A 72,089-nucleotide genomic window follows, 5' to 3' on the forward strand; every position below is an offset into this window, starting at 1 on the left:
TAAAATGTAAAAAAAACTATATGTATTTGGTATCACTGTAATCGTACTGACCCAGAGAATAAAGATATTATGTTATTTATACCGAAAAATGAACGCCGTAAAATTTATAACGTAAAAACGCAGTGGCAGTATTGCTGTTTTTCCCATCTCCCTCCCAGAAAAAGTTAATAAAAGTTAAATCAGAAAGTTATGTGTACCCCAAAATGGCGCCATTAAAAACTACAACTTGTCCCGCAAAAAACAATCCCTCATAAAGCTATCTAGACTGAAAAATAATTAAAAGTTATAACTCTTGGAATGCAACAATGAAAAAGGAAGAAAACGCTTGGTCAGTAAGGCCCAAAACAGGCTGGTCACTAAGGGGTTAATACTGATCATTGGTATCTGAACTCCAGCTCTCAACCAATCATCACAGTGAAAGGAGCTCCACATCACTGCAAGTCATGCACCCTGATTTAATGGTTCCTCCATATGACGGCTGTGCCCAAAACTGCATCTTGTCCTGTTTAAGTGAAAAAGCACAGATACAATTATATGTATGAAGGGGATGCAGAGCTCACAAGGGTGCCATGCCCTTTCTGTGATGATCACTGGGGGCACTGGACTCCCACCAATCAAACAATTATGGCCTAAATTTCAACACAAATTAATATGTTGTGCAGGCCTGCACCTCTTCATAAATTCGGTGGATCCTCTGCCAGCGCTGGGGCTTAATTAAGACCGGCATCTAAAACGCGAGGCTTAATAAATGTGCCCCAAAGTGCTTTAACAACAAATCACAACATTAAATGCTATAGCATAAAATTTTTACCTTTTCAGTTATCCTCTGGGGCAACCATGGTATTAGGATTGCATACCTCCCAACTGTCCCGTATCCAACGGGACAGTCCCAAATTTCAGTGGCTGTCCTGAAGTTCTGGAAGGGCTGAGGTACTGTCTCTGCATTTTTTTAATCCCCGCCTTCCAGGAGCCATAGGACTTTTTATTTTTCTGTTCACACAGTCTGTCCAGTTAAATCTGAAGAAGTTTTTTTCCCCCGAAAAGCATTATATGATAGATTAATAAAAGGGTTAATTTTTTGCAGGGCAATGTTTAGTTTTTATTGATGCCATTTACCAAAGGCAGGGACAGACATAGATCTCATAGGGCTTCATATTAAAACTTAGGGGGCCATTTATCGAACTGGTGTAAAGTAGAACTGGCTTAGTTGCCCATAGCAACCAATCAGATTCCTTCTTTCATTATCCAAAGGAGCTGTCCAAAATGATAGGTAGAATCTGATTGGTTGCTATGGGCAACTAAGCCAGTTCTATTTTACACCAGTTTGATGAATGACCCCATTTGTGTGGGCCCCCCTGCCCCACCTGATTTCTGAGTATGTGTGCGTCAATCACTCCCAATCACTCCCAGGTAATGCTGAACAGCATAATCTCAATGCAATTGTTCAAGACAAATGCTATGAAGTGAGCTCGCTATGACAGGCCTTGGCGCCTTCACAAGCAACCAATTGCATATACACAGTTTGTAGTGGGGACTTAAATTGGAAGGCAGAGGGAGCCTAATGGCTCAAGTTCCTCAGTTGCTGTTGACTGCAACATCTGAGAATTGGAGTTCTCTGATCCTGTTCATTGCAGCCAAGTGACGGTTGTAATACACAGGCAGCATCAGCTGTGCATGGAGCAGGATGAGCTGACGACCCTGTTCCATACACCTTTTGTACCCCGCTGAGATATTATCATGTCAGGGGACACAAAGGGGTTAAAGAGGCTGTCCTGTGAATTTTTAAAAAAAATAGCTCATAATGATATTGGCTGCATCACTGTCTTCAGTAAATCCGTGGCACACCAATTTTTCAGCAAAAACTGTGGATATCCCCAATCGACCACAAGTCAGACTTCGTATAGAAAAATGCACCAAAATCGCAGGTTTCTTCTATTTGATATCCTTTCCAAAAACTTGTGCATACGTCAATATTTTCATATCATACACACATAGTTCAAATAATCATCCATACTTTACATATGCATACTCGCTACCCCAACAAACACACAAAGGGATAAGTAATTTATTCCTCGTCTTCAGAAGAGGAATTAGTTATTAACAGAAGAAAGAAAGGAGCAGTTAGAATTAGGTCTCACTGCTAAATAAACATCGAGTGAGATCCTTAGGTGATGTCTGACTTTTTTGCCACTTTGAATAAAAGGTCTCTCCTTCAGTTAAATTGGCTCATGTGAGCATTCATTCTGAAGAGAATACTGGAGAAGCATTATCTTCAACCCACAGGCCAGATATGGCCACATCTTCCCCACAGTCCCTGATAGAAAGGGAATCTGATGCACATGATCCGCTGCATCCTCAGAGAGAGGAAGACATAGTGAACTTCAAATGACTTACCGTATGTTGGTCTGGTAGGGAGAACAGTTCCCTCAAAGTAATTTCTCTCAAAGATGGTCTTTTGAGGTGAAGTATTTTGCACAATTAGCATGACATTGATTAAGGAAGATGATCTAGTCTTAAGGAATTATATACAAAGCCCAGATATCCAGGCCCTAAAAGCTCCAGACATTGACCCAGTGCTGTTATCAATTACTGGTACGTACCTCAGTGTCTAATGATAACACAGACCACACTGAGATATTAACAGTTTAAAATTGTGGATTTTGCTGGACCTCCTATTATTAAGGCTAATAAAAGTAGAACAAGAGGGGGATAAAGATAATGAGGCAAGTCTCAAAATGCTTCTTGCCTCAAAAATAGCTCTTCTTAAAGCAGTCAGTAGAGCTGTTTTGACAATTGGCCAAATCTTCAATTATTTGACCAACATTAGAAAAGACTAGATGGCTCACATTTTCAAGACTGTCTGAATTGGTTCCAAAAAGTCATGAATGCCCTAATTTATGGTCCTCAGGCCATTTTGGCACATAATTTATACAGAAAGTGAAATGAAGGTATAATGCACAACAGTCTTTCTCAGAATTTAAGGGGTTGTCTCACTTCAGCAAATGGCATTTATCATGTAGACACAGTTAATACAAGGCACTTACTAATGTACTGAGATTGTCCATATTGTCTCCTTTGCTGGCTTGATTAATTTTCCATTGAATTATATACTGCTTGTTTCCAGGGGTTAAGTCCACCACTTCATTCCAGATACGAGGTGGCCGGGATGGGAGCCACAGCGCATGTGTGCCTATGGGCGCTCCCATGGTTCTGGACACCAGAGAGGCTAACTCTTTTTCCTATAGTGTGCAAGCACAGATTACAGGTTGGTCATAACCGCTGGATACGAGGAGCATATATTGCAATGGAAAAAAATAATCAAAGGAAGCAATATGGACAATCCCAATACATTAGTAAGTGCCTTGTATTAACTTTATCTACATGATAAATGAATCTATAATCTGCAAACTGCATTTGTTCTAGGGAAAAGGTCAGCCACTTAACAGCATCCTCCCTCTCTTCCCAAAATGTATCCTGGCTGTAGCTCTCACTGGGCTAGCAATACTAAATATAATCTTCCTTTCCAGACTCCACAAGGACTCCTAGATATAAAGAGGGAATTTGTTTTTCAATTCACATCTTTTGTTTTACTTTTCCCTAAAGGATTGAATGTCTTCTCTGCTATGTTTGTTATGTTTTAAAAAAAAGGGAACAGAGAAAAGAGTATAAGAATTCAAAAATATATTGCCTTAAAGGGAACCTGTCATGTGGATATTTGATGTATTCACTTACTGGTGTGACAGATAGTTACCTCATAATATACACACAAAGATGCTGCATGCCAATGAGCTGATTTGAGTCCAGCGTGATGTCATTGAATCCACCGTATATTTAATTCAGAGCTATAGCCACTCCCCTGCCCACCTGCTGCTGATTCATATGGAAAAAAAACTGTCAATCAGCAGCAGGTGGGCGGGGAGAGTCAGGAGCTCATGAATATTCAGGACTCATCATTATCAGCTGGAGCTTTTCAATACAAGATGTTGGCAGATTGACTGGGTCAATTAAAGAAAGTGACCCAGCATTGTGCTAAGAGAATCAGTCACTTATTTATGTTGCCCTTAGTTAGGACACCATAAAACTGGTGACAGGTTTCCTTCTGATCTATTAGGAAGGATTCAAGATGATTAACTTACTAATATCTCTTTAATAAAAAGTTGAGCTTATTTTTTTCCTCTTTTTATCTAATTAATTTTATCTTCAATCATCAAACCCTACAGCAAGAATAGCCCTCTGAGTAGCGGCGATTTCACCGTTTTTTTTCCGACAGAGTTTGGAGATGCCACCAGCACCCATCAGCTGTGGCTAGGTGGCTAACCTTTTCCATAGTACAAATGCAGCAACTGGCACTGCAGGGGCAATGTGTGAGTGTGATGGCCTGATGGGTGTAGTAGTTGGTACACACGTTTCTGCAGCTTCCTGGGCCAGCATGCCGTAACAGGAAGGAAGGCATTGGATTCCTTCAGGGCACACTTTGATGTTAAGGGATCTCTTGCCAGATGTTGGATGAGGTTCCCTTGATGGTTCAGGGTTTTAGTTGAAGGGAAGGCAGGGTCCCTGAGGTTTGTGACGCCAGCACCCTTGTGTGCAAATGAAGTGGTAGAATAAAGAGGCGTCCGTTTGTATAAATAACTGAAACATTTACTGGTAATCAGTTGTCTTGAGGTAGATGTACAGGTTCATTCACATGGAAGAGGTAGTTGTAATATATACAATGCACATTGCACTTAGCTGTGGCAGCAATCCTAGTAACAGGCTCTTGGTGAGGTATAGTGATGAGCGGCAGGGGCAATATTCAAATTAAATTTTCGTGAATTTTTGGGCGAATATTGGCCATAAATTCACAAATTCGAAAATTTGTGATCTCCAGTCATTATTTTCTTGATTGTGAAAATCGGCAATCAGAAAATTCTCAATAAAAATTTGCAATAAAATTTTTTTAATTAACACTACTCTGAAAGTCAAAGATATTGCATCCTTCTCATTGACCCACAAGCAAGAAGTAGTGAGGGATCATGGGTACTGATGAAAAAAAAATCTAGGATATTTGCGATTACGAATACCGTATATGGCACTATATTCTAGATATTCGCGATAAAAATTCGCGATTAGAATATTCGTGATCAACACTAGTGAGGTATAGATTCTAATGACCCTCAAGCTGTTGTAACATGGCTGACTATCTTCCAGGTGTAGAGTATACATCAATGAAGTGCTTCACATGGCCATTATACATATGTCTTGCCTTCCTGGCTTACACACAATTTCCATATGTAGTGTCCAAACTGTCCATAGAGGTGCTAATGGAGTCCATAGGCTGAGGTAAAACTCTTGTCTCCACTAGTCTGTCCTTATACTCTCTCAACACACTGGGTTTCTGTTATACTTCTGTTAGGCTTTCCCTTGGTCTGTGCACAACTCAGAGGGGTAGCTAAATGTGAGGCCTTCCAGGTACAGCAGTTCCAGCCCCAGCTTCTTTAGTCTGACCCTGCAGTCCGGCTCAGATGTCTGACGTTGGAGGTAGCTTTCCTTGGCTGAGAACTAAACTTATGCTGCCCTTTCTTCCACTTCACTTCTCTGTGTCTTCACTGCACACTGACCCAACTTGATCTCCCTGCTCTATATATATTTGTGGTGCCAGCACCACCTAGGGGTGATTCAATGTAATTACATGCAAGAGAGCTCCAGCCTGTTAGAAGGAATTAAAGCAACTTTCATACACAGCATAGAATGACATTCTGCAAATACCCTTAAACATACAGGGCCCCACTACCACTACTGAGTGGGATACTGCACAAATGATGTTTCCAGATCATAGATTTCTGCAAACTGTATTTTTTTCCCCTAGGACCTTTAACAAAGTGATGTAGTAATTCGTTATTTAGTTAGTTCTGAGGTGCGACTATGAGCAGCAACTCATACTGGGAGAGGTAAGGAAGGTACAATGACAAAAAATGTTATATTTCCGGTTCATCTAATTGATAAATGGTAAGATAAATGGTAAGATAAATCCAGTTAATTAAAATATTTTCACATTCCCTACATGAGGCATATAGGCCTGCATGTACTATAGCCCTTGCTATAGAATTCTGGCTAAAAGGGGTTGTGCAGCCAGTACATATTGATGATCTAACCTCAGAATAGGTCATCAGTATCTGATTGGTGGGGGTCTGACTCCCGGCACCCCACAATCATCTGTTTGAAGAGGAGATGGCGCTCTTATGAGCACGGATTCCTATTCAGTAGTACACTGCTGATCGTCTCACTTGCAGCCCCTGACCCCTAAGTGGGACACCTGCGCTGCAGTACAGGCAGTTGTGGTGACATCATCATGCCTCCTGAGACCCAGTGCAGGTAATTGAGATGATGTCATTGCTTCACAACCTCTTGCACTGTTCTTACACCACCTGATTGCATTTAGGCCTAATGACCTGTGATCTATGAGGGTGAACAGCGAGACACCGCTGGCATCAGGTAGTTAGGTACCTGGCCAACGGCTGTGAGAAAGGCTTGGGTTGACCCCCTCCACCAGGAAGTTACCTAGTAGGGTCTATGGCCACTCTGTCCCAGATACTGATCTTTTTCTACAGTATAGTGGGATGTTAACAACCTGTTGTTCCACTAAAAGTGACAATACTAGCTCAGTATTAGCTATGTGAATATGTTGGAAAAGGGGAAAATTCTGTGCAAGGAAATAGTTAAGAGTTGGCTTTAATCTGACAAAAAGAATCCTGTGTCAAATGTCAAACAACTGATACATGCAAACAACTTTAGAGGCCAGAAGGACTGTGGTGAAAAACAACAACCAGCATGGGGGCTGAGATCCTTCACATATGTATTCCCTCAGCTGGGGAGCTACACTCACTGCATGCACTAATGAGCACTACACCTCCCTCACAAATCTCTATTGTAGCAACCTTTCTTCTTCCCTGGTTACTTCTCTCGTACTCTGAAGTGAATCTACATCATTTATACATCTACATTACCATTTAATATACTTACATGGCTCTGAACATACTGGGGTTCATTTATCAAAGACCAATGGTTTACTTCGGTCTTTGATACCCCCTGCGGTGCTGGAGGATGCACCTAATTTAGGATCAGGTGTGTGCCTCGTCATAAATTAGGCGTATCCTCCGCCAATCAGTGTGCCTACTCCGAAATCTACTCTAGTCCCTGCCTGGACTATTGACAGTAGTCATTTATGCCAGTTTCCTCGGGTATATGATATCCCCGCCCCTGCCAATCCCTTTGAAAATTATTTCTCAGCTGTTGAGTGTCAGTGAAACACGGATGGTAGCCAATGCGAGCTGCCACATTCTGTCCTCCTCATCCTTCACTTGTCTCTAATATATGGAAGAGAGGGATGAGGAGTTGAGATGAGGACCACAACACAGAGACAGCCCTACCTTCTGCATGGTGCCTGACTTTTCAGCACTAACAAACATACAGGAGAATACAGCACTACATACCTATTACTTTCAACAAAACATTGGTGAGCCTACAACAGGAATATGCGGTTCAGTTCTAGGCACCAGTTCATAGTAAGAATAACCTGGAGCTACAAAAAGGATCTTAGTTCTGAGGATAGCTTCAAATAATTAGATTCATTTAGTTCTGAGAAAATGGGAACATAATTAGCCTATGTAAATATATAAATCTATATACCGTATTTTTCGGCGTATAAGACGACTGGGTGTATAAGACAACCCCCAACTTTTCCAGTTAAAATATAGGGTTTGGGCTATACTCGCCGTATAAGACTACTCCTCCAACGCTATTTACTTTGGCATCAAGATCTGCAGGCAATTGTTGGGAAATTTTTGTCTTTTGCCTCAGTACCATATTATGCCTTTCCAAGAATCTAGTACACCAGGATACAGTGGCCTTAAATCTGTTGCTGTGATCTGGGTTAGATTTGGCCCCCCTGAAGTGCAAACAAACGTATTTTATTTCATGTCACTACATAACCGTTTTGGCGATGCTCATTCACCGTGTCTGCTACATGTTTTTCGAGTTCTGGCCAATCTGGGGTGCCTCTTCTTAATGCACACTTACCTCTTGACATACTCTTTAATGCTTTTTCATTTCTTTTCCAGTTCCGAAACATCTTTTCTGTTACTCCATATTGTCTTGCAGCAGCGCAGTTATTATGTTCCATGGCAAAGTTTACAACTTTAAGTTTTAAACTGGCTTCATATTTCTTTCTTCTTGCTGGTAGAGCCATGATGGGGTCTTGACTGTTAGCCATTTGTATACTGTACTGTATGTACTGGTGCTGTACTGTATGTACAGATACTGGTGCTGTACTGTATGTACAGATACTGGTGCTGTACTGTATGCACAGATACTGGTGCTGTACTGTATTCACCACCACATGTATCTGCTCCCCAGATAGACTCTGTTTTTTCACCACAGATAAGATGCACACCAAACTTCATTAGAGATCCGCTGTTCCAACATTAGAATTGGCTGAAGTGCAGATACCCCTGCTTCCCCCTGCCTTCCCTCAGAATTGCCAATCCAACCCAGTATACAACAACCAGCCGATCACGGCAAGCGATGTGCCGGTATTTTCTGTGCACACTGCATACAAAGCCTGCTTGGATTGGGTGGGTCAGCTCTCCCTGCCTGCCCAGCCCTCTCTGTCTTCAAGACGATCTGAGCAGTAGTACGCAATGTGATACTGCCGGCATGAGAAAACCACTGAGATCAGGTAGATGGGGCTGCTTCAGGAGTGGCTGGCCGGGATGCAGCGCACGGTGGCTCAGCTAGAGGGCGCCTGTCCCTGAAGCTGGAGAAGGACAGCTTCTCCAGTCCGGCTAGGAAGGAAGTTTCAGCACGACGACACCCGACGTATAAGACGACCCCCGACTTTTGAGAAGATTTTCAAGTGTTAAAAAGTAGTCTTATACGCAGGAAAATACAGTATATAAAAAAGGGCGTATATATGTGTGTGTGTATGTATGCATGTGTGTATGTTCCGCGAAAACTAAAAAACGCAACCATCTATTTCAACGAAACTTGGTATACACATCCCTTGCTACCAGGAAAGAAATCTTGCGGAGGTCTCAGCTCTCTAGGATGTACCGTTCCCGAGATATTCCCCAAAAATTACCTCCATTAGTCAATAGAAGCCTGCAAGCCTTTCACTTCATATCACAACTGCCATACACACGGTCACATGTCCCTTATCAGCCAATAGAAGTTCGCAGGCTCTTACTCTCCACATACACATAGCTTTACTCCAGGTTCCCATGACAACCCAGCCAACCCAAGTCACACGACATATAGGGCACAACTATGCTGCTACATGCATCCATCTTGGATGGATTTTTTTGCGACTGTCGCAGTTCCAGCATGTCACATGTCGCAGTGAGACACCATAGCCTATCATTATAAAAATTGTTGAGACAAAATGTCGCACAACACATGTCGTCATGTAGCCCTAGCCTTAAAGGGGCGGGCACTGTGGAGGTCACTGTTAAAGGGGCAGGCACTGTGGAGGTCACTGTTAAAGAGGTGAGCATCGTGGAGGTCACTGTTACAGGGGCAGGCACCGTGGAGGTCACTGTTAAAGGGGCAGGCACCGTGGAGATCACTGTGGAGGTCACTGTTAAAGGGGCGTGCACTGTGGTCACTTAAAGGGGCAGGCACTGTGGAGGTCACTGTTAAAGGGACAGGCACTGTGGAGGTTACTGTTAAAGGGCGGGCACTGTGGAGGGCACTGTTAAAGGTATGGGCATTGTGAAGGTCACTGTTAAGGGGGCAGGCACTGTGGAGGTCACTGAGAAAGGGATCGACACTGTGGAGGTCACTGAGAAAGGGATAGACACTGTGGAGGTCACTGTTAAAGGGACGGGAACTGGGGAGGTCACTCTTAAAGGGGCGGGGTGCTGTATAGGTCACTGTTAAGGGAGCGTGCCCCTGAGAAGGTCAATGTCAAGGCAGTGAGGTGCTGTGAAGCTCAAAGTTAAGGGGACGGGCTGCTGTAGACATCCCATTGTAAGGAGGCGGGGCACTGTGGGGGGGGGGGTCAGTGTTAAGGAGTGAGGGGCAGTGAAGTTTACTGTTAAAGGGGCAGTGTGCTGTAGAGGTCACTGTTATGGGGATACTGTTGATATCTTTTAATGACACACAGAAAATATATAAAGAACATGGTGAAAAGCTGTTGCATGTGAAATCCACACAAAAGACAAGGGGGCACTGCCTTGCTCTGGAGAAGAAAAAATTAAGTCTCCAGAGGCGTCAAGGCTTCTTTACTATGAGAACTGTAAATCTGTGCAATAGTCTACCTCAGGACGTGGTCACAGTGGACAGTTTTAAAAAAGTTACAATAAGTATGGCTGGCTCTCAGCAATTTGCATATGTTTTTTTTTAAATCAATGATTCATACATATATAAAAAATGTGATATATCTCTAAATAAACTATAATAGTAAAAGGAAATAGAATAGCTAGCTGTCAATAATTAGCATATGACTTTCACTTGATTAATAATTCATACAGTACATAAAAACTTTTGCTAAAATATATGCAAAAATTAATACAATTTTTAGATGATCCTGATGCGGAGCTCTCGCATTAGAATAATTAAAAATACACAAAAAATGGTTATGCATATATTAATTGGGGCATGTGATTGAATGGTGTCAAATAGTAATCTTGATGGATAATAGACTACAAGCAAATCGTTATATTTCTTTTCCTTATATCCACGGATCTGTATGTTAATGAAACATTCGGCTTGGCCGCAGTCTGTCGCACTATATCCACGTGCTGAACGCAACTAAGCCGCTGACTGATGGTTAATATGTCAATAAGGATCGTGCTTAATTCATGTTTGTTGCAAAGTATTCATGTGATTATTTCGATTACAATGTTCGCTGATGGTTAACGTGTTGGTACAGCGCTCGGTTAGTCCATATTTGCATACATTGTAGTCATTTGCATATACTTATGCTATGTTATTATGATTAGTTTTAAGATGCACACTTGTGAATAGCACACTTAAGTTACTCACGACTGTGTTCAGTCAGTTTAGACTTGTCTTTCCCTTGGTCTGTCAGCGCGATGTCTCGCAATGTTACTCTTCACTGAGCTTTAGCAGCTTTCGGCTCTGCTGTTTCTCGCTGAGCCTCTTCAAGCGCATGCGCTCTGGATTTGTTGAGACGCCAACTCTTAGCCGAAGGTTTATCCTCATGTTGTTAACTTGGAAATCACTGTCCACACTGACTTTATGCAAACTGTCACGCATTTCGGAACACAAATGTTCCTTCCTCAGTGGTATGAAACTTGAAAATGAATTATGGGACCTCATAGTAGGCTATTTTAAGCCATTTCAGGCAAGGTTGAATATCTGGACCGGATCATCACAGACTGGGTTGTTAGTGTTAGGTTGGCATTATACATATGTTGCGTTTTCCTACTTTATTTCCTACAACTTTCTATATGTTTCCTCATTTTGTGATAAGTTTTTTGTCTTATACTACTAAAAATAAGATCAAGTATCTGCATTAAATCACTGTATATTATACTAATCATGTTATAATATCATTCATATAAAACATTTTTCTAATTTTTCAGTAAAAAAAAAAAAGGCTTAGATAAGTTGCTGAAATAAATAACATGAACGCTGATGAGAATTGGTAGAATTCTGGTTCTCACCCCCCTTTCATAAATTTGCATCCCTGGGCATATCTTTGGTTGAACTTGATTTAATTTATTTTACTTACATAACACTGATGTATTCCACAGTGCTTTACAGGCATCATCATTAGTGATGATCGAGCACCAAAGTATTCGGGTGTTCGGCCCAAACACATTGCTATATTCGTGTGCTCGGCCGAGCACCCGAGTATAATGGAAGTCAATGGGAGACAACCAGGCACCCCCTGCTCTGAAGAGGGGAGGGTGCCTGGTCCATTGGAAAAGGTCAGAAAGTAACAGAAACACCACAGAAATGGATCGGGAACACCATGGGGACGATGTCTGGATGCATCTTTGACTCCGATGTGGCTACTGGGAGCGATGTTGTCCAAGTAGTACGCCACTTTTACAGACTGACAATAATACGCACAAAACCAAAGATAAAATCGATTGTAGAGTAAAAATTGTTAGGAAACATTCTTTCCTGTATATTTACTTGTATATAAAGTGCAAGTTCAGCCAAAAATGTTGTTGATTTTCGGAACTGGGGCCATGATTAAGAGGGACGGCCGGTGGCATCCATATTGTACCGCTATAGGTGAAATTCTTGGACTGGTGCAAGACGAACCACGGCCAAAGCATTTGTTGCCACGAATGGTTTCATTAATCAACAATGAAAGTCGGAGGTTTGAAGACGATCCCACAGGCGATCCGGCGGCGTTATTCCCATTACCTGCCTAGCATTTTCTAGGAAAACAAACTCTTTGGGTTCCGGGGGAGTATGGTTGCAAAGCTGAAACTCACCCCTGGCTGCCAGTGCTAGGACATTGCAGAGATATTATCAAAAACACTGGGTATGAAAAGTTTATACTGAATTTTACAGTTATATTTTGCATGTGCTAACGTTATAGAGCAGAATTAGCACAGGAAATGGCGGTCAGCACCGACTACGAGAAAATATAAATAAATTTTAAAAATATATTTTAAATTGCGCTAATGTTAAAGAGCAGAGTTAGCGCAGGGAATGGCGCAGTGTCAGTGGAAATATTCAAGCATGGATGTATTCAGCTGCCGGTCCTTTTGGTGACAATGTGCCATACAATTATGCAGATCCATCCACTTATTCAAATCAGAACCCAGTGCCAATTATATACTCATACAATTCTAGTATAAATGCTAGATGGACATGGGGTTTGATCCGGCGGTGTTATTCCAAATACCCGCCGAGCATTTTCTGGGAAACCAAACTCTTTGGGTTGAGGGGGAAGTATGGTTGCAAAGCTGAAACTTAAACTAATTGACGGAAGGGCACCACCAGGAGTGTGGCCTGTGGCTTAATTTGACTACGCACGGAAAACCTCACCCGGCCCGGACAAGGAAAGGATTGACAGATTGATACATCTTTCTCGATTCTGTGGGTGGTGGTGCATGGCCATTGTGAGCGGGTGGATCGAGACGATTTGTGTGGTTCATTCCGATAACCAACAATACTCCTCGGTGCTAAGTAGTTTCGTGACCCCCAGTGGTGAGGATTGTGTTGACCAGACTCTTGGATAGTGAGACTGGAATTGTAGGTGAGGGCCTGCTGGTGAGCTAACCCTCTAAAAGATTTAATTTTTTATATCTGCACACTTTACACAGCAGATGTGGCGTGGAATATTTAACTGTCCGCAAAAGTATGATTGATGGCCTGCTGGTGACCCTCAAAAACATTAGAGGTGAGGGTCTGCTGCTGAGCTGACCATCTAAAACATTATGGGTGAGGGCATGCTGGTGAGCTGACCCTCTAAAAGATTTTCGCTGACCTGACCCTGTAAAAAATTATATGAGAGGGCCTGCGGGTAAGCTGGAAAGGCAGCCTAACATGAAGTCAGCCATGTGTGCTAGAGTACCAACAGGCGAGACTTCACTATCGTCATCAGGAGGATCACTCCCAATCTCCTCATCCTTTTCCTCCTTTTCTGTCCACCCACGCAGAACAGATGGAATTAAAGTTCCATGGGTACTACCCTCCATGGTCCAATTCACGCTGAGAAGACGAACTGTGCGTGGGATGGCTATCATCGTGGGTAATGTCCTCACCCATTTCCTCATCTGCCACATTCAGACCATTGTCCTTAATTTTGAACATGGATCGTTTGAGTAGACTCAGCAGTGGGATGGTTACGCTGATAATAGCCACTAACCATCTGTGTGGATTCATCAAAGTTTTTTAAAACCTCACAGAGGTCTGACATCAATGCCCACTCCTCGCTTGTGAATAGTGGCAGTTGACTCGAAAGGCGACGACCATGTTGCAGCTGGTATTCCACAACTGCACTCTGCTGCTCACAAAGCCTGGCCAATATGTGGAACGTAGAGTTCCAGTGCGTGCTCACAGTCGGTGAGCTGGAAGCCGCAAGTGCTGCTGCACCGTTGACAGACCAGCTGAAGCTGTGGACGACTTGCGGAAATGGGCACACACGCGGCGCGCCTTCAATTGTAGCTCTGGCAAATTAGGGTAGGTTTTAATAAACCGCTGAACCACTAAGTTTAAGACGTGGGCTAGGCATGGGATGTGTGTCAGGTTGCCGAGCTCCAAAGCCGCCACTAAGCTACGGCCATTGTTAGACACAACCATGCCTCTGCGACGGTGTGCTGTTTGTCCCCTAATCATATCAACTGCAGCATGGCCTGTTGACACTTACCCACAGCAGTGCTACACTGCTTCCGGCTTGTGACTGATGGCTGACTGCTGCTGGAGGTGGAGGGGGAGGAGGAGGTGGTGGAGGAGAAGAAGTGGGGGTTGGAGCCAGTAACATAGCTGCTGGCGGAGACCCTGATGGACGTAGGGCCCGCAATCCTGGGCGTTGGTAGCACCTGTGCCATCCCAGGGTACGATTCACTCCCGGCCTCCACAACATTCACCCAGTGTGCGGTCTGGGAAATGTAGCATCCCTGGCCACCAGCACTTGTCCATGTGTCCGTGGTTAAGTGGACCTTCCCAGTAACTGCGTTGGTCAGGGCATAGGTGATGTTCTGGGACACATGTTGGTCTAAGGCGCGCACGGCACACCATGAAAAATAGTGGCGGCTAGGAATTGCGTACCGAGGGACGGCCGCCGACATCAGGCTGCGGAAGGCCTCAGTTTCCACAAGTGTAAATGGCAACATTTCAAGCGCCAGTAATTTCGAAAGTTGCGCATTTAGTGCTATGGCCTGTGGGTGTGTGTGTGCTTATTTGCGCTTGTGTTCAAATGACTGTGTTATGAACAGGTTGCGAACAGGTTGCAAACTACCACTCTTTTGTCATCTGCACTTTCCTCAAAGAAGTGCCATACTGCGGAACACCTACCCCTTGGCAAGATAGATTTACGCATGGGGGTGCTCAGTGTAATGGTTGCAGGCCTGTTTGGTGTGGGCCGACTTCTCCCTTTTGCAACCCTACTGCCTCTTCCAGCCTGTTGCGGTGCTGCGGATCGCTCCCCCTCTGTACTGCTGTCCTCGCTCGGCTTTTCACCTTCCCATGTTGGGTCAGTGACCTCATCGTCAACCACCTCCTCTTCCACTTCCTGACTCTGCTCATTCTCCTGACTTGACCTAACCACAACCTCAGTGATTGGTAACTGTGTCTCATCATCATCCACCTCGTGAATGAATAATTGCCGTTCACCACCGTGATCTTCTTGAGACTGTGAAGGCTCAAGAGGTTGGGAATCAGGGCACAAAATATCAGGTCCCTCTTGAAGCATGCTGGGCTCTAGGGTCAAATGTAATAGTGGCGCTGGGTAGAGCTCCTCAGAATATCCGAGTATGGGATCACTCGTTTGGCAAGCCTCTCCATGGTGGGAGGAAGGATGATTAGAGAGAGGATTTGGTTGACCAGACTCTTGGCTACAGAGACTGGACTTGGTGGAAGAGAGGGTGGTGCTTAACCGACTGGAAGCATTATCTTCAGCAATCCAACCGACCAACTGTTCACACTGGGTCCGACTTGGACAGTGTTGTCCTGCGCCGCCCAGCTAAGTTGGACATGAAGCTGGGTACGGTGGATATATATTTTTTTCTGGTCCACTGGCAGCAGGCACAGTTTCATTGCACCCAGGGCCATGTCCTCTGCGTGCACCATCAGCATCATGCCCACTTCCCCGTCCCTTAGTGCTCGCCTTCTTCATATTAATGGTTTCGTCACTAGATGTGGTGCACCTTTTTTTTACAGTCCGCTAATGACACCGTTTTCTGATGCAGGACAGTATATGTCACAGAAACACACAGAATATGGACAGTATATTAGGCCCAGATTTTTGGAATTTGCCCGAAATAAACAGTTTTCGGATGGCGTACTGTATATGTCACAGAACACCACAGAATATGGACACTATTTTAGGCCCAGATTGTTTTCTGATGTAGTTTATATTTATATTTTTCCCTATATCTAGGACTGACAACCACACAATGTATTGAAGCGCAGATCACACAGTTCACAGATTACACCATTGACTGAAAAAGTGTGGACAGATTATGGGAGAAAAATAGTTTTCGGTATTTAAATTTTTTTCCCTATATCTGGGACCGACAACCACACAAGGTGTTGAAGCGCAGATCACACAATTCACGGATTACACCTGTAACGGAACGCCTAGCACCCCGACTGGGTACCTCCGTTGCTAGGTGCTCCTAGTGCTTCCAGAGGACTCCAAGCACTCCACTTGACACCGTCAGCACTGCAGACCCCACGAACCGCCGAAGCTTGGTGGAGGTCTCGCCGTCTCCTACCCATCCTGGACCTACGCCAAGGCTCTAGGCTCCAGTGGGTGAACCTCTCCTAAATGCAGAGACAGGAACCAGGAACAAGCTCTTACAAGAGCTTATACTCAGGGGAGTATTATGATATAGCAATCACCAAGAGTGTAGTTATCCCATCCCCCAAACATGAGCCAAGACTTCCTAAAGGTGCAAAGCAGGAACTCTTTAATGGGTTATTTTTCAGCCTTTTATGCAGGTCTCCTAGCAAGGGACACTCCCCCTGGGGCCCTTGTAAAAGACTGTGACAGTTTATATTTTAGCCAATCACATGCATTTACAGTTTTGAAACCCTCCCAGCAATTGTACACAAAATCCCCTTCCCTCTGTCTGTAACGCAATCAACAAAATACAATGAGCATTGTCTGAGACGCAATTAACTAACACACTGGCATTGTCTGAGACGCAATCCACAAAATACAATTACCAAACGTAATGGGCTAACTTAATCACTACCAGACAGAAAACACACATTTTTCCCAACACACAGAAAACACCTCAAAACCCCACACATCCCCATAATGTATACATCCATGGATAGCTCTGATCTGGGTGAACAACATATCCAAAAATCACCCAGATCCGAGCAGGGGTTCCCAAATTCCATGGAAGTCACATTTGGCCGGCCGGAAGCATGGCTTTCCTGCCCAAAACAGTTTCACAGATTTAAGCTGTGCGGCCGGTCTGTCTTCTCCTTCAAAGTTAGTATGGGCCATAATCCTGGGGCAGGAGGCTGGCAAACAGCCCCCTCCAAAACACTGTGGCGAGGTAGGTTTCGCCACAACACCGTTGACAGCAAAAATGTGGATAGATCATGGGAGAATTTTTTTTTGCTGTATTTTTTTTTTTTCCCTATATTTAGGCCTGACAACCACACAATGTATTGAAGCGCAGATCACACAATTCACGGATTACACCATTGACAGCAAAAATGTGAATAGATTATGGGAAAAAAATTGTTTTCTGTATTTATATTTTCTTCCCTATATCTAGGCCTTACAACCACACAAGGTATTGAATCGCAGATCAGACAATTCACGGATTACACTGTTGACAGCAAAAATGTAGACAGATTATGGGAGAAAAATAGTTTTATATATTTTAAATTTTTTCCCTATATCTGTGCCTGACAACCACACAAGGTGTTGAAGCGCAGATCACACAATTCACAAATTACACCGTTGACAGCAAAAATGTGGATATATTATGGGGAAAAAAAATTGTGTTTTCTGTATTATAATTTTTTCCCCTATATCTGGGCCTGACAATCACACATGGTATTGAAGAGCAGATCACACAATTCACGGATTACACCGTTGACAGCAAAAATGTGGGTTATGGTAAAAAAAAAAAATATTTTCACTAATATTCTTCTTATCTCTGCCCCTGACACACAGAAGGTATTGCTGCACAGATGTCACAACTCACTGCAGACACCTTCTATATAGCAAAATAATTGCTATTTCGAAAAGTATATATATAAAAAATTTTTATTGCTGCCACCACACACAATAGTCCTTAAAAGGACTTTTGGGTCTTTGAAATGTTTTAAAATTGAATAAATTGCGATTACAAACTCCCTACACTATCTGTCCCTTTCTAAGCGCAGCTCTCCCTGACTCGCAATGAGCCAAACCCGTGTCATCGGGTGCTTTATCGCACCCGATGACGTGTTCCGGCCAGCCAATCACTGTAATGCCAGCAGCCAACATGGCTACTGGCATTACAGTGATGGCAGTACTTACCTGCACGTTTACTGGCTGCTTAGCAGCTGCAAAATGTGCGAGGAGGAGACTTGAGCATGGCGCTCGAGCACATGTGGTACTCGGTCAAGTACCGCCATGTGCCGAGCATAGCGATGCTCGAGCCGAACAAGTATTTGGCCGAGCATGCTCGCTCATCACTAATTATCATTCCTAGTGGTGCTCGCTATCTAAGGCTACTTTCACACCTGCATTAGGTGCGGATCCGTTCAGAACGGATCCGCTTGCATTATGAAGAATAAAGTCAAAACGGATCCGTCCTGACTTACATTAGTATGTCTTTGGAGTATGGGAGGAAACCAGAGTAACTGGAGGAAACCTATGTAAACATGGCGAGAACAAACAAAATGCATGCAAATGTTGTTCTCTGTTAGACTAGAACCTAGGACTCCAATGCTGCAAGGCACCAGTGCTAACCACTGAGCCACTGTGCTGCTCCTCAACTTAATGGACTTCTGTCTTTTTTCTACTGTACTATGTAGAGTCCCCAATTATTATAATGCCCCACAGTGCCCCTAGTAATAATATTGCCCTCTGCAGTGCCCCATGTAATAATAATGTCCCCCTTAGTACCCCCAGTAAAATACACACCTGACTCCTGTTTCATGCTGCTGTCTGCTCTGCAGACTGTAGGCCTCTTCTGAGGCCTGAGATACCTGTATGCTAGCATGGGGGGTCGCAAGGACAACATCGCAACCCTTTCTCATTCCTTGTACAGGCAGTTGTGATTATGTCATTGCTTCATGACAGCTTGCATCGTTCATACACTACCTCATTGGCTCCCATGCCCTACCTCCCCTGCCATCCTAGCCATTTGAATTCAGGAAGACACCTTAGATTGTGAGCCCCATTGGGGACAGTTGGATGCTAATGTCTGTAAAGCGCTGCGGAATATAGTAGCGCTATATAAGTGCATAAAATAAATAAAAATAAATCTACAGCTCACCTCCCAGGCCTATTGGTCTGCCAATCAGGTGCATAAGTGCCTGACGCTCCCAATATTAACTCTAGGAATGTCAGGTCATTATATTCCTGGCCCGTGGTCTTTAGGAGAGTGTTGGTGGCTCAGGCAGCCCCTTGGCATTGGCCACCCAAGAAGTTTCCAAGAAGGGTCTATGGCCAGTCCACCCCTACTGGAAAAACAGTAGATTCAACTAGAGAGCCAAGTCCTCCGATTTGCCGCACTGACCTTCCCGGATTGGTTTGCTGATGGAGCCACCTGACTGGCTGGACCTCCAGATTAGGTAGATAGTTGATCATCGAGACTGTGCTGGCGGCTAGGATTTCTGAACATTTGTCGCCCTCCCATACTGACAGTGTCACCACAACATACGAAGTGGTGGTTGCAGATGGAGACGGACATTGCAGGAATTCAGACTGGTAGGTTTGCTACAGCTTGCAAGTATCCTTAACAAATATATGACTTTAAATACGAGAATTAGTGATTGATGAACATCGGCCGGGATGATTTTCGAACGCGTGTTCGTGATCAAATGTTCGTGAACCGCACGCTCGCGGCGAGCCCCATTGACTTAAATGGCAGGCGAACCTGAAAAACCTTCAGGTCATATTTGCAGCCACCAAATACTTACTAGAAGTGCACAAATAGTCCCACAACATGGACAGTGACATACCAGAGGGGGATCATTGGCAAAAATTCCCACAAAAAAATTAAAATTTTAATCAGGGGCCATTTTTATGCTTCTTAAAGGGAAACTCTCAAAAACGTGCCCTGCTGGAGCCTAGAAAAATTCTATTTTAGGCCACGGGAGTACAGGTCCCAAAAATTAGGCATTCCCCTGACAGAAAAGGCATTTTATGCAGCTGTATATATATATAAGTCAAGGACCATACTTTGATCTGGTTGGTAGCGGATATGTGTGGGCTGGCATGAGAAAATTCAATTACACATGGTCGTCACAGGTGTTGAATTCCTCCGAGATCCATGCCTCATTCATTTTTAGAAATGTTAGGTAGTCCACACTGTCGTGAGCTAGGTGAGTGCGCTTATTGGTCACGATCCCCCCTGCTGTGCTGAACGTCCTTTCGGATAGGACAATCGACTAGGGGCAAGCCAAGAGTTCCATGGCAAATCAAGCCTGCACACCCAGTAGTCCAGGGATTCCTTTGCTTCTCAGAGCGTCCACATCAGCCATTAACCTGATGTAGTCGGACACCTGTCGGTCTAGGCGTTCCCTGAGGCTGGATCTGTACGGAGGATGTCGATGGGTTGTCTGCAAGAATGATCTCATATCTGAAGTGACCAACACATCTTTAAACCGCCCTCTTCCTCTGCCAGCACCTGCAACAGCAGAATGCAGCATCTCTCGCATTGTATTTCGCACTGTTCAGCGCCGCAGAGGAGCAGTTTCAGCAGAAGGAGCGCGCGGCAGTACGGCACTTCACTGACAGGCCCCACCCACCTTCCAGGCGGGAAAGACACTGCGGAGCAGGAAGAAGAAGATGGCTGCCGCAGTGGCCCTTCAGGACGGACTCCACAGGCAGCCTGAATGAGCAACACTGACAGTGAGTAACAGTCAGTATCGCAGTGTAATTGAGTCACTCCCTGAGTGCTAGTTTGGGTGGCCATGCGGCATATCAAGAGGTAATACTGGTAGGCCTGGCCTGGTATATGGACAGCAGAGATGGGCAGATGGCATCCTCTGGGCAGTACTGTACTATCAGCAGTGAGTGACAGTCAGTGACACTGTGAAACTGACTGTCACTTAGTGCTGATAGCCAAGCACCAGGCAGTGAAGTGCCATGAGAGCCAGGCCAAGCAGGTGGCAGTCAGGGTGCTGGTGAACGATGACCAGAGAGACAGTACTGCCCAGAGGATGCCATCTGCCCATCTCTGCTGTCTATATATCTTATCTTACATGGGACTATATGCTGGAGGGGCTGAAGGCAGGAGAGTGATATATCTTACATGGGGCTGTATGCTGGAGGAGCGGAAGGCAGGGGGAGTGATGTATTTTACATGGGACTGTATGCTGGAGGGGCTGAAGGCAGGGGAGTGATTTATCTTATATTGGACTGTATGCTGGAGGAGTGGAAGGCAGGGGGAGTGATGTATTTTACATGGGACTGTATGCTGGAGGGGCTGAAGGGGGCCATAATTATTACTATAATACAGAGGTGGCCATAATTATTACAATAATACTACAGAACGGGCCATTATAATATTAATAATAATACAGAGGTGGCCATTATAATATTAATAATAATAATACAGAGGGGCCAGTATATATTATAATTATACAGAGAGCATTATAGTTATGGGCACTACGGGGGAGGGGAGGTCTGTTATCTGAGGATGATAGTACTGTAAGGTGAGGAATCTAAAAAAAAAAAAAATCGGTGAAACTCTACAGAGACAAGACGCGGCTGAAAGAATTTATCATGAAGGTTCGATCTCCGAATGAAGATGCTGAGGAAAGTCTACCTCACAGGAGATGTCACTGGATGTAACAGGTATGGTGCTGTATTCTCCTGTATATTTCATAGCAATGTATGTTATGTCCATCCAAATATCTGTTTTTGGGGGGTGGATATAGAATTTGGCCCACACTGCCGAAGCCTGGCCCCAGACTTCAGGTCACACTGTTTGTGTTCTGAATTCTGGGACCTCACACCCATCTACTACATTATCTGTACTCAGAGAGTTACCACTGTGTTATCTGTGGTTTTACATAGGACTGCAGGGGACATCTACTGCATTATCTGTAAAAAGGGCCGTGTCCATAGGTTGGGGGGGGGGGGGGGTGCAATACTTTGCTTGCCCCGGGTGCTGGCAACCCATGCTATGCCACTGCCTCCTCCTCCCCCCAGCCACCATCCACCTCTGACTCCTCTTCAGACTCCTGCTGACTTGTCTCAAATGGAGTAGCTCCCCCCAAGAATTCATTCAGCATTGCGACTTCCTCATCTTCCTGCTCCTGCTCCTTGACGGCTTGATCAATGACACAACGCAATGCACGCTCCAGAAAGAAAGCGTAAGGTACGATGTAACTGATGGCAATCTGGCTGCGACTGACCAGTTTGGTGATTTTATAAAATGTCCCCAGAAGTCTGCATGCGTCGCGCATGAGCAGCCACTGGCGCAGTGAAAAGAAACCAAGCTCCTCAGAACCTGTCCTGCTGCAGAGTTCATACAGGTAGTTGTTAATGGCACGTTGCTGCTGGAGCAGCCTATCAAGCATATACAAGGTGGAGTTCCAGCGAGTCGGGCTGTAACAAATCAGACGTCTGACGGGCAAGTGGTCTCGCCGCTGAATGTAAGCAAGGCGAGTCATGGCCGTGTAAGATCTTCTAAAATAGCCAGAAATTTTTGGCAATGAATCGCTCCACGACTAAGTTCAGGACAAATGCCATGCACGGCACATGTGTCATTTTGCCCTGTTTCAGTGCACTCAGCAGATTGGCACTGTTGTCGCACACCACTTTACCAACTGTCAAATTGAGCAGGGTTAGCCACTGATCGGCCTGTGACCGCAGAGCTGAAAGCAGTGCAGGACCGGTGTGGCTCTTGGCTTCCAGGCACAACAGCCGCAGCACAGCATGGCAACATCTCACCTGGGACATGAATAGGTTCTGGGGAGCTTGGGGGTCGCAGCGGAAGAGGTGGTAGTAGTGGAAAAGGAGGAGTTAGCCGAGGAAGAGATGGAGGAAGGAGTAGGAGGAGGAGAAGAAGAGGCAGGCCTGCATGTAATCCTTGATGGTAACACCAAATCTACATGGGAGCCACGGGTTGCTATGTACCTTCACTGCCCGTGTTTGCTAGACCACATGTCTGTGGTCAGATGTATCTTGGTACCGATACTGTGTGCCAGAGATATATTCACTTGCCGCTGAACATGGCCATATAGCTCTGGGATGCCCTTCTGGGAGAAATATTTCCTTTCGGGGACCTTCCATTGCGGTGTGCCAATGGCCACAAATTTTCTAAAGGCCTCCGAGTCCACCAGTTTATATGGCAGTAGTTGGCGGGCTAGCAGTTCCGACAAGCCAGAGTTCAGCCGTTGGGCAAAAGGGTTATCCGGCGTCATCCACTTTTTACCCCCGAACATTTGGGCCACAGAAGCCTGCCTTCTGCCAGATGAACGCAACTACGGCACGGTGGAAGGTGGAGTGGAGGACAAATGGGAGGAGATAGGTGAAGGAGAAGAGGCAGGACGTGGGGCTTTGTGGGTTCTGACGGCGTTGCTCCCACTGGGCTTGGTGATGGGAGGCCAGGTGCCTACTTAAGGCGGTCGTCCCTAGGTGAGTGTTGGGCTTACCGTGAATTATGCGTTGACAGCACATGCTGCAGATGGCAACACTATTGTCCGCAGCTGACACGTTAAAAAAAAAAAAACACACTGTGGAGCCATGTGTCGGCGTCCTGGGAGCGCCAGAAGTGACCATGCATGGTTGGTGGCTCACTCCAGATACATTTGCAGTCTGCTTTTTGCCTCCTGTGCCCTGTGAGCTCTGCCTGCTTCTCCTCCTTCTCCTCGCTCTCTGCTGCTCTGTCTCTCCCTCTGAACTCCCCTCCTCTTCTTCTCTTGTGGGCACCCATGTGACATCCATCGACACGTCATCATCGTAACCTTCACCACCACTGACATTTGAAATCTCGGAGTAGGCAGCAACAGCGGGGACCTCCCTCCTCGGGCTGATCTGGGTACTGTCGTCAGACTGCTGGGTGGCGGCCGTTGCTACCTCCTCTTCCTCATCCGATGCCAAGAATGGCTGCACATCGGTATGGTTTGGGAATGGATGGGAAAATAATTCCTCTGACTCGAGTAGAGGGGCTATGGTGGTGGTGTATTTGGGGGTGCACACAGCAGAGAGTGAGGAGGGTGCAGGTACAGAGGATGAAGAGGGTGCAGAAGAGGAAGGCTGAGTGAGCCACTCAACCAACTCTGGTGCGCCCTTTGAAGTAATCGCATGCTCCTTCTCCAACTTCCCACTTAGGCTCCGGTCTGGTGCACCTGCACGACCCCTACCACCCCTGCGGAACGGTCCTCAATCAGTATTTTGTGGAAGCAGGTATATCAAACCTCTTAATCAATATTTTGTGAAAGCAGGTATATTGTAGCCCTCAATCAATATTTTGTGGAAGCAGGTATATCAAACCCCTCAATCAATATTTTGTGGAAGCAGGTATATCACACCCCTCAATAATTTTTTTTGCCAGAACAGTTATATCACACTACTCTGTTTATTTGGGGCAACAGGTATATCGCAGCCCTCAATCAGTATTTTGTGGAAGAAGGTATATCACACCCCTCAATCAGTTTTTCTTGGGGCAACTGGTATATCACACCCATTGCAAATAGTTGTTCCAATAGCGCTTGTCCCTCTATATAGCTGCGGTATCGCAGCAGAACCGCACACAACACAAATGCACTATATACTTTCTATGTTAGAAAGTATATTATAGGTATATCACACCCCTCATTCAGGTTTTTTTGGGGCAACAGGTATATCACACCTGTTGCAATTAGTTGGTCCACTAGCATTTGTCCCTATATATAGCTGCGGTATCGCAGCAGAACCGCACACAACTGCTACACAATACAAATGCTCTATAATATACTTTCTATGTTAAAAAGTATATTGTAAGTATATCACACCCCTCAGTATATCACACCTATCGATAGAACACCTATACTAGTCCTTAAAAGGACTTTTGTGGCCCTATTAGCTAGCGTTTGGTGTCCATAACAGCCTGCCCTGCTCCACAAAGCAACCTCTCCCTACACTGGCAAAACACAGAATGTAATATGGCTGCCAGATCAGGTTCTTTGATAGGGTAGGGGGTATGTCCATGTGCTGAAACGTCTCAATTGGCTGTCCTGTCCCAAATGATGGATGTGTCATGGGTCAAAGTTAAGCGCAATGCAAAAGAATATGGCGCTGTTGACACCGCCATATGTTCTCAGGTTTGGCGAATCGCAAACGCGCAAAGTTTGCCTCGAAACGACCGCCGGGCGAACCGCAAGGCCATCTCTAACGAGAATATTAGAGTAATGTAGCAAATTATAACTCAAACACATATAGTGTGTCATTTATCAAACTGGTGTAAAGTAGAACTGGCTTAGTTGCCCATAGCAACCAATCAGAAATCTCATTTTGGACAGCTCCTTTGGAAAATGAAAGTAGGAATCTGGTTGCTATGGGCAACTAAGCAAGTTCTACTTTACACCAGTTTTTATAAATTACCTCCATAGTGTCATAGATTGATAATAGGTAGTAGGTATAAAACTAGGATTAGCTGCCTCCTGAACATACAGTAAAGAGTTTGGTACTGATTGCCTATTCCCAAACCTAAACTTACATTCTTAAACTAATTTCTACATTTTGGCTTGAAATGTCACCTTCTGCGTTTTCATGTAGGTTTATAGCCTTTTGCAAGCAGTAATGGGCTTTGATGCGTTATGACAGTTCTAATATTTAGTCACTGCAGCAGGGATATACATGAGCAGAATCTGGATCCCCAGAATCCTGTTGTATCCAAGAGCAATGAAAATGCTGCAGGCCCAGGCTGTGGGGGATACAAGCGCTCCTAGAGAGCAGGAGGACAGCAAATAGCAACATGACAGCTGGAAGAAAATTCTGCCTAAAATAAAGCAGACATAAAATAGCAGTGCTTCACAGGAGTTAAAAATAGCGACAGTGAACAATGCTGATAAAGGCTGTTAATTAGATTAGCCCACAAAAACTATTATTTTCTTTGTAATTTGATTACAGACTGCCTTTCCAGTGAAATTAAAAGGGAGAACCAGCAGCATATAGGAAGATGTGAAAACATTGTGGGGATCAGCTCAAATGGTGACTTCAGATACAGTTCAAACAATAGTCTTTATTTTGTACAAAACGGATTCAACAAATACTTGTTTATTTCAGCATGTGAACACACAAAAAACCACAGTCCATGTGAAGTGGTCTGACTCACAGTCCTCTGCAGTTCCTGGTTTCCACCACCAGCTTGAGGGGGAAAAGACTTGGCAATAGCAGGCTTCTCCGCTGAAACACTCCACACAGCTGTACTCCCAGTCTATCACACGTCCAGACTAGGAACAACACCCCCAGCTCTCCTGGGCTTCCTAGCTTATATAGGCCAGCCAAAACCTGGTCTGGATACGTGGGAGTAGTCATCCCACCCTGCTCTTTGACTACTCCAATGAAACCCGGCCCGGATCAGCTGTAGCCAGCAGCTAAACTACTACTAACAAGTGTTAGTAACCTAGGGTTACTGACAAAATGTTACCTTTTAACAGTATTGTTAGTCTTAAGGGATATAAATTGTTTGCTATTTTTAAGGTTGGATGCCTTTACTGAATAAGTGCAGTAGTGGTGTGCTAAAGATCATCACTATTGACACGCAGTCAATACAGGGGCTGCTAAAACTGACAAGCTCTAGGATAGATAGCAGGGCATGACACAGCTGGTTCCTTCCAGAATGAAGGAAACTGCTTCTTCCTGAGGCTTAGAAACAACACACACCAGATAATAAGAAACAGCAAAGGCAACAAGTACTTAGCTTAGAGATGTATGGAGAAGCAGGAGATCCAAGACAAACCAGCACTAGCAACTTCAAGCAGAAACTATCAACCGCATGGTCAGCAGTGTGAGGCAGATCTAAATAGAGCCTCATCACTGATAATGAGCGGCACCTGAGGAGAGGTGAGATCCTGCCAAACAACAACATACATAGAGGAAAACAGAGAAACCTGTAAGATAGCCTCACGTGCAGCAAGTCTATCCGATCTTCTTATCTCTCTCACAGGAGGGACCGTGACAGGGGCCTGGGGTTGCTAGGTTAAAACATTCGGGGCCTGGGCCCCTGATGTTTTGTCCCAGGCCCCGAATGTCCTGCCTGCCAGATAGATCCAACTGTATTGCCATCCTCAGGACGGCAATACAATTTAATCTAATGCCTTGCAAGAGCTGAAGGACCTGTGATGACATCACAGTACATGTGATCAGTTCTAAATACAGTAGCTGAAAAGGACCTGCGATTATGTCACCATCATGTGACCCGTGCAGGAGAGGACGGCTTAGCAGTGAAGAGAAGTCCTGGGAAGAAGCTGTGGTGAGGTCTGCTACATGAGGAGAGGTAAGTGAAGGGGTAGATTACTCAGTGTGAGAGGCAGAGCAATGTTGGGAGTTGAAGTTATTTAACTGGGACTGTATGTTAGGGCTGAAGTTATTTATGTGGAACAGTGGGATGGAGTGATGTTATTTACATGGGACTGAATATTGAGGGGTGATGTTATTTACATGGGACTGTATGTTGAAGGTGGCTGGGGAGGGGGTGATGTTATTTACGTGGCACTGTATTTTAGAGGGGGCTGTAGATAGAGAGGAATGTTATTTACATGGGACTGTATATTGGAGGGGACTGGAGAGATGGTGTGATGGTATTTACATGGGACTCTATAGTGGAGGAGGGAAATAATGTTATTTACATGGGACTGTATGGTGGAGGGGCTGAGGAATTATAATTTCTGAGGAGAGTAAACATAGGAATATAACTACAGGGGGCAATACAGGGGGCATTATAAATACTGGGGGCGCTTCAAGGCGAGCATTATAACAGTAGGGGCAATATAAATACTGGCGGCACTGTGTGGGCATTATAACAGTAGGAGGCGATATAAATACTGGGGCACTTCAGGGTGAGCATTATAACAGTAGGGGGTATTATAAATACTGGGGCACTTCAGGGTGAGCATTATAACTGTAGGGGGTATTATAACTACTGGGGGCACTGTGGGGACATTTTAAATCTAGGGGACATTAGACCTTCTTATTACTACTGGGGGCTCTATAGGAGAGACTTATAGATCCACATTATTTCTATTAAGAGCATTATGGGGGCCATATTACTACTGAGGGATCTGTTGAGAGCTTTATTAGCACTGGGATAACAATAGGGGGGCCTTATTTATACTAGGGGCTCTGTAAGGACATTATTAATACCGGAAGGCTCTTCTACTAATGGAGGCACTCTTGGGGAGCACTATCACTGTTGGGGGCACTGTAGGGGGCAGTATTACTAATGAGGGCATTCTAGAAGGTGGGACTATGAGGAGTACTATAACTATGGGGGACACAAATTTTTCTTCAGGATAGTATTTGGGGGGTAGAGAAAAGTGAAGAAGCTAAGATGTCTGTGTTTCATACTCTGCAAAGACGAGGCGTCTGAGAGAAGTTGTCCAGACTGAATGGAGAAGATGATGACAGAGAAGATCTACATCAGAGGAGCCGTCACCTGGGAGGCACTGGATGTGAAACTACTGTATAGCTGTATAGCAAGTACAGTAAAATGTCTTCAGTGTTAGTGTTTGCAGGAAGAGGGGTTGGGGGGGGGGGGGGCGAATGGTTGACTTAGAGAATTGGGCAATATTTATTGGGGCTTGGGCCCTGGACCTTTTGAGACCCTAGCAATGCCCCTGGGTACAGGAAGCTATAATATATATATATATATATATATATATATATACTGTATATATATATATATATATGCGGGCAGCACGGTGATTAGCACTGGTGCCCTGCAGCGCTGGGGTCCTAGGTTTGAATCCGACCAAGGATAACATCTGCATGGAGTTTATATGTTCTCCCCGTGTTTGTGTGGGTTTCCTCCGGGTACTCCGGTTTCCTCCCACACTCCAAAGACATACTGATAGGGACCTTAGATTGTGAGCCCCATTGGGGACAGTTGGATGATAATGTCTGTAAAGCGCTGCGGAATATAGTAGCGCTATATAAGTGCATAACATAAATAAATAATAATATATAAAACTGAGTGTGTGTGTGTGTATGTATGTATGTCCTCTAAAAAAATCTGCACCGTCACATTTACAATCACGAAATTTGGCATACAGGTACATTAGGTGTCCGGGAAGGTTTTAGACCGGATCTCAGCTCTCTAGCACATACCGTTCCTGAAATGTTCCCAAAAAATGCAATAGCCAATAGAAGCCTGGTCACATGACTCCTATCAGCCAATAGAAGTTCGCAGGTCCTTAGTCTCCACATACACACAGTTTTACACCAGGTTTCCATAACAATCCAGCCATTTTTCTTCACTGCTGTAGGTCAGCTTTAAAGGGGAAGGGCGCTGTGATGACACTGTTAAGAGAGCGGAGTGTTATGGAGGTCAGAGTTAAGGGGGCAGGTAGGTTAGCCATTTAGCCACCCTCAAAAGACAGACTTAAAAATCCCGCCCCCAGGTCCCACTAAGCCATGCCTTGACCCGGTTAGGCCATGCCCCCTCCCACTCTGCAGCCGATGAGGATTGAAAAAATGAAGGTAAAAATCTACTTCTGTTAGCTGCAGTGGTGAGAGGGAGGGTGACTTTCTCCCTGTAGCTCACACTCAGACAGCACAGTGCTGTTGTCTGAGAGTGAGCTGTTCAAAAGGACATCCTTGTGTCCGTCCAGGCCCTGCACCGGACGGAGGACAGGGAGTCTGAAAGCCGGACTGTCTGGCCTAAAACCAGACCTCTGGCCACCCTAGGGGCAGGCTGCTGTGGAGGTCACAGTTAAGGGGACGGTCTGCTATGGAGGTCAGTGTTAAGGGGCAGATTGCTGTAGAGGCCACTATTAAAGGGGCGGGGCATTGTGAAAATCACTGTTAAGGAGATGGGGTACTGTGGAGGTCAGTAATAAAGGGGCGGCCGCTGTGGAGGTCACTGATAAGGGTGGTGGGATGCTGTGGAGGTCACTGTTAAAGGGGCGGGCCGCTGTGGAGGTCTCTGTTAAGGGGGCAGAGAACGGTGGAGGTCACAGTTAAAGGGACGGTCTGCTATGGAGGTCAGTGTTAAGGGAATGGAGCTCCGTGGAGGTCACTGTCAAGGGGGCGGGTTATTGTGGAAATCACTATTAACGAGATGGGGTACTGTGGAGGTCACCAATAAAGGGGCGGCTGCTGTGGAGGTCATTGTTAAAGGGGAGGGCGCTGTGTATGTTACTGTTAAGGAGGCAGGCCTCTATGGAGGTTACTGTTAAAGGAACGGGCACTGTGGAGTTCACTGTTAAGGGAGAAGGGGACTGTGGAGGCCACTATTAATGGCGCAGCGGGGTACTGTGAGGTCACTGTTAAGGCAGCGGGGTACTGTGAGGTTACTGTTAAGGGAACGGGGTACAGTGGAGGTCACTGTTAAAGGGGAAGTCGCTGTGGAGGTCTCTGTTAAGGGGGCCGGGAATGGTGGAGGTTAGTTAAGGGGACTATAACCTATGGTCAGTGTTAAGAGCGGGGGCTGTAGAAGTCACTGTTAAGGGGGCGGGCCTCTGTGGAGGTCACTGTCAATGGGGTGGGGTGCTGTGGAACTCACTGTTAAAGGGGTGGGCTGCTGTGGAGGTCTCATTTTAAGGAGATGCGGCACTGCGGGAGTGTTAAGGGGGGGAGGGCTGTGGAGGTCAATGTTAATGGGGGGGTACTGTAGAGGTCACTGTTATAGTGGACACTGTAGATATCTTTTAACGACACACACAAACATTAAATGAAATATACCCGTGAGAAGCTGGGTCCTTCTGCTAGTATATATATATATATATATATATATACACTCACCTAAAGAATTATTAGGAACACCATACTAATACGGTGTTGGACCCCCTTTTGCCTTCAGAACTGCCTCAATTCTTCGTGGCATTGATTCAACAAGGTGCTGACAGCATTCTTTAGAAATGCTGGCCCATATTGATAGGATAGCATCTTGCAGTTGATGGAGATTTGAGGGATGCACATCCAGGGCACGAAGCTCCCGTTCCACCACATCCCAAAGATGCTCTATTGGGTTGAGATCTGGTGACTGTGGGGGCCATTTTAGTACAGTGAACTCATTGTCATGTTCAAGAAACCAATTTGAAATGATTCGAGCTTTGTGACATGGTGCATTATCCTGCTGGAAGTAGCCATCAGAGGATGGATACATGTTCTCATTCTGTTTACGCCAAATTCGGACTCTACCATTTGAATGTCTCAACAGAAATCGAGACTCATCAGACCAGGCAACATTTTTCCAGTCTTCAACAGTCCAATTTTGGTGAGCTCGTGCAAATTGTAGCCTCTTTTTCCTATTTGTAGTGGAGATGAGTGGTACCCGGTGGGGTCTTCTGCTGTTGTAGCCCATCCGCCTCAAGGTTGTGCGTGTTGTGACTTCACAAATGCTTTGCTGCATACCTCGGTTGTAACGAGTGGTTATTTCAGTCAACGTTGCTCTTCTATCAGCTTGAATCAGTCGGCCCATTCTCCTCTGACCTCTAGCATCCACAAGGCATTTTTGCCCACAGGACTGCCGCATACTGGATGTTTTTCCCTTTTCACACCATTCTTTGTAAACCCTAGAAATGGTTGTGCATGAAAATCCCAGTAACTGAGCAGATTGTGAAATACTCAGACCGGCCCGTCTGGCACCAACAACCATGCCACGCTCAAAATTGCTTAAATCACCTTTCTTTCCCATTCTGACATTCAGTTTGGAGTTCAGGCGATTGTCCTGACCAGGACCACACCCCTAAATGCATTGAAGCAACTGCCATGTGATTGGTTGACTAGATAATTGCATTAATGAGAAATAGAACAGGTGTTCCTAATAATTCTTTAGGTGAGTGTATATATACACATACAAAAGTATGCCAATGGTTTAGGCTACTTTCAGCGTTTTTCATGGATCTGCAAAAACGCTCCCGTTACACTAATACAACCGCATGCATCCGTCATGAACGGATCCAGTTTTATTATGTCCTATATAGCCATGACGGATCCGTCATGAACACCATTGAAAGTCAATGGGGGGCGGATCCATTTTCTATTGTGTCAGAGACCTAACCACATCGCAGACAGAAAAACGCTGCTTGCAGAGTTATTCTGTCCGTGATAGGAGCACAATCAAACGAACTGAATGCATTTTGTCCCCATTGACAATGAATGGGGACAAAACTGAAGCGCTTTCATCCGCTATTGAGATCCTATGACGGATCTCAATAACGGAATTGAAAACGCTGGTGTGAAAGTAGCCTTAGACATTAATAGTAGTGTGTTGAGTTATTTTGAGGGCACACCAAATTTACACTGTTATACAAGTTGTACACTGACTACTTTACATTGTATGAAAGTGTCATATCTTCAGTGTTGTCATATGAAAGGATATAATAAAATATTTACAAAAGTGTGAGGGGTGTACTCACTCTTGTGAGATACTGTATACTGTATATGCACACCACATTAATGAAACTCTAAAATAAAATGTTATATTCATTTCGTAGTGTTTTTGTGGAATCTAGATATGCACTGATAACTAGTGATGGATGAACATTGGGCGGGACGATTCGCGGCGGGCCCCAATCACTTTAATGGCAGGCGAACCTGAAAAACCTTCAGGTCATATTTGCAGCCAGCAAACACTTACTAGAAGTACACAAATAGTCCCACAACATGGACAGTGACATACCATTGGCAAAAAATTCCCACAAAAAATATTTTAATCAGGGGCCATTTTCATGCGTCTTAAAGGGAAACTCTCAAAAATGTGCCCTGCTGGAGCCTAGGAGAATTTTATTTCCTATCGGTTTGATGTACAGTCGTGGCCAAAAGTTTTGAGAATTACATAAATATTGGAAATTGGAAAAGTTGCTGCTTAAGTTTTTATAATAGCAATTTGCATATACTCCAGAATGTTATGAAGAGTGATCAGATGAATTGCATAGTCCTTCTTTGCCATGAAAATTAACTTAATCCCAAAAAAAACTTTCCACTGCATTTCATTGCTGTCATTAAAGGACCTGCTGAGATCATTTCAGTAATCGTCTTGTTAACTCAGGTGAGAATGTTGACGAGCACAAGGCTGGAGATCATTATGTCAGGCAGATTGGGTTAAAATGGCAGACTTGACATGTTAAAAGGAGGGTGATGCTTGAAATCATTGTTCTTCCATTGTTAACCATGGTGACCGGCAAAAAAACGCGTACAGCCATCATTGCGTTGCATAAAAATGGCTTCACAGGCAAGGATATTGTGGCTACTAAGATTGCACCTCAATCAACAATTTATAGGATCATCAACAACTTCAAGGAAAGAGGTTTAATTCTTTTTAAGAAGGCTTCAGGGCGTCCAAGAAAGTCCAGCAAGCGCCAGGATCGTCTCCTAAAGAGGATTCGGCTGCGGGATCAGAGCGCCACCAGTGCAGAGCTTGCTCAGGAATGGCAGCAGGCAGGTGTGAGCGCATCTGCACGCACAGTGAGGCGAAGACTTTTGGAAGATGGCCTGGTGTCAAGAAGGGCAGCAAAGAAGCCACTTCTCTCCAAAAAAAACATCAGAGACAGATTGATCTTCTGCAGGAAGTATGGTGAACGGACTGCTGAGGACTGGGTCAAAGTCATATTCTCTGATGAAGCCTCTTTCCGATTGTTTGGGGCATCTGGAAAAAGGCTTGAACGGAGAAGAAAAGATGAGCGCTACCATCAGTCCTGTGTCATGCCAACAGTAAAGCATCCTGAGACCATTCATGTGTGGGGTTGCTTCTCATCCAAGGGAGTGGGCTCACTCACAATTTTGCCCAAAAACACAGCTATGAATAAAGAATGGTACCAAAACACCCTCCAACAGCAACTTCTTCCAACAATCCAACAACAGTTTGGTGAAGAACAATGCATTTTCCAGCACAATGGAGCACCGTGCCATAAGGCAAAAGTGATAACTAAGTGGCTCGGGGACCAAAACATTGACATTTTGGGTCCATGGCCTGGAAACTCCCCAGATCTTAATCCCATTGAGAACTTGTGGTCAATCCTCAAGAGGCGGGTGGACAAACAAAAACCCACAAATTCTGACAAACTCCAAGAAGTGATTATGAAGAATGGGTTGCTATCAGTCAGGAATTGGCCCAGAAGTTGATTGAGAGCATGCCCAGTCGAATTGCAGAGGTCCTGAAAAAGAAGGGCCAACACTGCAAATACTGACTCTTTGCATAAATGTCACGTAATTGTCAATAAAAGCCTTTGAAACGTATGAAGTGCGTGTAATTATATTTCACTACATCACAGAAACAACTGAAACAAAGATCTAAAAGCAGTTTAGCAGCAAACTTTGTGAAAACTAATATTTGTGTTATTCTCAAAACTTTTGGCCATGACTGTATACAAATGTGCAGCACTCCACGTTTTTGTATCCTGCAGAGTCCATTAAAAAAATGCAGACGTTAACGTAAATTTTTTTTCTACAATAGAACTGTATGGTGAACGGATGCCACTGTACGGTATCAGTCTGAGGCATCTGTTAACGCATACATTTTTGGTATGCATTAAATGGATGCCAAAAATAGGATGTAAACCCAGCCCTAGTGTCAAAATAAGCACCAGTACACAGCGGAGCAGCGTGGCGGAGAGGGGAGGCCACAATGTACTGACAGAGCGCTAACTGGTCCTGGTGGTCAGGGATGAGGACTGTGTTTCCTAAGGATCATTTTCTACTGGGAAATACAGGGCACAGTATAGTACACTAGAATCTATATAATATAAAGATATTAGCCCTACCCCCGAATAATAATATAATTAGGTGGTCATTTATTATATAGAAATGCGTCTATGTTAGGCGTATTTCTGACACAGATTGTGGCGCAAAGGTCCTTAGCACCGCTATCTGCATATTTTTCCTGCTCATGCAAGGTCTAAAAAAGGATGGTGTGGGCACGGAAAGGGATACAGTTAGGGCCATCCAGTTTTTGGATACCACCGCCATACATTGACCGGATACCACCTCTGTACAGTGACCGGATAACACTGCCATACCGTGACCGGATAAAAGGGTATCAGAGGGCAGAGTACAGATAATGACTAGGGGCACTACACAGGGTGTGGTAAGAGGGCACAATGCAGGGTATAAGGGGGCACAGTACGGGGTGAGGGGCACAGTCACATGACCCTGTGACATTAGAAGGTCCTTATGGTGAATGCGGTTCATATGCCACCATTATGAGAGGCAGAGAAGTGAGACAGGGGTGTGATTATGTGGCTAGAGATAAATAATTTCACTGTCGGACAGTATAGGCCCCAAAAATTAGACAATAGGCATTCGCCTGACAGCAAAGAACTTTGGATTCTGTGGCTGGAGGTACATTAGGAGGTCACAGGATAAATATGTAACTGTCGGCCAGTACAGGCCCCAAAAATTAGACAATAGGCATTCACCTGACAGCAAAGAAGTTTGGATTCTGTGGTCGTCGTACTTTAAACCAGCTATATTACAACCAGTGCCCCATGACAAAATGGAGTCTGTTGTGAAGGCCCTCATGTAGGCTAATAAGCAGCAGCAGGAGACTAACCAGTTGTTGCTACAACATGTGATGGCTTTGCAGACAGCAGGAGCAACCCCGAGCGTCCACGATGCCCGGAAAGCAGTCCGTGCCGCGATTCCTAAGAGGACCGATTCCCAGCGGGTGTATTTCGACTTGCCGGACGATCAAGCAGTCGACTACCAGAAAGTCAAGGGTGAGATTCTGGCAAGGCTGGGGGTAAATGTGTTGGTCCGGGCCCAGCGGGTGCATCATTGGGGGTTCAACCCGGCTGAGCCTGCAAGACCCTAGTATTATAACTTACTTCACCTCTTGCAAAAATGGCTACAGCCTGACGTGCTGAGTCCAACTTCTATGCTGGATCGTATGTTAGCCGATATGTTCTGGAGGGCTTTGCCATACCCTCTCCAGCACTGGATCGTCAGGTGTCTCCTGGCAATGCCCTTGAGATGTTGGACCTGTTGGAACGCTATGAAGCTACCAGGAATCTAAAGGAGGGTTCTGTCGGGGGAAGGGGAGGGGGAGGCAAACCCTGCAAATCTCCACCCTAGGCCCGGAGATTTGAGCCAATAAAACCCGCCCAGGATTAACCCACGGCGGACCAGGCTCCTATAGTCTGCTGGTGGTGTCAGGAGCCTGGCCATGTAAGGGATGACTGTCCCCATTGGGTTGAGCCCATGGACACTAACTATGGCTACTGTCAGTCGCTATATGCCAAGAGGCTGTGTGCAACAGAGTCTCTAGATCATTTGGGCCAGGTGGAAGTGGGAGACACTCCGGCAGAGGCTCTGCTGGACTCAGGGAGTCTGGTAACCCTAGTAAGGGCTATCCTGGTGCGGTCCACTAAGTATAATAGCCGGAAAGTCGGGGTGATGTGCATCCACGGAGACTTAAAAGACTACCCCACCACGCTGGTGTCATCTACCACAGTGGACGGTAGATGGACCCACAAGGTGGATGTCGCCAAAAATCTACATTATGAACTCATAATAGGGAGAGACTTCCCGGGCTTCCCAGCACTGTGGTCTGCTATGAGAGTGACTGATACCCATGAGACAGGGGTAACCCTAGCAGAGTGGCCTGGCTCAGGGGGGAGACCAGAACCCTGGGAACCTGAGACCGAAGGGCCAGTGGTAAGGGTGACCGCCACTTCGCTGGAAGAGGGGGAGACAACCCTGCTAAGTGTGATGGTGGGAGACGTGGAGGACTTGCCGCCGGGTCCTTAATTAACAGACATCAATGTCTCCGAGGATAATTTTGGTACTGCCCAACGTCAGGAGCCAACCCTGTCCCACGCCTGGGAAAATGTGTTAAAAGTAGATAGTGAACCACAACAACCTGAGGCAGAGTCAGTGTTTCCCCATTTCTTGGTTCGCCAGGATATGTTGTATCGGGTAAACCAACAACGGGGTGAGCCTATTGAACAGTTGGTGGTCCCCAAGGCTTATCGCAAGCTTGTGTTAGATTTAGCCCACCAACACGTTCTCGGGGGTTACCTGGGGCTGCAGAAAACTCAGGATCGTATTCTACAGTGGTTTTACTGGCCATACGTATATTCAAAGAAGTGGAAGAGTTTTGTAAGTCTTGCCCGACCTGCCAGATAACTAGCCCCCAGCCACATTTCCGTAGTCCCCTATTACCTCTCCCGATTTTAGAAGTACCATTTGACGGAATAGCTATGGACCTCATAGGCCCAGCACCGAAGTCCGCCAGAGGGCATCAACACATCTTAGTCATTCTAGAGTATGCCTCTCGGTACCCAGAGGCGGTGCCACTGCGACATACCTCGGCCAAACTAATAGCTAAGGAATTAATGGAGATGTTTTCCTGAGTAGGACTACCTAAAGAGGTTCTGACCGACCAGAGGGCCTGGATCTTTAACCCGGGTGATCAGGTTTTGGTTCTGGTGCCGACCGTGGACAGTAAGTTCCTGGCTAGGTGGCAGGGGCCCTACGAGGTACTCGAGAAAATTGGAGATGTAAACTACAAGGTACACCAGCCAGGGTGGCGGAAGCCAGAGCAGGTTTACCATGTGAATTTACTCAAACCGTGGAAAGATAGGGAAACCTGTACAGAAGATAGCCCGCGGTCAGATTTTCTAGGAGAAGAGGTAACGGCCCCTCTGTCTGATGCAAGAGAGGCGGCTGCCACAGTAAAAATTGCTGACAGCCTCTCCTCTAAACAGACTCAGGAGGCCAGGGAGTTCATTAGTCGGAACACGGATGTGTTCTCGGACCTCCCTGGACGCACTTCCATAATCCAGCATGACATTGTCACTGAGCCTCAGGCAAAAGTCTGATTAAAACCATACCGGGTACCCGAGGCTCGGCAACAAGCCATATCGGAGTAGGTGCAGTTAATGTTGCAGATAGACGTAATTGAGGAGTCAAAAAGTGAGTGGGACAGTCTTATGGTATTGATACCCAAGCTGGACAGGACGTTGCAGTGTTGTAACGACTTTCGAAAACTTAACGAGAGATTAGGACAAGCCTGGTATTTTTCTGTTTTGGAGCTCACAAAAGGGTACTGGGAGGTGCCCTTAATGGAGGCTGCCAAAGAGAAAACTGCCTTCATCATGTCTGAGGGGCTGTATCAATATAAGGTCTTACCTTTCGGTCTGCATGGCGCCCCCTCCACTTTTCAGCGACTAATGGATATTGTGCTTCGTCCACATCGTTGGTACGCTTTGGCTTACCTGGACGATATTGTCATTCACAGTACCGACTGGGAAAGTCACCTACTCAAAGTGCAGGCTGTAGTGGACTCCCCTTCGGAAAGCTGGCCTAACCGCTAACCCAAAAAAATTGTGCGATAGGGTTAGAAGAGACTAAGTACCTGGGGTATGTCATTGGGCGTGGAGTCATCAAACCCCAAGTGAGCAAAATAGAGGCGATACGGAATTGGCCCCGACCTGTCACTACTAGGCAAATAAAGTCATTCCTGGGAATGGTGGGCTATTACATTAGGTTTGTTCCCCACTATGCTACTCTAGCCGCGCCCTTGACAGGACTCTTGAAGGGACACAAGTCAACGATGGTTTGCTAGGATGATTGAGCGGAAGAGGCTTTCTCTGCTTTGAAGTCGGCCCTGTGCGGGTCCCCGGTTTTGGTGACGCCCGACTTCAAAAGTGAGTTTATAGTACAGACTGATGCCTCCGAAGTAGGCCTCGGTGCTGTACTGTCTCAGGAATTCAATGGGGAGGAGCATCACATTGTCTTCCTCAGCTGTAAGCTCACCCCAACCGATACCCGGTATAGTATAGTGGAAAGAGGGTGCCTGGCTATCAAGTGGGCACTAGAATCTCTCCGCTATTATTCAATGGGGAGAAAATTCCACCTGGTGACTGACCACTCCCCTCTCAAGTGGATGAGCCAGGCCAAGGACAGAAATGCCTGCATCACCCGATGGTTTCTCTCCCTACAAAACTTTAAGTTTTCGGTGGAACACAGGGCAGGCCGGTTACAGGAAAACACGGATGCCCTGTCCCGGGTACACTGTCTAGCATGTGTTCACCCCCTCAGACTGCTAGTAATTAATGCATAACTCCTAGCAGAATTAATAAAAGAATGGCACACCATAGAGCCAAAGGAATAGATGCTCCAGAATTGTTACTGCTTGGGGTATGCAAGTAGTGTGACACAGTGAGAGGTTTGGTCTGGGAAAACAGGTATTTTCCTTCCAGCATGTGCTGCTGGGCTGATTTACAGCCAGGTGAGGTCAAATACCGGACCGGATTTTATGTGCCGGTCTGGGTTTTGGCAGCACCTGGCTGTCCTTAAATAGGCAGCTGGGCTCAGAAGCCATATCTCTGTGTTGGGATCTGAGAGCCTTGTGTCTGGATGAACGGTTGCTAACTGTTTGCCGTGAAAACAGGTTGATGATGCTATCATCAAGGACTCTTTGAGGCAGAATTGCCGCATGGTGTGAATTACCATCAACACCGCAAGGTCACTTTTTTGCTTGATTATGACTGCTTGTTTTGTCACTTGCCTAAAGTGTGAATAAAACACTGAACTGTTTGATCCAAAGAACTTGTTGTTGCCTCTATACTGCGTCCGCTAATCCTGTCTACCAGAGTGAAACCCCACAGTAGTTACTAAAAAACACGGCAGGAGAGGTCCTCTTTAAATGACGTAAATTAGTTTGTCTAGCCAAGGAAATATGTCATGTCTATTAAAGATCTAGACTGGGTTCATTTTATACCATTATTCTTTAGCAGGTTGTATTTTAAATCACTAATACTCAGATTTAAATCAAGGACCTTTCATTAGTAACTGTAAAATGCCATGAAGTATTAGTTATAGAAACACCATTATATTTTCTTGCTGGATTTGAGTCTTGGTGTCCTGGAGTCCATTTTAGCAATGTTCCCAGGCATAAATATGACACAAGGAGTTATATAGTATGGTAAGATCATTGTGGCATACTGTGCTGTTCATGGCATGTGTCACACAGAATAGTCATTTTAGGTCAATGTTTCTTTTTAATATGTAGTATAAACATGAATTTCATAGGCTTTTCAGTTACTTATTGTTGTAATACATTCTCACTTTTAATCCAAGGGAATTTGATGCACTGTACGTAACATAAATCCATTTTACACATTGCTGCATGGCATAATATTTACAAAATGTAGATTTTTTAATGGCTTTCTATTTGCTTATTTTACATAAAATAAAACACATCCGTGCAAAACTGCAATAGACAGGTCCTATACTTTGCATAATTATCTTGTTTAATGATCTGGGGCATCCTTCTTCCTGAGTATACTGGAAAGCAGCCTTTCACATATTCCATTCATTTCAATGAGATCTTTTAGAGCAAGGGGCAAGAGGCTCCTCGGCATATTAAACAGGCAATTCTTTTTTTCCTCCAACAGATAATACAGATGCTTTCTAAACAACACAGCATCTAATCTGCAAATAGATGGCAATGCATCAGTTTAATGCTGGCTGGAGTAGTCCAATGTTCTTTAAACGTTAGTAATTATTCCTGCTAACAATGTGCATGTCAGCATGAAACCCTCACATGACAGAGGAATCAGTGCCCAGCACAAGATTTCTGTTTCTGAAGATTTACAGCTTTTAATAACATGAAAATCCATTGAAGGACAAAATGAGGGACTTACATTAGATCGGTAACAATAGGATAGGTAGGGGTTGCAATTGCATCTAGGCCCTTGTGTGTGAGCATCCAATGACCACGTAAGAGGACAGTAGGACTATAGAATGGCACACAGTGGTTTGGCAACCTGGTCTACATTTTTCATCAGTGCCCAGGTTCTCCAGCCCCACTGAAGTGAACAATGTATCACCGTATAGTACTACCAAAATTGTTAAGATCCTGTATAGGTTTGGAGTATTGCAGATAATGAAAAGGTAATTAAAGCTGCAAAAATATCCTGCATCTTCCCTGAGAGGTTAGAAGGCATCATTCTAGTCCTTCTAGCTAAGAGATCTACACATGCAGAAGGAAGCGGTTGAGACACTCGGAAGAAGTAGGTGCCTTTAGCAGAAAAACAGTGTGAATAGTTTGAAAACAAGATATATAGAAGCAATTTTAAAATATTTCATACAAAACATTTTACTACCAAAAAACTGATGCTGGCATCTGGACAAGATATTTATGCAGTATACCACAAAATTATCACAATATGGCCTCTTTCACACCAGCACTATTCATTTCCGTTGTTCTGTTCCATTAGGGTTCGGCCACATGGTCAGGTTTCCTGATACAGTTTTGAAAGCCAAAACCAGAGGTGAATTCAAAAAGAGAAGTTGTATCTGTCCTTTATACTTTATCTCTTTTTATGATACAGTACTGATTTTGGCTTTAAAAACTGCATCAAGAAACCTGACCGTGTGGCTGTAACGGAGCATAACTATTTGACTATAATGGGATCTGTTTGGTTTCCAAATGGGGCTCAGCTTTTCCAGAGGAGTAAAAAGTCTTACATGCACAACTTTTCTCTCCACTGTTTTTCATGGAATCTGTAATGTAGGCCCTGAACTGAGCCTCCGATGCAGATGTGAACAAGCCCTAAGCTTGTTATGCATTATCTTTTAAAGTTTCCTGGAAAAGGTTTTATGCATTTTTTTCTTTATTTCTCTTATTCATGATGAACAAAGCTCCCACTTGACTAGTGACTTCTATTTATAACAAGAGGGAGAACGTGCAGCCAGATTCATTGTTTGATGAATGGTGCATTGACCCCAGTGTGGTCCAACAGGATCCATTGTGGTGTCCGGCAATGTCGGTCTGGCCCACTGGATGACCGGAGGATTCTCCTGTGGGCCCCACCGCCTCTACATTCACTGCACTACTCTAGAATGTCAGTGGAGCAGTGTAGTGAACATAAGCCCCACCCACCAGCATGGTCTTTGTATGGAGCTGCTTGTCATCTTAGTGCAGCCAGGGCTCTGTGCTGTGTTCTTCAAGCAGATCGTGCCTCCCCTCCCTCTCCTGCCTTGTTGGTGCAGCCCAGCTTCTTGCTACAGAACATCCAATAGCTGCCATCTCCTGTCCTCCATCCCCTTCCCTCTGCTCCCCAAGTTGCCATCCATCTTCTTTTCCCTGCGATTCCCTGCCATGCATCTTCTGTCTTCTGGGCCCCCCTCCCCTGAATATTTTGTCCTCTGAGCCACCCACCCCAGCTGCTTTCTCCAGTCTTCTACCCCCCCAATCTCCTGTCCTGCTGCTGAGTCGCAATGGCTCCCTCCACTACTGGTCTGGGATGAAACACTGGGTAATGGTCCCTACTTCTTCAGGTTGTCTGCGTGTCAGAAGGTCATTTCAGCTACAACAATATCTGCAGGAAAAGTAAGTAAATGTGTGTATATGTAGGCCCAAATTTATCATACTACTACCCTACCTTCCTGGCACCAAAAAAAGTTGCAGATTTTTGCACAAGTCCCATTGATGTACAAATTTGTAGCTTTTTAAAGGTTGTGCTCCATGCTGGCCACTTTTTGAAAAAGTAGACGCGGCAGTGAGTGTGCTGCACCTATCTGGCCTGGCAAATTTATTATATTTTATGCCACAAAGCTTGCGTAAATTATACTTGAAATCTACCCCAGCTCCTAGCTAGATTTCAATTCTGGTGCATGAACCTGCTTGGCTGCACCACAATTATTATGAGACTTGCCTCCGCAGTAGTTGAGGTGTGTATTATGAGGATCTGCAGTTGAGATGTTTATTATGAGGTTCTGCAGCAGCTGAGGTGTATATTGTGAGGTACTGCAGCTGCTGAGGTGTGTATTATGAGGTTCTGCAGCAGCTGAGGTGTTTATTGTGAGGTTCTGCAGCAGATGAGGTGTGTTTTATGATGTGAGGTATGAGTTTAACAGTAATAAATATTTTTATTTGCATCAATCCAATTAAAATGCGTTAGAGAAATATGTCAAGAGAATTCCCTGACAGAGAGTACTCCTCTGAACAGAGACTATTACATACTTCATTGAATAGGCATATGGTGAGATATGCCACTAATAGGTTCCCATAAAAAAATGGATATTGCACATTTTTAGGAAAGTTTTTTTCTTTGTTTGCAGCATACCCTATCACGCTAATCATGCTAACTTCAGTAGCATAAAGAAACTCGGACTGATATACTAGAAGTGGGTCTACAGGGGTTGCGGAGTAGCCAATTGTCGGTAAGGTAAGGACAGTCGCCTGCTCGTTCAGTGAAGGAGAAAGTTGCATTTACAGTCCATGCAGTGATCTTCTTTACAGTAATGAGAATGAGGGATCACCAGTGGCGTACATAGAGAAGTAAGGCCCCATAGCAAGGATCAAACCAGGCCCCCCCCCCACAGGACATTTATTCCACTGCCTCATTTGCTAAAAGTTGTTCCTTTAGAGGGTAGAGTCCTGACCAAGTTTTCACCTCCAGTAGAAGAGGAGATAATCCCAACTAAGGCTGGGCCCCCTCTAGCCCTGGGCCCCATAGCAGTCGCATGGTCTGCCGCTGTGGTAGTTACACCCATGGGCGTAGCTATAGGGGGTTCAGAGGTAGCAGTCGCTACCGGGCCCAGGAGCCTTGTGCCACATAAGAAGACACACAACGCACTGAGAGAAGGGGGGCCCAAGCTCAACTCTTGCACCAGGGCCCATGAGCCGTTAGCTACGCCCCAACTTACACCCCTGGGGATCACTATTGTGATTACTCGTCCCCATACAGCTGCAGTGTTTCTGGGCAGCAGATTGCTGTTTAGACCACACGATCTGCTACCCAAAAATGATAATCAGTCAATCAGCACTCTGATTAAAAGTGCATGGGGGATGAACAATCATTACTACGATTGTTCATCCTCCTTACTTTTACATTATGTCAGCAGCACATCTCGCCATGTAAACATTTTCATGCCCACATGAATAATCCAATCAGCTAGAAAACAAGTGTTTGCTCATTTGTCCGCACATTTACACAGACCTGTTATCAGGAATGCAGGTTTTAACTATAACTGGGTTTGTCATCTACCCTTACTCTCTTTCATCAGACCCTTCTTCTGAATAAAGGTAAGCAAAAGAGCTGTAGTCACAAACAGTAAGATGTTCAATCACAATCATTTGTAAAGTTGGACCATTTTATGGTTTAGGTACTGTACATTGAACTTAATAAACAATGGTGGGCATATTATGTAAAAAAAAATCCTATGTGTGCATTTAGGAATTCTCTCAGTCACTAAAACTGATCATCTGGTAAGATTTTCTAGAACTTGTATGAATTGAGCCTCATAGCACATTATACTTGATTTTGATCAATTGATTTCAGTTTATTAGACAGGTCAGTAAATGAGCTTTAATGGGTGGAGATCATGCATAATATTCCATTCTGTGAATGGAAAGAGGTGATGAGCTGTCACAATGTGAGGCAGTTCAATACTTTGGTTATATTTAATTCATACCTGCAATTTGCAGCATGTCGTTCTCATAATAAAGATTTAAATAAAGAGCACTTATGCAAGTTTGCTGGTATTGGAATTAAATCTCTAGATGCATGCTCTAGGAAATGTCTGTTACTGTACGGTCATTTTCTGAAGAGAAGTGCTCGTGACCTCTACCTGAGACCAGGGCATGCAACCTCCTGTACATCAAGACAAGGAAAATACCAGTTGTTCAGCAGTGTGCCAATCACAGAACCGCACAAAGGAATAAATTCAGCTAGTTATCCAGCAACCGAGGTGCTAAAGCAGATTTTCTTCCAAACTACCAAATACCGCTCTTAGCTCGAAGAAGAAAAAAAAAAACCTTTTAGAAATGGAATAGTGGAGCAGCTATTGATTTCTTTATTTACTGCGAATGGAGTAGAAGAGGAAAGCTCCTGTTTAATATTTCAAATAGTTTTACGCCTTATTTAGTGGGGGGAAAAATTGCTTGCTCAGAAAAAAAATTGCTTTGGTACGAAAAAAGAACTCTGTGGAGATTCTCTAGTGAACAGTTTTCTGCTTCACAGTCATCAGAAGATGTGGATCTTTGCCTACAATCAGCTATCCATTAGTATCCATAGAAAAGGGAATACCTGTATAGATGGCTATGAGGACACAGGGATTATCATGTGTATATAAACCTGTCACTAAAGTCAGAAAGATGTGAGGAGGCAATCGTTTTCACAGCGAAAGTAGAAAAATATATACTTACGCTACACCGGTAATTTTATCAAATAGAGAAGCTGAAGATGCTTCTGACCTTTCAAATATGCTGATTGCATTTCTAAAGCTGTGATTTTATAATACCGTTGGTTAGAATCCTAGCAATGTACATAAATAGTGATTATCAATATAAAACTGAGCAAAACCTTATGCAGAAGTCAGGGCCAGGACAAGTTATTTTGGAGCCCTAGGTGGGGCAGGCAAATTGTCCCCCCCCCCCCCCCCCCCCCCCCCCCCCCCCCATCCCAACCAAATCAAATAAAAGTGACATTACTTTCTAATAAAAAGATTAAAACACATTTCAAAGAAACAGTCAGGGGCACATCCAGTGACTTACAGTTGACATCTCCTTGGATGTCAGTTCTTCACTTTCCTTTTCTTCTCCATTTGGAGACCATCACACGCAGACATCTGTCGTCAGGGGTGTGCAACCCCCTCTGCTATATAAGAAGGCACCAGTATTACTACAGTATATGGCACATGGGGGACTGCTATAGATTTTGGAAATCAGCCCCCAAATTTATACAGAACTATAATGTTGGTACCCCCAATACTGTGCCCACTTTGCTCCCCCATGCCCACAAACACTATACTGTTAGAAACAACAGTGCCATACAGATAGTGCCCCCTATAGTAATAGTGCTCCCAGACTGCCCTTGTTAGCAATAGTGCTTCCAACAGTGATAATACATAAATTAGTAGCAATACCCTCTATATTGACCTCGAGACCCGGCACAGAAGGTTGCAGTGACATCATTGCAGCCTCTTGTGCCACTCTATGAGACTGAAGAGCCACAGATGTGGCCATCATTGCACCCCCAATTCTGAGTAGCGAGAGGGCGCCTACCCTTGCCTACCCCTCGTCCCGGCCCTGGCAGAAGTGTGTGTTAATAGACACATGCATGCGCCCAAGGTCGGAAGACCCTGCAGTTACATTGGCCGCCTGGGAGGAAAAAGGTGAGGTTTGGAGTGGTAGTAACAGTGACAATAATGGGTGTTCACCCAGATCACAGCAGCAATCCTCACACCAATACCTTCCTACGGCCTTGCAGTGACAGGAAGGTGTACCCTTTCTTCCCTCAGGGCTCTTGCCTGGTGGTAGTTGCTGTGCCCTTGGTGTTAAGTATTTTGGCATTGTAAGGCAGGAGTTTGGATGCAGTTGCAATGGCTGGCATACAATAATGATGTCAGTGACCAGACCAGCTGTAAATAAATAAGTCACTCTTCACTTTTCAGAATAAGAGTACTAATACATCCAACAGTGTCAAGGCACAGTTCCAACGGCAATTCACAGTGCAATTTTTCCTCAATCGCAATGTATGGATAGCAGCAATGATAGGGGTTGTGGTACCCCTTCTCTTTCTGTCTTTCTAAACTCTTGCTGCAAAATCTTAGGCATTCAGTTTAGGATATCGATATAGGTTCTGTAATTCCTGTACTGAGGGGTAGAGATTTAAGATATGGTTGGCAAAACCATCTCAAAGTGTGGAAGGGCATGCTAGAAATATTCCCTCTCACAGTGGCAAAAGTGAAATTGTCTCTCAGATACACAGAAACGCAGCCTGCCCTGACCTTGGCTTGTTTCCTGACTATGACTATTGCCTGATCTCTTTGTTTCTCACACTGGAGTCTCTGACTCCTATGTGTCAGCTGCCAACTGCTTCGGGACTACTCCAGAAAGGAGTGGCCTGGTTGGTTCCCTGTAGCAAAGTTCAGATCCTTGTACAGGGATTAAAGTGTGAATTCCAGGGAACTTCCAGAGTAATTCTATTAGGCTTAGACCAAAGCCAAACCAGTTATTTGGTACAGTGGTTCCACTCCCATTGCCCATTAAATGTTATGGCCAAGTACTTGCCATTATGTTCTTTTACGTTCTATTTCTTATTTGGTTGATTCACAAATCAGACTTTTTAGAGGTTATTGATGATGTGCCCTGTATATGCAATGATAACAAGTTCATCATCTAATTATAAGTGGACATGCCTATTTTCTGTATAGATAGAGGGTGAGCCCACAGAATAATTTCTCCGGTAGCCCCAAGGATTCCCATTCCAACACTAGCGCTAAATTGTTGCCTGCCCCAATTAGATATGGGTTAATTGCAGCAAATCATAAGGCTGCTCATAGTGCATCGAAGACAGCGGTGGTATTGAGAATGCTGTTAAATTTCTTTATTAGGGCTCCACTGGATAAGGATTTTGGACGTCAATTACTTAATGAAAATATGTGAAGCTCATAAGTGTGTAACACATTTGTATTGTAGACTGTCTATCCAGAAGAAATATCTTAAAGAGGCTCTGTCAGCACGATCAACCCTATTAATCCATGCCTAGTAGGGCTTATCATGCTGATTAAAATTATATCTTTCTTTTGTCTGTATGATAAACAGATGCAGAGATATCAGATTTGTATTCATATGCAAATTAGCAGGGTCGAGAACCAGGTGGCAGGGCTAAATTTTTTGAGCACTGCTTTTGTAGCACCTGCTGTGCTCTGAACACCTTCCCCTCCCCTTGATTGCCAGGGCTAGATATCAGCATCATGAGGGCAGAGCTGTGTCCTAGCATGTACATACCATGTACACTACTTAATGTAGCCTTACCACATTGAAAGAATTGGTTAGAATATGATTATAATGAAACCAGTAATATGTTTTAGCTTTCTAAGCATAGAAAATACATTTTTGCTATGTGGTGAGGCTATAGCATGGTCAAACTTGCATGTGGAGATCCTCAGTTTAAATCCCAGGAGAGACTTATATATGTTTTTTTTCTGTTATTTTTTTCCCCTCTCATTTGAGGCTGGGTTCACATAACCGTTATGCATTCCATTATTGTTTTCCGTTATAACATGGTTATAACAGAAAATAACGGAATACATAAGACGGAAATCAAAACAGAAGCCTTTAAGAGGCGTTCCGTCTGGTTTCCGTTATGCAGGACGGAAAACAAAGTCCTGTCCATTTTATTTTTTATGTATGTATACCTTGAAATGCACTTTTTCAAATTGGTGACATGTAAACCTTTTTAACACAACAACAAGAAGACCCAAGAAGTGAGAGATTCTGTAGGTGCAAATGTTGAAATAGTCAAATTTCACCTTATCACTAAAGATTTCTGTTGCGGTAATGTGAAATCAAACTGGTTCACTGGTACATACAGGCAGCTCAAGGATATCACAATGTACTTGAGAAGAAAACCAGTTCAGCCAGCATTCATGGAAAAAAAAACAAAAAAACTTAATTCTTTATTCCTACATATTGAAATCCAGGAAAATACCAAGACCATGTGGAAACTCAGTACGCGTTTCTGGTGCTTACTGTGTCCTTAATCATGGATTTTAATATGTAGGAATAAAGTCAAGTCAAGTTTTTACTGTGGATGCTGAATGAACTGGTTTTCTTTTCAGGTACCATGACCTGACTTACCAGAACGACATATGTGCAACGGATTTCACAGTTTGGTAAATAACACTGGTGAGCTGGTTTCTTTTTCAGTGATCAGAATGTATCTCCGTAGGAACAAAAGAGTTGTCTTTGGAGAAATAAGTAGAGTCCAGACTTGGTGAAGATTAATGGTTTTACTTGAATAAACTTGCAGTAAACTTGTGTCATCCAAAGAATATGTGATCTTTCTCTTGGCTCCAGCAGGCTAAAGGTAAACTGGCAGATGAACTTGAATACTTTGCTTTATCTCTCTGCTGCTGTGCTAATCCTTGTCTTCAGACTGGTTCCTATCAGCTTCAGTTTCTTATGAGAGTATGGTATCCTGTTACCCGTTTTGCTCAGTAGGGTGTCTTTAGCTCTGTTTTGCCTCTCCGATGTACTAAGTCCTTTTATATATCAGGTATTGGCTGCTCTGGGAGCTACTTTACCAATGCTCCTGCAGCAGTGAGGGGAAGACATTCCCTCACCGAACCATGCTGCTTCACTCTCTCACTCCAACTCTCTACTCCACTTCAGATTCTTGCAAACCCCTTCCTTGGTAGAAAATGCGAATAGCCCACTTGTGCCCAAAAGGGGCAGAATGGAATGGTAAGTTCCATTCTATCGGAAGGTACTCTGCCAGATACACTGTCACCTGCTGGACAACCAGGCACAGTGCATGCAATACAATACATAACTGTTAGGGCTCTTTCACACCTGCGTTATTGTCTTCCGGCATAGAGTTCCGTCGTCGGGGCTCTATGCCGGAAGAATCCTGATCAGGATTATCCTAATGCATTCTGAATGGAGAGAAATCCGTTCAGGATGCATCAGGATGTCTTCAGTTCCGGTACGGAACGTTTGTTGGCCGGAGAAAATACCGCAGCATGCTGCGCTTTTTGCTCCGGCCAAAAATCCGGAACACTTGCCGCAAGGCCGGATCCGGAATTAATGCCCATTGGAAGGCATTGATCCGGATCCGGCCTTAAGCTAAACGTCGTTTCGGCGCATTGCCGGAGCCGACATTTAGCTTTTTCAGAGTGGTTACCATGGCTGCCGGGACGCTAAAGTCCTTACAGCCATGGTAAAGTGTAGTAGGGAGCGGGGAGCAGTGTACTTACCGTCCGTGCGGCTCCCCGGGCGCTCCAGAGTGACGTCAGGGCGCCCCAAGCGCATGGATCACGTGATCGCATGGATCACGTCATCCATGCGCATGGGGCGCTCTGACGTCATTCTGGAGCGCCCGGGGAGCCGCACGGACTGTAAGTATACCGCTCCCCCGCTCCCCGCTCCTACTATGGCAACCAGGACTTTAATAGCGTCCTGGGTGCCATAGTAACACTGAAAGCATTTGGAAGACGGTTCCGTCTTCAAATGCTTTCAGTACACTTGCGTTTTTCCGGATCCGGAGTGTAATTCCGGCAAGTGGAGTACACGCCGGATCCGGACAACGCAAGTGTGAAAGAGGCCTTACATAGCACCTAAAGAACAGACCTGGAAACAGAAGACATGATGGTGTCACACATTGGCTAGGCATTTAAGACAGTAGCAGGTTGTAGGAATGGTAGTGCCTGCTCTGGGGTACTACGTATACAGTAAAATCTCTTTCAGGCAACCATACAACATTGTATTGAAAAGTGGTCTTCTCAAAGAAGTTGGCCAATATGTATAATGGTGAACACTGTGAAATTGAAAATCTGTCACAGGAAATTTGGCCCAAATAATGGTCTTCTCAAAGAGTTAGTCTTTTGAAGGGGTTAACATGAGGTCATGTTAAATTTTTTTGTATTTTGTTTACATTTGTGCATTGCCAGGACTGGCAAATGATGCTGCAGAATGTACAGTATATATTGATATCTCTGAAATACCAAAAATAACTACATTTAAAATAAATTAATTTTATTAAGGTAAAATATAAGGAGGTTGGAGAATATGATTATAACCGGCCACCAGCATGTGCTTTGGACAATGCCTTTCATATTGCCTGTGGATGTAATAGCTGATATAGTGAACCAGTGAAAAGAATGGCTCTCCCTATGGAGCACTCAGCTTCTGCATTTGTAGTTTTTACAGATACAGTATTAGTATAATGCACTGGTAAATATGCTTTACTAGATGTGGAATTCATGATCTACAGAAGTATAATAGCAATGACAATGTCACTGGACAAAATTTACATAAATGGCACAGGAATGCTGCCATGGGAAATAACATAATACTGTTGTATGGAATAGCGTAGTATACCACTGTAGCCCATACCTTTTTTGGCAGTATATCAGGTCAATGGAGGAAAAAAAAAGACTTTTTTTGGCCTCTGTCGGGTTAATAGGAATTCACACTGTGTGTGGAGTTTGATAATATGATCTGAACAGGGCCTAAGGCTAGTTTCACACTAGCGCTAAACTGTTCCTTCAGGCTGTTCTGGTGCAGGAACAGCCTACTGAAGTTAATCACATCCGGCATAGTCGGAAACTGCCAGAGCACTGCCAGGCCCCATTGACTATAATGGGACCCAGCGGGGATCTGGTCTGTTTCCGGCATTAGTGCTGAGATTTGGCTGGACAATGGGCTCAGGTGGGGAAAGGTAGTATCCGACAATGTCAGATATGATGAACTCCGGCAAGCTTTTCCTCTACCTCAAAAGCTTGTCAGGACAGTTTAGCGCTAGCCTAAGTCAGTAAATTTTGTTTTATTTCATTCAGTTTAATTTGTATTTTGTCATGTTTATGAGGTATGTTCATTTATATATACAGGGATGTTTTTTTTTTTTATGAAACCAAAAATATTTATCTGGATTTGTTCTTACCATTCCTTGCAAAACAACTTTTCCTGTAAAATTAGAATAGCCTAACTTCATCCTACAATGCATTCAATCCTTCTCCACTTCCAGGGACATGCACTAAATTTTTCTATCTACTTTCCACTCTGAAAATTGAGCTAGCATCTCAGTTCACTTATTCTTTTATCAGCTTATTCATCTGAAGCAAAACTGCTAAATCTAAAGAAATATCTAGCAAAGTGATTTATTCTTTCAATTCAGTGAACTATGCAACCGATAGAGTCATGTCCAATGCAATGACAGTGCAATACCCAACAATGCTAGCAAGAAGAGCTGTAGCTAGGCTTTTCGTCACCACATGCAAAGTTTTAGTTTAATGCCCCCCCATCTTAAACTTGCTACCCTCCACCACTATAATCTAAGGTAATTATTTTTACATTGGTTTATTTAACATAAAAACAATGCAAAATTATTTTACATATCACATAGGATATTGTGGTTACTGTTATAAATGGAACCAGGGTGTACGTGAGAACAAAGTCTTATACATATTATATATACTGTACATTTCAAGGCAGACTATGACACAGAAACAGGCTGGGTAAGAGAACTCATAGGGAGATGAATGCTGAAGGTCGGTTTTCATGTACACCTGCCAGTCTAGGCAACTTTCTTAAATGGACAGAGGATGCTGTGTTATATTAAGAAAGCAGTTGATACAGTAGGCACAGGGCCCGGCAGACTTTTTAGCGATTTTTAATTGTGCCGGGTAAGGCAGCAGCTGCATCAGAAACCTTTCTAAATCACAGTACTTATGAAGGCAGATTAAGTAGACCCCAAAATTACAGACCCCAGATCAGAACCCCTAAATACCCCTGGTTTAGAAGCTGTGGCATGGGATCGTGGTGACATTCTTTTTTTCCCTTTTATTTTGATATTTTATTTATTTAGTATTTATTTCTTATATTTATTTATTTATTTATGTATTTATGTTTCTCCCACAAGGTTATACAAGATCTTTGGTAGGCATTTTAACATTGCATTTTTTCTATTCATGATTATTCCTGTAACTGGGGCATATTATCTCCAGTTATATCGGGAATATAAGTCTTTGAAGACTTAATGCAAAGCTGCTCTGGGTCTGCTAAGACTCAGCAGCTCCTGCACTTAAGGCCTCTTTACACTAGCTGAGCATCAGCCAGATAATGGCTAAGAAGTGTTTGTACGAACGCCCATTAGTGATGATCTGCCGGTATAAAGGTGCAACCAGGGGCGGACTGACCGGTCGGGCACTTCGGGCATGGTCCGAGGGCCCGGGCGGGATGGGGGCCCGCCGCAGAATAACATTATGTGTTAATGTTATCCCCCAGGGCTCCATTTGCGACTAGAGCCGCGCCGCAGCTCTGAATACAGCGGCGGGCACAGACAGAGGCTGAACTATCATGTTCACTTCTTATCAGCAGCGCAGTGGAAGAGTCTCTCCCTCCCCCTGTGCTGCCGCGGCCAATAAGAAGAGGGACAGGGGGAGGGGCTGTGGCCACTGCGCCACCAATGAAGATAACTGAGCTGTTAATACAAATACAGGAGGCGGGTGCCGGAATCATATAGCGGCACCCGACCTCTATGACAGGGAGCGGCTTCTGAGGGGTTAACTGCTGCTGATCGCAGCTCCCTGTCATAGAGGTCTGGTGCTGCTATTTGATTCCGGCACCCGCCTCCTGTATTTGTATTAACAGCTCAGTTATCTTCATTGGTGGCGCAGTGCGGCCCCCCCCCCCCCCAGTATAATAAACATTGAGTGCGCCCCCCCCCAGTATAATAAACATTGAGTGCGGTGCCCCCCCCAGTATAATAAACATTGAGTGCGGCCCCCCCCCCAGTATATTAAACATTGAGTGTGGCCCCCCCCCCATAATAAACATTGGTGGCGCAGTGGGCAGTGCCAATGAGGGTTAAAATAAATAAATAAAAATTAACTCACCTCCTCCAATTGATCGCGCAGCTGCCGGTCTCCTGTTCTTTCTTCAGGACCTGTGGTGACGTCACTGAGCTCCATCACATGGTCCATTACCATGGTGATGGATCATGTGATGTATCATGTGATGAGCACAGTGATGTCACCACAGGTCCTTTGACAAGTCCTGAAGAAAAAACAGGGGACCGGCTGCTACGCGATCAATTGGAGGAGGTGAGTTAATTATATATATTTTTTTTAACCCTCATTGGCACTGCCCACCAATGTTTATATATTTATTATACTAGGGAGGGGGGCGCACTGCGCCACCAATGTTTATATGTTTATTATACTAGGGAGGGGGGGCGCACTGCGCCACCAATGTTTATATGTTTATTATACTAGGGAGTAGGGAGGGGGGGCGCACTGCGCCACCAATGTTTATTATGTTGGGGGGGGGACGCACTGCGCCACCAATGTTTATATGTTTATTATACTAGGGAGGGGGGGCGCACTGCGCCACCAATGTTTATTATGTTGGGGGGGGCGCACTGCGCCACCAATGTTTATTATACTGGGGTGTTAGGGGGGGCGCACTGCGCCACCAATGTTTATATGTTTATTATACTAGGGAGGGGGGGCGCACTGCGCCACCAATGTTTATTATGTTGGGGGGGACGCACTGCGCCACCAATGTTTATTATACTAGGGTGTTGGGGGGGCGCACTGCGCCACCAATGTTTATTATATTGACCTTCTACTACGCATTCTGCATTAAAGAATGCTATTATTTTCCCTTATAGCCATGTTGTTATAAGGGAAAGTAATACAGTGAATAGACTTTCATCCTAGCAACCATGCGTGAAAATCGCATGGTTCAACCGGAAGGTTGGATCCGGCATTCCGGTATTTTGAATGCCGGATACGGCACTAATACATTCCTATGGGGAAAAATGCTGAATCCGGCATTCAGGCAAATCTTCAGTTTTTTTCGCCAGAGATAAAACCGTAGAATGCTGCGGTTTTATCTTTTGCCTGATCAGTCAAAAAGACTGAAGACATCTTTTCCGGTATAGAGCCCCTGTGACGGAACTCTATGCCGGAAATGAAAAACGCTAGTGTGAAAGTACCCTAAAATATTAAAGAGGACCTTTCACCTGTATAAACTATGTGAACTGAGTATGCTGCCATATAGAGCGGCGCCCGGGGATCTCACTGCACCTACTATTATCCCCGGGCGCCGCTCCGTTCTCCCGTTATAGGCTCCGGTACCTTTGCTTTTTAAGTTATAGTAGGCGGTGTCTTCCCTTGTCCTGTGAGCGTCTCCTTCTCCTAGGCTGCAGCGCTGGCCAATCGCAGCGCACAGCTCACAGCCTGAGAGTTTTTTTTCTCCCAGGCTGTGAGCTGTGCGCTGCGATTGGCCAGCGCCGCAGCCTAGGAGAAGGAGACGCCCACAGGACAAGGGAAGACACCGCCTACTATAACTTAAAAAGCAAAGGTACCGGAGCCTATAACGGGAGAACGGAGCGGCGCCCGGGGATAATAGTAAGTGCAGTGAGATCCCCGGGCGCCGCTCTATATGGCAGCATACTCAGTTCACATAGTTTATACAGGTGAAAGGTCCTCTTTAAGTTTAAATCCCCCCTTTCCCAATTTTACATATAAAATATATAAACAATAAATAAACATATTACATAGCGCTGTGTCCGAAAAGTCCAAACTATTAAATTATAAAAAAATATCTCCTATGCGGTGAGCATTCGCCATTTTTAGTCACCTTGTCACCCCAAAAAATAGGATAGGACTGTTCTATTATGGGCCGAACGTTTCATAAAATGCAAAATGCACGCAGCTTTTTTTGGTGTTTTTTTTTTTGCACGGTATTGAGTATCGCAATACTTTTTTATGGTGACGAAAGCGAATCAAAACTTTGGTATCGAAACAACCCTACGCCAATCTGATCGGCGTAGCGTTGTCACGATACCAAAATTTTGATTCAGTTTTGATTTGGCGACTAAAAATTTAATTTGGCTCCTAAATTTTTCAGTTCAGGAGCCAATGGCTACTAGGTATTTTTTTTAGTCTGGAGCACTGTGCCCAGCACCCCGATTCCGAATGTTATGCTGGCCTGGTAATCGCAACGGGGCCCGGTGCAGTCACTGTATTCTATTACACCGGGCCCCGCTCACTGTAATACTAATATTCATATGTGAACAACTTGAAATCCTCTGCGATCCTCTCCCTCTGAGCTCTCTGTACTCACAAACTCAGTAGCAGGCCGGGCGGCAGCGCAACTCACTGACGTCACGCGCCTGCTCCTCCCACTATGAATTAAGTAGGAGGATCAGGCGTGTGACGTCAGTGAGTTGCGCTGCCGCCCGGCCTGCTACTGAGTTTGTGAGTACAGAGAGCTCAGAGGGAGAGGATCGCAGAGGATTTCAAGTTGTTCACATATGAATATTAGTATTACAGTGAGCGGGGCCCGGTGCAGTCACTGTATTCTATTACACCGGGCCCCGCTCACTGTAATACTAATATTCATATGTGAACAACTTGAAATCCTCTGCGATCCTCTCCCTCTGAGCTCTCTGTACTCACAAACTCAGTAGCAGGCCGGGCGGCAGCGCAACTCACTGACGTCACGCGCCTGCTCCTCCTACTTAATTCATAGTGGGAGGAGCAGGCGCGTGACGTCAGTGAGTTGCGCTGCCGCCCGGCCTGCTACTGAGTTTGTGAGTACAGAGAGCTCAGAGGGAGAGGATCGCAGAGGATTTCAAGTTGTTCACATATGAATATTAGTATTACATTGAGCGGGGCCCGGTGTAATAGAATACAGTGACTGCACCGGGCCCCGCTGCCATTACCAGGCCAGCATAACATTCGGAATCGGGGTGCTGGGCACAGTGCTCCAGACTAAAAAAAATACCTAGTAGCCATTGGCTCCTGAACTGAAAAATGTAGGAGCCAAATTAAATTTTTAGTCGCCAAATCAAAACTGAATCAAAATTTTGGTATCGTGACAACGCTATGCCGATCAGGGTTGTTTCGATACCAAAGTTTTGATTCGCTTTCGTCACCATAAAAAAGTATTGCGATACTCAATACCGTGCAAAAAAAACCCAAAAAAAGCCGCATGCATTTTGCATTTTATGAAACGTTCGGCCCATAATAGAACAGTCCTATCCTATTTTTTGGGGTGACAAGGTGACTAAAAATGGCGAATGCTCACCGCATAGGAGATATTTTTTAATAATTTTATAGTTTGGACTTTTCGGACACAGCGCTATGTAATATGTTTATTTATTGTTTATATATTTTATATGTAAAATTGGGAAAGGGGGGATTTAAACTTAAAGAGGACCTTTCACCTGTATAAACTATGTGAACTGAGTATGCTGCCATATAGAGCGGCGCCCGGGGATCTCACTGCACTTACTATTATCCCCGGGCGCCGCTCCGTTCTCCCGTTATAGGCTCCGGTACCTTTGCTTTTTAAGTTATAGTAGGCGGGTCTTCCCTTGTCCTGTGGGCGTCTCCTTCTCCTAGGCTGCAGCGCTGGCCAATCGCAGCGCACAGCTCACAGCCTGGGAGAAAAAAAACCTCTCAGGCTGTGAGCTGTGCGCTGCGATTGGCCAGCGCTGCAGCCTAGGAGAAGGAGACGCCCACAGGACAAGGGAAGACCCGCCTACTATAACTTAAAAAGCAAAGGTACCGGAGCCTATAACGGGAGAACGGAGCGGCGCCCGGGGATAATAGTAGTGCAGTGAGATCCCCGGTCGCCGCGCTAAATGTCAGCAGACTCATTTCACATAGTTTATACAGTGAAAGGTCCTCTTGATATTTTAGGGGACTTTCACACTAGCGTTTTTCATTTCCGGCAGAGAGGTGACCGGCAACAGGGGCTCTAGACCGGAAAAGATGTCTTCAGGTCAGTTTTTGACTGATCAGGCAAAAGAGAAAACCGCAGCATTCTACAGTTGTTTTATCTCTGGCGAAAAAAAACTGGAAGATTTGCCTGAATGCCGAGGATTCAGCATTTTTCCCCAAAGAATGTATTAGTGCCGTATACGCAATTCAAAATACCGAATGCCGGATCCAACCTTCCGGTTGAACCATGCGATTTTCACGCATGGTTGCTAGGATGAAAGTCTATTCACTGTATTACTTTTCCTTATAACAACATGGCTATAAGGGGAAAATAATAGAATTCTTTAATGCAGGAATGCGTAGTAGGAAGGTCAATATAATATACATTGGTGGCGCAGTGCGCCCCCCAACCCCCAGTAATAAACATTGGTGGCGCAGTGCGTCCCCCCCAACATAATAAACATTGGTGGCGCAGTGCGCCCCCCCCCCTAGTATAATAAACATATAAACATTGGTGGCGCAGTGCGCCCCCCCAACACCCCAGTATAATAAACATTGGTGGCGCAGTGCGCCCCCCCCAACATAATAAACATTGGTGGCGCAGTGCGCCCCCCCTCCCTAGTATAATAAACATATAAACATTGGTGGCGCAGTGCGTCCCCCCCCCACATAATAAACATTGGTGGCGCAGTGCGCCCCCCCTCCCTACTCCCTAGTATAATAAACATATAAACATTGGTGGCGCAGTGCGCCCCCCCCCCTAGTATAATAAACATATAAACATTGGTGGCGCAGTGCGCCCCCCTCCCTAGTATAAAAATATAATAAACATTGGTGGGCAGTGCCAATGAGGGTAAAAAAAATATATATAATTAACTCACCTCCTCCAATTGATCGCGTAGCAGCCGGTCCCCTGTTTTTTTCTTCAGGACTTGTCAAAGGACCTGTGGTGACATCACTGTGCTCATCACATGATACATCACATGATCCATCACCATGGTAATGGACCATGTGATGGAGCTCAGTGACGTCACCACAGGTCCTGAAGAAAGAACAGGAGACCGGCAGCTGCGCGATCAATTGGAGGAGGTGAGTTAATTTTTATTTATTTATTTTAACCCTCATTGGCACTGCCCACTGCGCCACCAATGTTTATTATGGGGGGGGGGCCACACTCAATGTTTAATATACTGGGGGGGGGCCGCACTCAATGTTTATTATACTGGGGGGGGCACCGCACTCAATGTTTATTATACTGGGGGGGGCGCACTCAATGTTTATTATACTGGGGGGGGGGGGGGGCCGCACTGCGCCACCAATGAAGATAACTGAGCTGTTAATACAAATACAGGAGGCGGGTGCCGGAATCAAATAGCAGCACCAGACCTCTATGACAGGGAGCTGCGATCAGCAGCAGTTTAACCCCTCAGAAGCCGCTCCCTGTCATAGAGGTCGGGTGCCGCTATATGATTCCGGCACCCGCCTCCTGTATTTGTATTAACAGCTCAGTTATCTTCATTGGTGGCGCAGTGGCCACAGCCCCTCCCCCTGTCCCTCTTCTTATTGGCCGCGGCAGCACAGGGGAGGGAGAGACTCTTCCACTGCGCTGCTGATAAGAAGTGAACATGATAGTTCAGCCTCTGTCTGTGCCCGCCGCTGTATTCAGAGCTGCGGCGCGGCTCTAGTCGCAAATGGAGCCCTGGGGGATAACATTAACACATAATGTTATTCTGCGGCGGGCCCCCATCCCGCCCGGGCCCTCGGACCATGCCCGAAGTGCCCGACCGGTCAGTCCGCCCCTGGTTGCACCTTTATACCGGCAGATCATCACTAATGGGCGTTCGTACAAACACTTCTTAGCCATTATCTGGCTGATGCTCAGCTAGTGTAAAGAGGCCTTAAGTGCAGGAGCTGCTGAGTCTTAGCAGACCCAGAGCAGCTTTGCATTAAGTCTTCAAAGACTTATATTCCCGATATAACTGGAGATAATATGCCCCAGTTACAGGAATAATCATGAATAGAAAAATGCAATGTTAAAATGCCTACCAAAGATCTTGTATAACCTTGTGGGAGAAACATAAATACATAAATAAATAAATAAATATAAGAAATAAATACTAAATAAATAAAATATCAAAATAAAAGGGAAAAAAAGAATGTCACCACGATCCCATGCCACAGCTTCTAAACCAGGGGTATTTAGGGGTTCTGATCTGGGGTCTGTAATTTTGGGGTCTACTTAATCTGCCTTCATAAGTACTGTGATTTAGAAAGGTTTCTGATGCAGCTGCTGCCTTACCCGGCACAATTAAAAATCGCTAAAAAGTCTGCCGGGCCCTGTGCCTACTGTATCAACTGCTTTCTTAATATAACACAGCATCCTCTGTCCATTTAAGAAAGTTGCCTAGACTGGCAGGTGTACATGAAAACCGACCTTCAGCATTCATCTCCCTATGAGTTCTCTTACCCAGCCTGTTTCTGTGTCATAGTCTGCCTTGAAATGTACAGTATATATAATATGTATAAGACTTTGTTCTCACGTACACCCTGGTTCCATTTATAACAGTAACCACAATATCCTATGTGATATGTAAAATAATTTTGCATTGTTTTTATGTTAAATAAACCAATGTAAAAATAATTACCTTAGATTATAGTGGTGGAGGGTAGCAAGTTTAAGATGGGGGGGCATTAAACTAAAACTTTGCATGTGGTGACGAAAAGCCTAGCTACAGCTCTTCTTGCTAGCATTGTTGGGTATTGCACTGTCATTGCATTGGACATGACTCTATCGGTTGCATAGTTCACTGAATTGAAAGAATAAATCACTTTGCTAGATATTTCTTTAGATTTAGCAGTTTTGCTTCAGATGAATAAGCTGATAAAAGAATAAGTGAACTGAGATGCTAGCTCAATTTTCAGAGTGGAAAGTAGATAGAAAATTTAGTGCATTCCCTGGAAGTGGAGAAGGATTGAATGCATTGTAGGATGAAGTTAGGCTATTCTAATTTTACAGGAAAAGTTGTTTTGCAAGGAATGGTAAGAACAAATCCAGATAAATATTTTTGGTTTCATAAAAAAAAAAACATCCCTGTAATATATAAATGAACATACCTCATAAACATGACAAAATACAAATTAAACTGAATGAAATAAAACAAAATTTACTGACTTAGGCTAGCGCTAAACTGTCCTGACAAGCTTTTGAGGTAGAGGAAAAGCTTGCCGGAGTTCATCATATCTGACATTGTCGGATACTACCTTTCCCCACCTGAGCCCATTGTCCAGCCAAATCTCAGCACTAATGCCGGAAACAGACCAGATCCCCGCTGGGTCCCATTATAGTCAATGGGGCCTGGCAGTGCTCTGGCAGTTTCCGACTATGCCGGATGTGATTAACTTCAGTAGGCTGTTCCTGCACCAGAACAGCCTGAAGGAACAGTTTAGCGCTAGTGTGAAACTAGCCTTAGGCCCTGTTCAGATCATATTATCAAACTCCACACACAGTGTGAATTCCTATTAACCCGACAGAGGCCAAAAAAAGTCTTTTTTTTTCCTCCATTGACCTGATATACTGCCAAAAAAGGTATGGGCTACAGTGGTATACTACGCTATTCCATACAACAGTATTATGTTATTTCCCATGGCAGCATTCCTGTGCCATTTATGTAAATTTTGTCCAGTGACATTGTCATTGCTATTATACTTCTGTAGATCATGAATTCCACATCTAGTAAAGCATATTTACCAGTGCATTATACTAATACTGTATCTGTAAAAACTACAAATGCAGAAGCTGAGTGCTCCATAGGGAGAGCCATTCTTTTCACTGGTTCACTATATCAGCTATTACATCCACAGGCAATATGAAAGGCATTGTCCAAAGCACATGCTGGTGGCCGGTTATAATCATATTCTCCAACCTCCTTATATTTTACCTTAATAAAATTAATTTATTTTAAATGTAGTTATTTTTGGTATTTCAGGATATCAATATATACTGTACATTCTGCAGCATCATTTGCCAGTCCTGGCAATGCACAAATGTAAACAAAATACAAAAAATTTAACATGACCTCATGTTAACCCCTTCAAAAGACTAACTCTTTGAGAAGACCATTATTTGGGCCAAATTTCCTGTGACAGATTTTCAATTTCACAGTGTTCACCATTATACATATTGGCCAACTTCTTTGAGAAGACCACTTTTCAATACAATGTTGTATGGTTGCCTGAAAGAGATTTTACTGTATACGTAGTACCCCAGAGCAGGCACTACCATTCCTACAACCTGCTACTGTCTTAAATGCCTAGCCAATGTGTGACACCATCATGTCTTCTGTTTCCAGGTCTGTTCTTTAGGTGCTATGTAAGGCCTCTTTCACACTTGCGTTGTCCGGATCCGGCGTGTACTCCACTTGCCGGAATTACACTCCGGATCCGGAAAAAAAACGCAAGTGTACTGAAAGCATTTGAAGACGGAACCGTCTTCCAAATGCTTTCAGTGTTACTATGGCACCCAGGACGCTATTAAAGTCCTGGTTGCCATAGTAGGAGCGGGGAGCGGGGAGCAGTGTACTTACCGTCCGTGCGGCTCCCCGGGCGCTCCAGAGTGACGTCAGGGCGCCCCAAGCGCATGGATCACGTGATCGCATGGATCACGTCATCCATGCGCATGGGGCGCTCTGACGTCATTCTGGAGCGCCCCGGGAGCCGCACGGACTGTAAGTATACCGCTCCCCCGCTCCCCGCTCCTACTATGGCAACCAGGACTTTAATAGCGTCCTGGGTGCCATAGTAACACTGAAAGCATTTGGAAGACGGTCCGTCTTCAAATGCTTTCAGTACACTTGCGTTTTTCCGGATCCGGAGTGTAATTCCGGCAAGTGGAGTACACGCCGGATCCGGACAACGCAAGTGTGAAAGAGGCCTTACATAGCACCTAAAGAACAGACCTGGAAACAGAAGACATGATGGTGTCACACATTGGCTAGGCATTTAAGACAGTAGCAGGTTGTAGGAATGGTAGTGCCTGCTCTGGGGTACTACGTATACAGTAAAATCTCTTTCAGGCAACCATACAACATTGTATTGAAAAGTGGTCTTCTCAAAGAAGTTGGCCAATATGTATAATGGTGAACACTGTGAAATTGAAAATCTGTCACAGGAAATTTGGCCCAAATAATGGTCTTCTCAAAGAGTTAGTCTTTTGAAGGGGTTAACATGAGGTCATGTTAAATTTTTTTGTATTTTGTTTACATTTGTGCATTGCCAGGACTGGCAAATGATGCTGCAGAATGTACAGTATATATTGATATCTCTGAAATACCAAAAATAACTACATTTAAAATAAATTAATTTTATTAAGGTAAAATATAAGGAGGTTGGAGAATATGATTATAACCGGCCACCAGCATGTGCTTTGGACAATGCCTTTCATATTGCCTGTGGATGTAATAGCTGATATAGTGAACCAGTGAAAAGAATGGCTCTCCCTATGGAGCACTCAGCTTCTGCATTTGTAGTTTTTACAGATACAGTATTAGTATAATGCACTGGTAAATATGCTTTACTAGATGTGGAATTCATGATCTACAGAAGTATAATAGCAATGACAATGTCACTGGACAAAATTTACATAAATGGCACAGGAATGCTGCCATGGGAAATAACATAATACTGTTGTATGGAATAGCGTAGTATACCACTGTAGCCCATACCTTTTTTGGCAGTATATCAGGTCAATGGAGGAAAAAAAAAGACTTTTTTTGGCCTCTGTCGGGTTAATAGGAATTCACACTGTGTGTGGAGTTTGATAATATGATCTGAACAGGGCCTAAGGCTAGTTTCACACTAGCGCTAAACTGTTCCTTCAGGCTGTTCTGGTGCAGGAACAGCCTACTGAAGTTAATCACATCCGGCATAGTCGGAAACTGCCAGAGCACTGCCAGGCCCCATTGACTATAATGGGACCCAGCGGGGATCTGGTCTGTTTCCGGCATTAGTGCTGAGATTTGGCTGGACAATGGGCTCAGGTGGGGAAAGGTAGTATCCGACAATGTCAGATATGATGAACTCCGGCAAGCTTTTCCTCTACCTCAAAAGCTTGTCAGGACAGTTTAGCGCTAGCCTAAGTCAGTAAATTTTGTTTTATTTCATTCAGTTTAATTTGTATTTTGTCATGTTTATGAGGTATGTTCATTTATATATACAGGGATGTTTTTTTTTTTTATGAAACCAAAAATATTTATCTGGATTTGTTCTTACCATTCCTTGCAAAACAACTTTTCCTGTAAAATTAGAATAGCCTAACTTCATCCTACAATGCATTCAATCCTTCTCCACTTCCAGGGACATGCACTAAATTTTTCTATCTACTTTCCACTCTGAAAATTGAGCTAGCATCTCAGTTCACTTATTCTTTTATCAGCTTATTCATCTGAAGCAAAACTGCTAAATCTAAAGAAATATCTAGCAAAGTGATTTATTCTTTCAATTCAGTGAACTATGCAACCGATAGAGTCATGTCCAATGCAATGACAGTGCAATACCCAACAATGCTAGCAAGAAGAGCTGTAGCTAGGCTTTTCGTCACCACATGCAAAGTTTTAGTTTAATGCCCCCCCATCTTAAACTTGCTACCCTCCACCACTATAATCTAAGGTAATTATTTTTACATTGGTTTATTTAACATAAAAACAATGCAAAATTATTTTACATATCACATAGGATATTGTGGTTACTGTTATAAATGGAACCAGGGTGTACGTGAGAACAAAGTCTTATACATATTATATATACTGTACATTTCAAGGCAGACTATGACACAGAAACAGGCTGGGTAAGAGAACTCATAGGGAGATGAATGCTGAAGGTCGGTTTTCATGTACACCTGCCAGTCTAGGCAACTTTCTTAAATGGACAGAGGATGCTGTGTTATATTAAGAAAGCAGTTGATACAGTAGGCACAGGGCCCGGCAGACTTTTTAGCGATTTTTAATTGTGCCGGGTAAGGCAGCAGCTGCATCAGAAACCTTTCTAAATCACAGTACTTATGAAGGCAGATTAAGTAGACCCCAAAATTACAGACCCCAGATCAGAACCCCTAAATACCCCTGGTTTAGAAGCTGTGGCATGGGATCGTGGTGACATTCTTTTTTTCCCTTTTATTTTGATATTTTATTTATTTAGTATTTATTTCTTATATTTATTTATTTATTTATGTATTTATGTTTCTCCCACAAGGTTATACAAGATCTTTGGTAGGCATTTTAACATTGCATTTTTTCTATTCATGATTATTCCTGTAACTGGGGCATATTATCTCCAGTTATATCGGGAATATAAGTCTTTGAAGACTTAATGCAAAGCTGCTCTGGGTCTGCTAAGACTCAGCAGCTCCTGCACTTAAGGCCTCTTTACACTAGCTGAGCATCAGCCAGATAATGGCTAAGAAGTGTTTGTACGAACGCCCATTAGTGATGATCTGCCGGTATAAAGGTGCAACCAGGGGCGGACTGACCGGTCGGGCACTTCGGGCATGGTCCGAGGGCCCGGGCGGGATGGGGGCCCGCCGCAGAATAACATTATGTGTTAATGTTATCCCCCAGGGCTCCATTTGCGACTAGAGCCGCGCCGCAGCTCTGAATACAGCGGCGGGCACAGACAGAGGCTGAACTATCATGTTCACTTCTTATCAGCAGCGCAGTGGAAGAGTCTCTCCCTCCCCCTGTGCTGCCGCGGCCAATAAGAAGAGGGACAGGGGGAGGGGCTGTGGCCACTGCGCCACCAATGAAGATAACTGAGCTGTTAATACAAATACAGGAGGCGGGTGCCGGAATCATATAGCGGCACCCGACCTCTATGACAGGGAGCGGCTTCTGAGGGGTTAACTGCTGCTGATCGCAGCTCCCTGTCATAGAGGTCTGGTGCTGCTATTTGATTCCGGCACCCGCCTCCTGTATTTGTATTAACAGCTCAGTTATCTTCATTGGTGGCGCAGTGCGGCCCCCCCCCCCCCCAGTATAATAAACATTGAGTGCGCCCCCCCCAGTATAATAAACATTGAGTGCGGTGCCCCCCCCAGTATAATAAACATTGAGTGCGGCCCCCCCCCAGTATATTAAACATTGAGTGTGGCCCCCCCCCATAATAAACATTGGTGGCGCAGTGGGCAGTGCCAATGAGGGTTAAAATAAATAAATAAAAATTAACTCACCTCCTCCAATTGATCGCGCAGCTGCCGGTCTCCTGTTCTTTCTTCAGGACCTGTGGTGACGTCACTGAGCTCCATCACATGGTCCATTACCATGGTGATGGATCATGTGATGTATCATGTGATGAGCACAGTGATGTCACCACAGGTCCTTTGACAAGTCCTGAAGAAAAAACAGGGGACCGGCTGCTACGCGATCAATTGGAGGAGGTGAGTTAATTATATATATTTTTTTTAACCCTCATTGGCACTGCCCACCAATGTTTATATATTTATTATACTAGGGAGGGGGGCGCACTGCGCCACCAATGTTTATATGTTTATTATACTAGGGAGGGGGGGCGCACTGCGCCACCAATGTTTATATGTTTATTATACTAGGGAGTAGGGAGGGGGGGCGCACTGCGCCACCAATGTTTATTATGTTGGGGGGGGGACGCACTGCGCCACCAATGTTTATATGTTTATTATACTAGGGAGGGGGGGCGCACTGCGCCACCAATGTTTATTATGTTGGGGGGGGCGCACTGCGCCACCAATGTTTATTATACTGGGGTGTTAGGGGGGGCGCACTGCGCCACCAATGTTTATATGTTTATTATACTAGGGAGGGGGGGCGCACTGCGCCACCAATGTTTATTATGTTGGGGGGGACGCACTGCGCCACCAATGTTTATTATACTAGGGTGTTGGGGGGGCGCACTGCGCCACCAATGTTTATTATATTGACCTTCTACTACGCATTCTGCATTAAAGAATGCTATTATTTTCCCTTATAGCCATGTTGTTATAAGGGAAAGTAATACAGTGAATAGACTTTCATCCTAGCAACCATGCGTGAAAATCGCATGGTTCAACCGGAAGGTTGGATCCGGCATTCCGGTATTTTGAATGCCGGATACGGCACTAATACATTCCTATGGGGAAAAATGCTGAATCCGGCATTCAGGCAAATCTTCAGTTTTTTTCGCCAGAGATAAAACCGTAGAATGCTGCGGTTTTATCTTTTGCCTGATCAGTCAAAAAGACTGAAGACATCTTTTCCGGTATAGAGCCCCTGTGACGGAACTCTATGCCGGAAATGAAAAACGCTAGTGTGAAAGTACCCTAAAATATTAAAGAGGACCTTTCACCTGTATAAACTATGTGAACTGAGTATGCTGCCATATAGAGCGGCGCCCGGGGATCTCACTGCACCTACTATTATCCCCGGGCGCCGCTCCGTTCTCCCGTTATAGGCTCCGGTACCTTTGCTTTTTAAGTTATAGTAGGCGGTGTCTTCCCTTGTCCTGTGAGCGTCTCCTTCTCCTAGGCTGCAGCGCTGGCCAATCGCAGCGCACAGCTCACAGCCTGAGAGTTTTTTTTCTCCCAGGCTGTGAGCTGTGCGCTGCGATTGGCCAGCGCCGCAGCCTAGGAGAAGGAGACGCCCACAGGACAAGGGAAGACACCGCCTACTATAACTTAAAAAGCAAAGGTACCGGAGCCTATAACGGGAGAACGGAGCGGCGCCCGGGGATAATAGTAAGTGCAGTGAGATCCCCGGGCGCCGCTCTATATGGCAGCATACTCAGTTCACATAGTTTATACAGGTGAAAGGTCCTCTTTAAGTTTAAATCCCCCCTTTCCCAATTTTACATATAAAATATATAAACAATAAATAAACATATTACATAGCGCTGTGTCCGAAAAGTCCAAACTATTAAATTATAAAAAAATATCTCCTATGCGGTGAGCATTCGCCATTTTTAGTCACCTTGTCACCCCAAAAAATAGGATAGGACTGTTCTATTATGGGCCGAACGTTTCATAAAATGCAAAATGCACGCAGCTTTTTTTGGTGTTTTTTTTTTTGCACGGTATTGAGTATCGCAATACTTTTTTATGGTGACGAAAGCGAATCAAAACTTTGGTATCGAAACAACCCTACGCCAATCTGATCGGCGTAGCGTTGTCACGATACCAAAATTTTGATTCAGTTTTGATTTGGCGACTAAAAATTTAATTTGGCTCCTAAATTTTTCAGTTCAGGAGCCAATGGCTACTAGGTATTTTTTTTAGTCTGGAGCACTGTGCCCAGCACCCCGATTCCGAATGTTATGCTGGCCTGGTAATCGCAACGGGGCCCGGTGCAGTCACTGTATTCTATTACACCGGGCCCCGCTCACTGTAATACTAATATTCATATGTGAACAACTTGAAATCCTCTGCGATCCTCTCCCTCTGAGCTCTCTGTACTCACAAACTCAGTAGCAGGCCGGGCGGCAGCGCAACTCACTGACGTCACGCGCCTGCTCCTCCCACTATGAATTAAGTAGGAGGATCAGGCGTGTGACGTCAGTGAGTTGCGCTGCCGCCCGGCCTGCTACTGAGTTTGTGAGTACAGAGAGCTCAGAGGGAGAGGATCGCAGAGGATTTCAAGTTGTTCACATATGAATATTAGTATTACAGTGAGCGGGGCCCGGTGTAATAGAATACAGTGACTGCACCGGGCCCCGCTGCCATTACAACACCAGATGCCGGCCCCCAGACCCTGTATTGGGGGTCATTCACTCACAGCGACACTGTTATGGGGGGATCTGTGGATGACACATATAGCACCTTATGCTATATATGTGTCACCCACAGATCCCCCCCACAACAGTGTCACCCACAGAGCCCCCACAACAGTGCCATCCACAGCACCCCCACAACAGTGCCATCTGCAGAGCCCCCACAACAGTGCCATCCACAGAGCCCCCACAACAGTGATATCCACAGAGCCCCCATAACAGTGCCATCCACAGAGCCCCCATAACAGTGCCATCCACAAAGCCCCCATAACAGTGCCATCCACAGAGCCCCCATAACAGTGCCATCCACAGAGCCCCCATAACAGTGCCAGCCACAGAGCCCCCATAACAGTGCCATCCACAGAGCCCCCATAACAGTGCCATCCACAGAGCCCCCATAACACCTTTTGGTTCAAAATATTTTTTAATTTGGCTATTCCCCACCCCTCTTGTCATTGTTCCGCTACTTGTGGGCTGCGCGGGAATGAGTTCAGTCACTTCGGTGCGCAATCCCGTCCTGCAGCGCGTGATCCCGCAAGACCCACCGCTGTAGGTCACGGGTCTCGCGGGATCACGCGCCGCAGGATGGGATTGCGCACCGAAGTGACTAAACTCATGCCCATGTAGCCCGCAAGTAGCGGATCAGTGGAACAAGTACAAGGTGGGTGGGGGGATGATCTGTGGGGTTGCCCAGACGGCTAGGCCCTTCACAGTAGTTATTAACCCCTTTCAGCAGTCCCCCATTCACTGAAGGGGGGACTGCTGAAAGGGGTTAATAACTACTGTGAAGGGCCTCCCCCCCTTTCACAGTAGTTATGCCCAGATATGTGCCCCCTTCACAGTAGTTATGCCCAGATATGTGCCCCCTTCACAGTAGTTATGCCCAGATATGTGCCCCCTTCACAGTAGTTATGCCCACACTGCTTCTAACAGAGGCTCACTAATGGACGCTGAGATTAGATCACCCCATATGAGAGCATTGAATCAATGCTTTCCTATGGGGAAAAATCTGACCATGGAGGTCATCATGCAGAGTGTGAGGACGTCCAGCGTCAGATACCAGACCAAAGGTCTGTTTTACTCCAGGAAGCCCTCAGGTGGCTGCCAGCCTCTAGAGGCTGACTTATTGCTGGAACGTAAACAATGCAGTTTCTCTAGAACATTGCAGCTCGATTTGCAAAAGGGACCCTGTACCCAGACCACTTCAATGAGCTGAAGTGGTCTGGGTGCCTTTTGTGTCGCTTTAACTTTGAAATCTTATTAAAGATTGTGTAGGGTGTGGCTGAAGGCAGGACAAGGGTGGGGCTTGCAGCAGAACATGGGTGGGGCCTGTAAGGGGGCCCTTGATTTATTTTGCCCGGGGGCCCTGAGGGTTCTCAGTCCGCCCCTGGGTGCAACTGATTACCCAATGAATGAGTGAAGCACTAGTTCATTGGGTAATATGATTGTTTGTGTGGTCACCTAAATCATCGTTTGCCAGCAGTAGATCATGCCATGTAAACAGCACTCTGCTGCCACCAAACAATAATTTTGTATGGAGACAAGAGATAACATTAGTGATCACTCCTCCCCACACTGTGGAGGAGATTGCATGTAAATGAAGCAGTTTCCTTCCCTGATAAGTAGGCGCTTACCAGGAAGGAACTCTTCTTTCCCGACAATCATCTGCTCTATCTAGGGGGCCTTTACCTGACACCCGGTAATTGACAGAACTTCCTGAACTGTATACATGGTGTTCATTGGAACTCCTTCATTATGGGGAGTTCAGCTGTCACTTTCAACAGGTTCCCGATACCTGCAGCTATACTATCTCTATGTCGCTGCAGTCTTGACAAGGACTTTCAAGAACATCTTTGAATAGTTATATTTAAACCCTCTGGTCATCCAGTGGTCCTCAATTTTTTAAGCAAGCATTGGTTGTGCCAGGAAGTGACATTATCAAAGCTGCAGCTGAGAATCTGAGAAAAATAAAGGACTTAGGCCTCTTTCACACGAGCGTGACAGATTAGGTCCGGATGCGTTCAGGGTGCATTCAGTGAAACTCGCACTATTTTGCAAGCAAGTTCAGTCAGTTTTGTCTGCGATTGCGTTCAGTTGTTCAGTTTTTTCCGCGTGGGTGCAATGCGTTTTGATGCGTTTTTCACGCGCGTGATAAAAAACTTAAGGTTTACAAACAACATCTCTTAGCAACCATCAGTGAAAAACGCATCGCACCCGCAGTTGCTTGCGGATGCAATGCGTTTTTCACGCACCCCCATTAACTTCTATGGAGCCAGGGCTGCGTGAAAAACGCTGAATATAGAACATGCTGCGATTGTCACGCAACGCAGAACTGATGCGTGAAAAACAACGCTCATGTACACAGCCCCATTGAAATGAATGGGTCAGGATTTAGGCCCCTTTCACACGAGCGAGTTTTCCGCGCGGGTGCAATGCGTGACGTGAACGCATAGCACCCGCACTGAATTCTGACCCATTCATTTCAATGGGTCTGTGTACATGAGCGTTGTTTTTCACGCATCAGTTCTGCGTTGCGTGACAATCGCAGCATGTCCTATATTCTGCGGTTTTCACGCAGGCCTGGCCCCATAGAAGTGAATGGGGCTGCGTGAAAAATGCATTGCATCCGCAAGCAAGTGCGGGTGCGATGCGTTTTTCACTGATGGTTGCTATGGGGCCTTAGTGTGGGTGCTATGCGTTCACATCACGCATTGCACCCGCGCGGAAAACTCGCTCGTGTGAAAGGGGCCTAAAAGAGAGTGTTACTAGGCATGTTAACTGACTTCAAATAGTGATTAAAGGGGTCGGCATAAATTTTTTTGGGTGTGTGAAGTAAAGTGTTTTCAAAGATATTCAATATTGTTTGTAGATTTAAGGGGTACTTCATTTTTATTATTTAGCAACATTTCTATTGCTCCAATGCATAAAGAAATTAAGCAAATTTGTAACTGTTGTTAAGCTTAAGACTATCCTAAGATTTTAAATAGTAAAATATGGGTGAGCACTCTGGCACCTGGACTAGGTATAAAATTTTATTAAATCAATTAATACATGTATGATTGTGAAACAATTAAGATAAATAAAACATCAAAAATACTGTTGCCAATGAATTGTATTAGGATAAACACTTTGCGTATAAAGTCCTTTCAATATCTCAGCAGTGCAGACCACCAAGGTGGTGGTAATCAAACGCAGATATACTGGAGAAAGTGTAGTATGGATATACTTTGTCCCATATATAAATCCTGTATCATAAGCATGTAAATCTCCAAAGTATAATTGGGGTAGTAAATGTGTCTCTTCCACAGAGTATTCAAAAGCCCATTCAAAGGAGTGAATCTCCAACGTGATTTCAGGCTTAATAGCCGTAGATATTAAATACTTTGTTGGTAGGTCAGTGCTTTTGGGAAGGATTAGCTCTTACCTTCCTTCTTATCCGAACGACAGTCGAGGAAGGGAAGGTTAATTCCCGAAACGCGTCTGGACTGGACACCTGCAAAAAGTACCTCCGTTATTAATAGCGTGGCCACGCTACGAATATTGCAGCTGTAAGACAGAGCGAAGTCTGTTGGAACAGATTAACACAGACCAAAAAGTCAGCTTCTGCATTCCAGCCGGACCGGGAACAGGTACGGACCAACCAAGTCCCGCTCCAACTCCCGCGATACTTCGGGAGAGCCGGCGAAAGAAGCTGGAAGCGAGACGCTGACATCAACCTGCACCGCTCGACTGTCGTTCGGATAAGAAGGAAGGTAAGAGCTAATCCTTCCCAAAAGCACTGCTTCAAGTTTCCATCATGCCTGTGTGCCTCTACACTTTTAAGTCCAGGTTCACTTCAGTTCATCTTTAAATTAACCCAGTCTGTCTTCTTTGTCTGTGCTCCAGTCAAGTTTCCAGACTGCCTGCCGCAAGTCTTTCCTGTGTCAACGTTAATTGTGTGCTGCCTGGATATCCAAAACCAGAATTAAAGCCTTAGTGCCTGCTCAGACTGTACCTGAAGTTTTCTGCATTTTCGGTGTGTTTTCTATATCCAGAGCTCTCGGTGTTTGCACCAGAGACCCTGATTCCAGCGGGTCAGTTGTCAACTACATCGAGAGTATCCCAGGAGTTAGCGGTTTGGTTGCCAATCCGCAGAGAAGTCCAGATCACTTTATAGGGGTTAAAGGGT

Source organism: Bufo bufo, chromosome 3 (assembly GCF_905171765.1).
Source record: "Bufo bufo chromosome 3, aBufBuf1.1, whole genome shotgun sequence".
In the NCBI taxonomy this organism is placed as follows: domain Eukaryota; kingdom Metazoa; phylum Chordata; class Amphibia; order Anura; family Bufonidae; genus Bufo; species Bufo bufo.